The sequence below is a fragment of the Aquarana catesbeiana genome, linkage group LG07, assembly GCF_042186555.1.
Source record: "Aquarana catesbeiana isolate 2022-GZ linkage group LG07, ASM4218655v1, whole genome shotgun sequence".
Taxonomy (NCBI): domain Eukaryota; kingdom Metazoa; phylum Chordata; class Amphibia; order Anura; family Ranidae; genus Aquarana; species Aquarana catesbeiana.
The window spans coordinates 79408891-79480979 of record NC_133330.1 but is presented as its reverse complement, the minus strand read 5'-3'; positions in this window follow the sequence as shown (position 1 = coordinate 79480979).

The following is a 72089-nucleotide window of genomic DNA, read 5'->3' as shown; positions in this document are numbered from 1 at the left end:
AGGGGCCAGGTGGAGAGTTTGCTGAAAAGTGTGAAAAACCTGTACTAGAAGCAAATCCGTAAATTAACATTATACTTTTCTATACCTGTTGTAACAAGAAAGTTGAGGTAAGACTATGATAATTAAGTTGTTAGCATAAGTGAATCTGACTGCATAAGTGTATGTGACAGACCCAACCAGGAAAGGGGCTTTTGGAGGGGACTGCTTGGTGGCCTCTTGCCTACTGACTATGGGCCCTAGCTTTTAAGGGAACACTACTCTGTGGGAGGTGTGTGCCTGGGGGACCTTTGGAGTGGTCTTATTTCTGACTTGGGTCCATGTCTCCCCGAAAAACACAGATTTGGGTCCTTTGTGCCCAAACCAGCAATGACTGCTTTAAACCGCGAGACTCAGAGCAGATGTTAATATGATCAGTTCAAAGCAACCTGATACTGGGGTCTCCTGGTATAGTCTGTTTATTAAGGTGTTAAGTGTTTATTGTTAAGCACGTCTCCCCTATTGTGTGCCCCCGGGTGTGCATTCCCATTGTTAATTGAGTCACCTGTTATTTCTGTCAGGAACTTTGAAACAGACGGAGACAGAAAATGCAGTTAAAATCACACCTTTTAATAAAATGGTAAAAATGGTACAACTGGTAAATGTTGCCAAAACATAACCAGGGTTTGGTAGCCAAATTGGGAAGTCAGAACAAGCCAGGAAATCAGGAAGCCAGAGATCAGCGTAATCAGAGGCAGCAGACAGGAACAGAAACCAGAAGGGACATCAGCCAGGCAAGTCTTTAACAGGAACACAGCAGAGACTCTCTAGATATGTTGATCAAGGCGAAGGCATTGAAAAAATGAACCAGGAAGTTTAGAAGGGGGTGGCTGTGGGCTTGACTGGCGAGCAGGAGATGATCATCAGGTGAGCCACTTTGGAACGATGAGTACTGGAAATAAACTGACAGCTGAGCAACCGAGGGAACAGAGAGGGAAGGTCTGAGAGCCCAGCCCTGACAGTTTCAGTCTGTCTGATCATCTCTTGGGGATGCGATTAATATTATGACCCCTCTGCTTTGTTATCAAACCATTGTGGGATTGTATATACTTATGATAATGTGTAATGTACTTTGATCCAGGGTTGTGGGCTTGGTGCCAAACGGCCTGGGTGGGCACTGAGTCACCTAGGTGCTAATTGTCTAATTAGCTTAATGTTTATGTTTATGTTGGCTGTTCCTTAGCTATGTTAACCATTTGTTGACCAGCCGCCGTCATTATACTGTAGCAGGTCAGCATGATCCCGATATACGCCGATCCCTTTAAGCGGGATAGCAGGCGCACGCACCCACAGCACAGCGGGGGTACCGATGCTAGTGACCGCCGGTCGCGATGACCGGCGGCCACGAGCAATCGCAGGCACGAGAGGCAGAACAGGGACGTGTGTGTGTAAACACACACGTTCCAGTTCTGTGAGGAGAGAGAGATTGTGAGTTCCTACGAGCTAAGAACCACAATCTCTCATCTCCTATAATCAGTCCCATCCCCCACAGTTAGAACACACACATAGGGAACACAGTTAACCCCTTGATCGCCCCCCTAGTGTTAACCCCTTCCGTTTTTATAGCACTGATTGCTGTATAATTGTCAATCGACCCAAAAATGTGTCAAAAGTGTCCAATATGTCCGCCATAATGTCGCAGTCTCGATAAAAATCGCAGATCGCCGCCATTACTAGGAAAAAAAAAAAATAATAAAAATGTCATAAATCTATCCCCTATTTTGTAGACGCTAGAACTTTTGCGCAAACCAAACAATATACGCTTTTTGCAATTTTTATTACCAAAATTATGTAGAAGAATACTTACCGGCCTAAAGTAAGAAAAAAATTTGCTTCTTTTAAAAAAAATTGGGGCTATTTATTACAGCAAAAAGTACAAAATATTGTGTTTTTTTCAAAATTGTCGCTCTTTTTTTGTTTATAGTTCAAAAAATAAAAAACGCAGAGATGATCAAATACCACTAAAAGAAAGCTCTATTTGTGGAAAAAAAAGGACGTCAATTTTGTTTGGGTACAGCGTCTGTCACGTACCTAATGGATGAGCCCGGAATGTAGATGGAGACCTCTGTTGCGTCCTTGACTCACGGCCCCTGATAGAGAAGACAGGAGGCCTGGAAGTGCAAGGTAGCACGAGTGCCTGGCAGGATCAACAGCCAGAGGTGGATCAGGAGGTTTCCAGAGGAAGCTGTAGCTGGATCAGCAGACTTGGGAGGAGACAGGAACTGGCTGGAACCAAGCATCACACACTGGAACAGGTAAGTAGCTCTGCGTACAGATGTACAGGGAAGTCAGACAGGCCGTGTCAAACACAGACGGTCAGTGCAGGAGACAGAAACTGAGTTGCAGGACAAGCCGGGTCGGTAACAGGCAGGCTCGGATGGATCAGAGGATAAGGCAGGTGCAGAGTCGTTAGGCAAGCCGGGGTCAGAGGCAGGCGGATAGCAGAGGAGGTCACAGGTCAAGCTGGGTATACACAAGATCAGATCAGGTCAACGGATAATGCTCAGGAACGCTGTAGATCAGGCAGCAACGTTTGGGAGAAGCAGCAGTGTTTAAATAACCCTCCTGGAGCCGGTAACCGTGCGCGCGCTCCCACGCAATCGCGCATAGGTGCCCACAATCGCGCACTGACAGGTGAGGAACTACTGTTCCCAGCCAGCCTTTCTTGACATTGCCCCCCCAAGGGGCAGCCCCCGGATGCCTAACCGGGCAATTTTCTTGGGACCTCTTGAAGAATCGGATCAGTCTTTTGGCATGAATGTTACCTTCAGGCTCCCACGAGTTTTCTTCAGAACCGTACCCTTTCCACTTGATGAGGTATTGAGTTTGATTATTTCTCTTCCTACAATCCATTATTGCCTTTACTTCAAACTCTTCCTCACCATCAATCACTAGACATGTGCACACTGAAATATTTCGTTTCGGAATTTCGTTTTCGTCCGAAAAATAAATTTATTTAGTTACTCCCGAAATTCGTTTTTATTTATTTCGTTTTTTGTTAAAAATTGCATTCGTCCGCAAATCCAAATTAGGGTCGAATCTGTCATTGAAGGCTTATGGTGTCTGTCAAATGTTCAAAGAAGATTCGATGGAGCAGCTAAACTGTACGACGCTGTATAGTTTACCTGCTCCGTCGAATCTTCTTAGAACTTTCAACAGACACCATAAGCCAAAGTACGTGTGTACTTAGTTCTAGCTATTTTACAGCTCCTCCTCTTTGGTTACAATCAGCCAATAACATTCATCATCATCATTATTTTTATTTAACTTTTCTCCCCTACGTCGAATATTTTCTCCCCTACGTCAAATCTTTTCTCTCTATGTCGAATCTTTTCTCTCTATGTCGAATCTTTTCTCTCTATGTAGAATAATCTTGGACTAATAGAGTTAAGGTTAGGCACATTCGACCATAGCTTTGATGGACACAGATTGTTATTGTCATCATCATGTCGAATCTCCTATCTATATCGAACTGTTGTAGCAACGAAAACAAAAATAAAGCATTTGTTTATGTCGGATCTTTCGTTTTTCAGATTCTGCACTTTCGTTATTGTTTGTTAAAACGATAACGAAAATACCTGAAATTCGGACGAAAATGCATTCAGATGAAAACGAATGCACATGTCTATCAATCACTATGGGGTCAGGAGGATCCGTAGCTCATCTTGGGAAGGGACTGGAAACAGCAGGCTTTAATAGGGAGACATGAAAAATGGGATGTACCCGAAATGATTCTGGTAGTTCCAGCTCGTAGGCCACCTCATTGATCCTTCTCTTCCCCAGAAAAAGACCCAAAAACCTGGGGCCCAATTTCTTCGATGGCATAGGAGCCTAAGGTTAACTGTGGACAGCCATAACTGGTCTCCAGGCCTCAGAATCAATTCTCCCCGTCTCTTCTTATCAAAAGTCTCTTTGTTGAGTTATTGTGCTCTGGCCATTGTTTCTTGCAATAATCTATTATTAGTGCTGAATAAATAAACAGTCTCTCAAGAACAGCTGGTACGGAACATTCAGGAACGGAGTTGGGCAGAAATGATGGATGGTAACCATAGTTGGCAAAGAATGGAATTTGCTTAATGGTAAAGTGGTCTTGAGAAAAAGAAGAAAAACAGTGGAGGTACTGTTCGAGGGTCTGGTTAGTCCTCTCCATTTGCCCATTCGTTTGTGGGTGATAGGCTGAAGAAAAAGACAACTCGATGCCAAGAGAACTGCATAATGCTTTCCAGAACCGGGAGGTGAATTGTACTCCCCTATCCGAAATTATGTTGGCCGGAACTCCATGCAATCTGACAATCTCGCTGATAAAGATTTGTGCAGTTTCAGGGGCCGAGGGTGTTGCTTTCAAAGGAAATTAAGTGTGCCATCTTGGACAGCTGGTCGACTACTACAAAGATGGCAGTATGGCCCTCTGTGGGGGGAAGCTCAAGAATAAAGTCCATGGAGATTAGTTTCCAAGGCCTCTCTGGGACAGGTAGAGGTTTAAGCAGGCCCCAAGCCTTGGTTGTACTACTCTTGCTGCAAATACAAGTGGTACATGATTCCACATATTTTTTACAATCCTTTGCTACTTGCGACCACCAGAATGTGCGTTGCACTAGATCAGATGTTTTGGACGTACCGAAGTGCCCGGCTAATGCATAATCGTTACAGAGTTCAAGTATGGTGACCCGGAGACTCTCTGGAATGAAAATTTTGTCATTGAACCAGAACAAGCCATCTTTTGCTATCAACCTTGCTTCAGAGGGAGGAGGAGATTCAACAGAGGCTTGTTTAATTCGGCCTAAAAGATCTTCCTGAACTAAGAGAAAATTTTCTGCAGTCAGGATGGTATCTGGAGATACAGGTATTTTGGGGTCATTAAACATACGCGACAAAGCGTCCGGCTTTGTATTTTTCGACCCGGGCCGATAAGTAACATGAAAGGCAAATCTGGAGAAGAATAGTGCCCACCTGGCTTGCCGTGGTTTTAACTTTTTTGCAGATCTCAGGTATTCCAGGTTTTTGTGGTCTGTATAAATCAGGATTGGGTGGGCTGCTCCCTCCAAAAGGTATCATCAGTCCTCAAATGCCGCCTTCATAGCTAACAGTTCTCAGTCCCCCACATCATAATTCCTTTCAGGAGCAGATAGCTTACAAAGGGAAAAAGGCAATAGGAAACAGAAGAGCCTTGGGACCCTGTCGTTGAGGGGGCACTGCCCTGACAGCGACTTCAGAAGCATCAACTTCCAGAAAAAAAGGAAGAGCGGGGTCTGGGTGCTTTAACACAGAAGCAGAAGTAAAAAGTCTTTTAAGGGTGTCAAAAGCAGTTTGGGCTTTGGGGGTCCAGCAGAACCGAACTCCCTACTTGGTCAACTGGGTAATAGGGGAGATGATGGCCGAGAATCCTTTAATAAACTTTTGGTAAAAGTTCTCAAAACCTACAAACCGTTGGATCCCTTTCTTTTCCGTAGGGGCCGGCCATTCCAGAATAGCAGAGATCTTTTGGGGATCCATCCTGATGTCCTCGACTGAAATGATTAGTACCAGAAACTATACTTTGTTGTTCAAATTCACATTTTTCAGGTTTTGCATACAAGCCATGTTGCCAGAGCCGCCCTAACACACATTTGACATGTTGGCGGTGACTGTCAATGAAGGCAGAGAAGATCAGAATGTCATCCAGGTAGATGATGACAAATCGATCCAGGTAATCTCGGAAAATGTCATTTATGAAATGCTGGAAGGTGGCGGGGCATTGAAAAGCCCAAATGGCATTACTAGATATTCGTAGTGTCCGAATCGGGTGCGAAAAGCCGTCTTCCATTCGTCACCTTCCCTAATGCGAACCAGGTTATAAGCCCCTCGAAGATCTAGTTTGGTAAAGATGACTGCAGCCCCAAGTCTCTGAAATAATTCGGGTATCAAAGGAAGGGGATAAAGGTTCTTAATGGTAACCTTATTTAGTTCCCGATAATCGATACAAGGACGTAGGGTATGGTCCTTTTCTACGACCAAAATGCCAGCTCCTGCCGGGGATGTGGATGGGTGGATAAACCCCTTGTTGAGATTATCGTCAATATGTTCTTTGGGTGCGGCCAACTCAAGCTCGGTTAGAGGAAAGATCCTTCCAAAAGGCACTTCGGCCCCCGGGAAGTAGTTTCGATGGGGCAGTCGTAGACCCGTGAGGAGGAAGAGACTCTACGCCTTTCTTGCTGAAGACATCCAGGAAGTCGTGGTATGCCTCTGGAACCGATTGGAGAGCTTCGGTATCCAGGCACATCAGAGCTGAAGATTTATCGGCAGTCTTTAGAAAGCAGTGTTGGAAGCAGTAAGGAGACTGAAAGGTAACTTCTCTGGTGGTCAAATTGATGCGGGGGTTGTGAGCCTGAAGCCAGGGCATAACAAGGATAACTGGAAACAGGGGCAAAGAGATGATATCAAGATGTAACAGTTCTTGGTGAAGGTTGGCAATGGTGGCTGAGAGAGGGGTTGTTTCTTGGGTAACTGGACCAGACCGAATGGCAGACCCGTCAGTAAGATGAATCAAAAGTCCTTGAGCTTTGGGTAGTAGAGGAATTAGATGTTTAGCTGCAAAGGCAGAGTCCATAGTGTCCAGGTTCCCCACAGTACATGCACAGATTGTTAATGCGGTGACGTTGATGTTCATCAGCCATGAGTGTTGGATGTAGCATGCCCAGTTGCATAGGTTCAGGTGCGTCTGGAGCAGGGGCAGGCAGAGCTGGGGGTGCTGTATTGGAAAAACCGGTCACTCTTGGCAACATCCAAGTTGGACGAGGTTGGCCTGCGGTTCTTTCAGATCTGCGTTCACGCAGGCGTCTGTCAATCTGTATGGCTAAGTTAATAAGTCCATCCAAGGTCTGAGGAACCCCTACTCAGGCTAGTTCATCTTTAAGAGGGTCTGACAGGCCTAACCGGAATTGCTAGCGGAGGGCAGCATCATTCCAATTGGTATCGGTGCTCCAACACCTGAATTCTGCAACATAGTCCTCTGCGGCTCTGTGACCCTGCTGTAATGCATGAAGCGCAGCCTCTGCAGTTGCTGATAGCTGAGGGTCCTCATAAATCTGAACCATGGCATCAAATAACTTTGTTAGGTTAGTCAGTTTGGATGCTTTTTGTTCAAGGAGACGGTGCGCCCAAGTCTGGGGCTCATTCTGGAGAAGGGAAATCACAAAGCCCTCTTTAGTAACTTCAAAGGAGAAGGTGCATGGCTGAAGGGCGAAGTAGAGCTCACAGGAGTTACGGAAGGCCCGGGATTCACTGTGCTCACCCGGAAAACTTTCTGGCATGGGTACACAAGGTTCAGGGGGTAACATCACTACTGCAGGCGGAGCAGGTGTGCTAGCAGAAGCGTGTGGAGACCCCAGGACTGTAGCAGGAGGAGAGAGGGCTTGGACTCATTCCTCCAGGCGGGTATAGCTGTCTTGAAGACTTTTAACAGCCTGAGTCAGGCCAGCTAGGTGTAAACAAAGTTCATCCATCGGAGAGGCTGATGCCTGATACTGTCACGTACCTAATGGATGAGCCCGGAATGCAGATGGAGACCTCTCTTGTGTCCCTGACTCGCGGCCCCCGATAGAGAAGACAGGAGGCTCGGGAGTGCAAGGAAGCATGAGTGCCTGGCAGGATCAACAGCCGGAGGTGGATCAGGAGGTTTCCAGAGGAAGCTGTAGCTGGATCATCAGACTTGGCAGGAGACAGGAACTGGCTGGAACCAAGGATCACACACTGGAACAGGTAAGTAGCTCTGAGTACAGATCTACAGGGAAGTCAGACAGACTGGGTCAAACACACACGGACGGTGCAGGCACAGGTGCAGGAGACAGGAACGGACAAGCCGGGTCAGTAACAGGCAAGCACGGATGGATCAGAGGATAAGGCAGGTGCAGAGTCGTTAGGCAAGCCGGGGTCAGAGGCAGGCGGATAGCAGAGGAGATCACAGGTCAAGCTGGGTATACACAAGATCAGATCAGGTCAACGGATAATGCTCAGGAACGTGTAGATCAGGCAGCAACGTTTGCGAGAAGCAGCAGTGTTTAAATAACCCACCTAGCATCGGTAACCGCGCGCATGCATAGGCACCCGCAATCGCGCACTGACAGGTGAGGAACTACTGTTCCCAGCCAGCCTTTCCTGAAAGCGTTGCACGACCGCGCAATTGTCAGTTAAAGCGACGCCGTGCCGTATCGCAAAAAATGGCCTGGTCATTGAGCAGCCAATTCTTCCCGGGCTGAAATGGTTAATTTTTATTCCTGTTTACAGTTTGCATTGTTAGGGTAATGTGATCTTCTGTGCTATATATTCTGTGTGAATTTTCAATAAAGCGAGTTCCAGTTTGAAGTTACTAAGCTAGTGTCGTCTAGTATCCTGGGTGCTCAGCTATAATACCTGGTTCCTGGTTCCAGATTAGAGGAAGCTATATCTTGACAGAGTCACCCAAGCTGGGTGCTGGACGGTTTCATCACAATATTTATTTCTGTAACTTCAGTTGGGTTTTTTAGGCCCATTTAGGCCATTTCAGTTTGTTACGATGTGTTAACACACACGTGTAAACTTATTAAGAGTCAACCAGAACTAGTGATTTGCATACTTGTTCTAAGCTAATGCCTCAGATAGCACTGAAGCCATTGGATCAGCATGGCAGGCAGGCAGTTTGGAATTTAAAGGAGGAGGGGTTACAATGGCAGCCTGCAATCATTAATACATAAGGCTAGGAGCAGTATACATACATACAAGCAATGAATATAGCTATAGGGGGTGTGGGGTTAAGATTTCAACTTTCCTGGTGGGCAGATTAATTCTGTAAAAAAAAATCAATTCTACTAATAACACTGACGACGATGTGCATGCTCAAATTATCCTCCCCTTAACCAAAAAAAAGCAGTTTGTGAATTGGAGAGCTGGTCATTGGGTGAACGATAATCGAAAAACCTGAATTCTGCAACAAATGAATTATATTGACGCCATCAATTATAGGGGCTGAAATTTTTTTTTTCATAAATTCTAGGTCCTTTTCACTATTTACAAAGAACGTTTAATACTGTATTCCTGCTTAAAAGATCTGTCTGGCAAAGAAGTGGAATAATCCAACAGCTGTTGATGGTCGTAATGATTTATTCTTCATTTACAAAGCAAACATCAGAGAGATATATAAAGGACAGCTAAGGAGATCAATTCATACACCAAGGACAACTGGAGGCCTTTGTGTAAGCATTTCAATCAAGCACACCAATCGATAAGACTGTAAAAGGAGCAACAAACACAGAAGAGTGAAGAGTGTTAAAAAGCATTTGTGAATCCTACTTCCTGCAGTGTGACTACAATTGCCATGGAGCTCTTCATTTCAAATGATAAATCCATGATAACCCAGAACTTCCTTCCATTACTGTTTCCAAAATCTAAAATTCCTGCAAAACTACCATTAAGGGTAGGTTCACATCTGTGTGGGTCCTGCATGCTGCGTTCACTCAGGCACAGCAGCCCTTTATTTTGAATAGGCTGCTGAACCTGGAGGAAATGCAGAGAAAAATAACCCTGACCCTTTTTAACAAAAAAGTCTGCATGGAACCACATGGTGTTACAGCGCCATGCGGTTTCACGCACCCAATCATGGGCCACATTTTCTGATGCATGGGGGTGCAATTAAAAATTAATGGCATCCCCACGTGTCTGCAAAAGAGCATTGCACTGTGCCTGCTGGTCAGGGAATGTGTGCGGTTATAACACGTTTCCCGACCCCATGTGTGAACCTAGGCTTAAGAAGCATTACAACATTTTCTGAGAAACGAAAACTATGGGGGTTATTTACGAAAGGCAAATCCACTACAAGTGCACTGCAAGTGCAGTCGCTGTAGATCTGAGGGGGACATGCAAGGAAAATAAAAAAAACTGAATTTTTGCTTGCACATGATTGGATGATAAAATCAGCAGAGCTTCCCCTAATTTCAGAGCTTCCCCTCAGATCTACAGCGACTGCACTTACAAGTGCACTTTCAAGTGCACTTGCAGTGCACTTGTAGTACAGAGTGGATTTCCCTTTAGTAAATCAACCCCATAATGTTTTAATGATGCCAACAAGCATTTATTGGGCAAGCTCATTGTCACATGTTTTAAAGAGTAACAATCTATCTTTGGTTTTGGACCACTCTGTGCAAAATCATTGCACAGAGAAGGCAAGTATAAAATATTTGTTATTTTAATTAAAATGTATCTTTATAAACACTTTAACCCTTGCAGTGTGGGTATAGGCCCACTGCAAGGAGGAATTTTCAAGTGTGTGGGAATTGGACTTTAAAGTAGCTAAAAATTGTGATAGAATCTGATTCTTGTTTGATATATTATTTTCTAAGATTACAAATTAGTATAATTAATCTTCTAGAATTGGAATACTCTCTCTTTGAAGCCATCAAAATTGCTTCCTAGGGTACACACATCACTACCTGAGAATCCAGGATTTACACAACTATAATTCAGAGAAAACACAAAACATTGAAAGTTTGTGTAAAAATAATAAATGTTGTGACAATAAAGCATTAAGACCTTTGAAATACAGAGTCGAAGAGTATCAGGAATTCAGTAGTGATAATAAAAAATAAGCTCAACAGACAGCAGCAGTATCATTACAGTCTCGTTGTGGTCAGACTCTTCTACTCATTAGGCTGCTAAGTAATGGCCTTCAGACCTGGAGTGAAAAATTCTGTTTAATGATGCAGAGTTTGTCCGTTATGTAATCAATGCAGAACATGCCAGGCTCTTTAAGTGCAGTTAAAACGGTGGTTGACTAGGTTGCTATAGCAACAAACAAATCTTTTACAGATAATTTCTCCGGTGGATAAATAATTTATACATCTAGTAAAAGCTCAACACCACTTACTTAAAACACATTCTTTATTCAGCAACTGTGCTCATAGCTGTTCTTTTTGTTCCCATATGAGTACAGCAATAATGCAATTGCTTGTGTCATACTTGAAAAAACTAAATTAAACCCTTTGTTTTTTTTCCAACACTGAAACTGACAGCGACCATTGAAATCTAGGAGTAAGATCAAACCTAGAAGTGGTTCCATGTGCTGTCCTAGACTTTGCAGAACACCGAAGATAGCTGGACAGCTACTATGCAAAGAACAAAATAAGTTCTTAAAACTGAGCTTGAGTTTTCTACATCACAACCTTCTCTATTGGTCAAAATATTGTGTGTTAAAGAAAAACTATAGGCAAAATTTTTTTTTTTTTGTGTAGTAGTGTGTAGTAGTGTAAAATAGTGTAAGTGAGGGTTATAACCCCTGACAGTTTTTTTGCCATCTGTGTCCCATTGGGGAAATATACCTTCACTTCCATTCTCATAGCCAAAACATGAAGTGAGAGGAAATCCCTACAAATTAGGGTAATTCCCTGGGGACTCCCAGGTCACCAGAACTAGTCTCCCCATTGGAAGATTTCCCCTCTGTTACTTTTCCGGGGACAACACAGGATTTCTTTTACTTTCACTTTCAATGATAGTGGTAAACAGGGCAAATAGGGTAAATCTCCCTAACAGGCGCACAGACAGCAATAAAAATCTAATATGTTATCTAATGCCTCTCCACTCTGTTAAAAAATCGTTTTCCGTTTAGTTGTACCATAACTTGCATTGAGACAGCCCAATCAAAATGAAATTGTCAGGGCTGGCTCAGCCCTTCCTTCTCTGAGCTGGCCGCTCAGCTGTTGGGTAATTGCCAGCTCTCATCTCTCTCCACAGTTACCCAGCTGTTCCTGATCCAGCTCGTCTGACCTGCCTACTTAAAGCTGTCCAGCTCACTTCATCTCTGCCTTCGCCTTGGTCACATCACAAGAAACCATCTCCTGCATAAAGACTGGCTTTGCTGACATCCCTTCTGGCTCCTTTGCCTTTCCACTTGGATCCCTGACTTCTGGCCTGGCTGATTACCCGATCCGGTTACTGAACTCTAGCTATGCTTTGACTACGCTTACTCTATTTACCTTTTTATTTTTAATAATAAACAAGTGTGATTTAATTGTACTTCTGTCTCGGTCTGATTCATGGTTTCTGACAGTAGGCGAAGGCCATGAATTCAGAAGATACAGTCAGTCCACTTGTTGGTAATATTTTTTCCAGGTTAGATGAGCAAGATCACCACATGGATCAGTTTGCCATGGCGTTACAAACACTCCTGAGTCGCACGGCTCACCTGGAATCCCCCACTGTGGCTGCTCCAGTACACCCTGAGTCGCAGGCCGCCCCTGCTGCTGCGGCAGTCTCTGTGCATGCACCTGCCTCGAGTATTACCTTTATAAGAGGTATGTCTGGTTCCGCTCTGCTTCCCCAGCGATTAGGGGGCGATCCAGTTCAATGCAGAGAGTTTCTCAATCAGGTTGAGATATACTTCGAGACGCTGCCCCAGGCGTTTCCCTATACGTTTGCCTCCAAGCTTTGCCAAGCTTTCCAACACCCAAAAAAACTGACCCTTACCATCAGCAAATGGGTTATACAGCACAGCATTAGTAGGTTGTATCCACGTTTCCTCACAATCAAAAGAAACTCCCCTTGATGCCTAGAAATCCTCACTCCACTGATCGACCCATAAATATATTTGTAGTCAGATTTTTTGAGTGAGAAAGTGATACTCCTAAGCACCAAAGCCTGAGCTGTGCCTTGGCCTGATTGGTCAGTATGCCTGAAAAGAGGGCATACCCTGAATATAAGAAAAGTATTATGAGTATGTATGAAAATTGGGGGAAACGGGTGGGTGGGAACCCAGAAACGCAGACGAGCCCTGGCCTGTCAGAGGAGGAGGCTTAAATAGCCCTCTCAGACTCCTCCCACAAATACAGGCTAGCCTCTGGCTAGCCTTTACACTTGTAGTCAGAGTCTTCGAGTGAGAAAGTGATACTCCTAAGCACCAAGGCCTGAGGTGTGCCTTGGCCTGATTGGTCAGTATGCCTGAAAAGAGGGCAAAAAGACACAAATTTAGGTGAAGAAGGGAAGATGACAATCCATCAAGTGGAGAAGAGCGCACCCGGATGGCAACAGTATATATCCGGTAAGTGTCCACTATGACAGTAGAAACTTCCCCCGATTCCTGACTTGGTGATGAGACAGAACCCCCTATAGAACCTGTGAAGCTACCCAGAACCCAACTAAATGTCCCATGAAAGATTGGATGGAGCCTGAAGCCTGGGACGACCCAGACATGAGAATGAACTGCTTGTGAATGAGAGGATGCGTGGAGGAAGGGGAGCAATGGCTGTCCTGAGGAGTCCCTGCAAAATGATAGCCGAGCAGATCGAGACTTCAACTTGACACCATAGAAGTGCTCAGTGAACCCCCCAAGTCCTGACCTACCCATACTGGTATGGGAAAGTGCAAGGGTGAGTGCCAAAGGATAACTGGCAGGAGTTCAAAATGCTAAATACCTGAAGGATGTGATGGAGTAGTTGGATGAGGCCCATGCACTATGGTAATAAGCATTGTCAACATGGCGAAACCAAGCCAGACACAGAATACTGGTCCCACCGGATTTGATCCGGTCGTGCTTCAGCCTGTAACCTGGTAACCGAGTCTGAATCCTGAACCGAGGAAGGAGGGCCAGACTCCACCCCGGGGAAATGAGTCCCATGGCATGAAAGAGTCATACCCAAAGTGACTGAAACCCCCCTACCTGGAACCGGCTGGGGAACGGAAAAGATGACTGGACTGACGTCCCTGAGCAGTCTTCCGGACCACATCCTGGACAAGAGATCAGAGCCGAGAGTGGAATCCCGAATCATGACGACGTTTGCCCAAACCTACCACTTAAGGACCAACAAGGGGATGATGGATGCCAATACAGCCCAACCTGAGAACACGAACAAGAGAAATGACAGACAAGACATGAGAACAATGCCCCTCTGTGCTTACCTAAGAATGGAAATATGAGCAGAATTGACAAGACCACTGCGCATAAATGAACCTGATGAAGGACCCCCCCCATGTAAGTAGTGAGTGAGCCCGAGTAACCTACCGCGCAGAGGCAGGTAATTAACTAAAAACTCAGGGCTGGTGTACCCACAGACCGTGGTGGGTAATCGTACAGGTGTGGTGAATGAACATGCATCATATGACGTATGGTATACAGGCGAGAAGATTGTGGTCAACAATCATTAACAAATGAAACCTCAGCCCATATGGATCTGTAGACGTGACAGATCCTGACATGTGAGCCCTAGCTAACTGACCCAGGTACAAACATGAACAAACAACGATGAGACATGACAAACAACGAAGATGAAAACAGCTACCTGAGTACATGCCGTGACTGAACAACAATGCCCCTCTGAGAAATGCTGAGGCTGAAATGCTATGGCAGAAATGCTGAGACTGAACACTGAGGCAGAAACGTTATGACATAAATCTTGGGCAGAAACACAAGGACAGCAACGCTATGACAGAAATGCTGAAACTAAATGCTGAGACAGAAACATAATGACAGAAAAACCTGGGGCAGAAATGCAATGACAAACGCTGAGGCAGAAATGCCATGACAGAAACCCTGGGGCAGAAATGCCATGACAGAAACCCTGGGGCAGAAATGCCATGACAGAAAACCTTGGAGCAGAAATGCCATGACAGAAAACCTTGGGGCAGAAATGCCATGACAGAAAACCTTGGGGCAGAAATGCCATGACAGAAAACCTTGGGGCAGAAATGCCATGACCGAAAATCCTGAGGCAGAAACGCTCTGACAGAACGCTGAGGCAGAAATGCCATGACAGAAACACTGAGACTGAAATACTGATGGCAGAAATGCAAAGACAGAATCCTGGGGCAGAAACGCTATGACAGAAATGCAGACATAAAAAGTTGAGACTGAACGCCGAGCCAGAAAAGCTGGGGCAGAACACTATGACAGAAAACACCATGACCGAATAAAGAAAAACGCTATGACAGAATTCCTGGGGCAGAGATGCTATGACAGAAATCCTGGGGCAGAGACGCTGTGACAGAAATCCTGGGTCAGAAACGCTATGACAGAAATCCTGGGTCAGAAACGCTATGACAGAAATCCTGGGTCAGAAACGCTATGACAGAAATCCTGGGTCAGAAACGCTATGACAGAAATCCTGGGTCAGAAACGCTATGACAGAAATCCTGGGGCAGAAACGCTATGACAGAAATGCAGAGACTATACGCCGAGACAGAAATGCCGGGGCAGAAGGCTATGACAGAAATCCCGGCCAAAAGGTCATGACAGAAATGCTAGGGCAGAACGCTAAGACGGAACTGCTAGGGCAGAATGCTAAGACGGAAATGCTGAACGCTTATGACAGAAATGCTAGGGCAGAATGTTAAGACAGAAATGCTGAACGCTTATGACAGAAATGCTAGGGCAGAATGTTAAGACAGAAATGCTGAACGCTATGACAGAAATGGTAGGGCAGAGCGTTAATACAGAAATGCTGACCGACAATGCTGGGCAGAACGCTATGACCGACAATGCTGGGCAGAACGCTATGACAGAAATGCTGGGCAGAACGCTGTGACAGAAATGCTGGGCAGAACGCTGTGACAAAAATGCTGGGCAGAACGCTGTGACAAAAATGCTGGGCAGAACGCTGTGACAGAAATGCTGGGCAGAACGCTGTGACAGAAATGCTGGGCAGAACACTGATGACAGAAAAAAATGCTATGACAGAAAAACAAACGCTGAGACTAAACGCCTAAACAGAAAACCTGTGCCGAAACGCTATGACAGAAATTCTGGGGCCGAAATGCCACGATATGAACACTTTTGACTGAAGCGGTGGATGCCCGGGAGGCATGCGGGGATCTCCCCCCCTCCACATAAAGCCCCACGTGAATACCGGGAGGTGAGCAGTCGGGTGAGCTCCCCCATGAGAACTGGGAGACTTACGGGCATCCCCTCCATGATGCACGGCGTGGTACCAGGGAGGTGAACTGACGGGTGAGCGGCAAGTGGGTGGGTGGAGGATAGATGTATGTTTTGAGGGACGGACGCCTCCCCCCCGCATGGAAGCCGGGAGAAGCGTGTGTGCAGCACCCTGGACAGATGGAGCTGTGGTGAAAGTGGGTGGTTGGAGGATGGATGAATGGACAGACGGCCCCCCTCCCCCCCGGCGGGCGGCCCCTACAACGCTGTTAGGAACAGAGGGGTGAAAGGCAGAAGTGGGCCCCCCCCACTATGCGGGACTGCACCCAGCTACGGTGATGGATGGATGGATGCCCCCCCGGCATGGGAGCCGGGAGAAGCGGGCAGGCAGCACCCTGACCAGATGGAGCCGTGGGGAAAGAGGGTGGGTGGATGATGAATGGATGTGCTCCCCCTGGCATGAGCGCCAGGAGAAGCGGGCGGACCCCACAGCTCTGGCAGGCACACTAGGATGAAAATGGGAGAAGTGGGCGGCGGTTAAGGTAAAAGACGGACGCCCCCCCTCCTCCCCCCGCATAAGCGTCGGGAGAAGCGGGCAGGGAGGACCCTGATCAGAGAGAGCCAAGGGGAAGAAGGATGGATGGATGGCCCCCCCTCCCCCCGGCATGAGCACCGGGAGAAGCGGGCGGGCAGGACCCTGATCAGAGGAAGCTGAGGGGAAGGAGGGTGGATGGCCCCCCTCCCCCCGGCATGAGCGCCGGGAGAAGCGGGCAGCCCCCACACCTCTGGCAGGCATACGCAGATGAAAGGGAGAAGCAGCTAAGGTAATGTACAGCCCCCCTCCCCCCGGCATGAGCACCGGGAGAAGCGGGTGGGCGGCCCCCTCGAGGAGCCGTATGAGAGGAGCAGGCGGCTGGCTGAACACCCGGAGAAGCGGGCGGGCGGCTCCCATGTGGAGCAAACTGGTAAGGGGAGAGAGGAGCTGGCTGGCGAGGGGGCGAGCGGACGAACCCCCCCCCAGCAGGGCACCAGGTGGGCGGCTCCCTCATGGAGCTGGCTTTACAGAGAGAGGAGTCGGCATAGGGCGGCCGGGCACCCCCCCGCTGGAACACTGGGAGGAGCAGGGACCCGTGAATGTGGGTGCCGAGGGGACCCCAGGTGGGTGGGCAGGCAGGCGAACTCCCCGGAGCACCGAGAGAGGCACCGCCACCATGTTGCAGCTGACCGTGGTCTTGGCAAGGACCCGGAAGTGATGTGCAAGCCCCACCCCCTTCTGAACCCAGAAACGCAGACGAGCCCTGGCCTGTCAGAGGAGGAGGCTTAAATAGCCCTCTCAGACTCCTCCCACAAATACAGGCTAGCCTCTGGCTAGCCTTTACACATATGCCTTTTCCCAGGATAGTTTAGCCATAAAAGTGCACTCCAAAGACATAGCACGATAATCACATATGCAAGGAATGGAAAAGAACAAACTCATTGCGCAGACATCCCAAGCAGAAACGACTTTATTCATCATAAACTCATGAATAAAAACTCACATGTAAGAAGTATATGTCAGGCAGAAAAGGAAAGCGACCAGCATTTCCTACCAATAAGATGGCTGCCGCTCCTCCATCTTCTCCAAGGCGTCACTCGTCCCTTAGCTCCGGCTAAGGAGTACCCTGATTTCAGCGATGTCGTTGACAAAGGTAAAGCCGGTAGTTTGCCTCCACACCAGCCGTATGATTGCGCAATTGACCTTCAACCTGGTGCCATACCCCCTCGTGGCCGGGTTTACCCTTTGTCGGTCTGGGAGGATAAAGCCATGGAGGAGTATGTTGCAGATGCACTTTCTTTAGGTTTCTTCCGCAAATCCTCGTCTCCTGCTGGTGCCAGTTTCTTCTTTGTAAAGAAGAAGAGCGGTGAACTGAGACCTTGTATTGATTATAGGTGTCTCAATCGTTTCACGATTAAGAATGCCTACCCGATTCCATTGATTACTGAGTTATTTGACCGCCTCAAAGGAGCAACGGTTTTCATGAAGCTTGATTTGAGAGAGGCTTACAATCTCGTGAGGATTAAGGAGGGCGATGAGTGGAAAACTGCGTTTAATGCCAGAACAGGCCATTATGAGTACCTCGTAATGCCTTTTGGCCTTTGTAACACCCCGGCAGTTTTCCAGGAATTTATTAACAATGTCCTCCAAGATTTGTTGCAGTTATCTCGATGATATCCTCATATTTTCCAAGTCCCTGGAGAGCCACCAGACAGATTTCTGTCATGTGCTTCAGAAACTAAGAGAGAACAATCTCTATTGTAAACTGGAGTAGTGCGAGTTCCATCGTGAACAGGTTAAATTCCTGGGCTATGACATTTCCACTGCTGGTTTTTTGATGGACCCAGAGAAACTTTCGGCAGTCCTACTGTAGCCTCGACCCATGGGTTTACGTCCTCTGCAGCGTTTCCTGGGTTTTGCCAACTATTATCGGAAGTTTATTCGTAACTTCTCGTCTCTGGTCAAGCCCCTGACTGATATGACCAGAAAGGATGGTAACCCACAGAGTTGATCTCCGGAGTCCATTAAGGTCTTTGAGAGTCTCAAAGGCTGCCTTTGTTTCTGCTCATGTGTTGGCACATCCTGATCCTTTGTTACCTTTTATCCTTGAGGTTGATGCTTCTGAGACTGGTGTTGGCGCCCTTCAGTCTCAACGTCCCACCTCTGAGAGTGCTATGCATCCTTGTGACTACTTTTCCAAGAAATTGTCACCTGCTGAGTGCAATTACGAGTTTGGTGACAGAGAACTGTTGATGATCAATTTAGCCCTGAAAGAATGGAGACATCTCCTCGAAGGTACCACTGTGTCGGTTCTCATTCTTACTGATCATAAGAATCTCACATTCTTGTCTGAGGCTAAATGCCTCTCTCCCAGAAGGGTGCGATGGGCTCTTTTCTTGTCAAGTTTCAAATACATTGTTTCATTCTTACTCGGTACTAAGAATGTAAGGGCTGATGCCTTGTCACGACAATTTTCCTCCACTTTCAAGTTGGAGTCAGTTCCGGCTCCTGTGATTCCTCCTGATCGTATTCTGGCTACGGTTCACACCAGTCTTACTTCTCCTTTGGGTTACAAAATTCTTTCTGCTCAGGTTGATGCTCCTCCTGAGAAACCTTGTGACCATTGCTTTGTCCCAGAGTGTCTCCGTACTGCCGTGCTCCAGACTTACCATTCTCCCAAGGCAGCTGGCCACCCTGGGAAGGATCAACTTGTTTGGGCCATTTCCCAACAAGTCTGGTGGCCTAGTCTACGTGCTGATGTAACTGCCTTTGTAGCTGCCTGTTCCGTGTGTGCTCAGAGTAAGACTCCATGACACCTTCCAGTGGGCCTCCTACAACCCATACCCAATAGAGAGAGGCCCTGGACCCACCTGTCTATGGATTTCATTGTGGAGTTGCCCAACTCCCAAGGCAATACTGTTATCCTTATGGTGGTTGACCGGTTCTCAAAGATGTGTCATTGTATTCCATTTAAGAAGTTGCCTACTTCTAAGGAGCTGGCTTCCATTTTTGCTCGGGAGATCTTTCGCTTACATGGGCTACCCAAGGTGATTGTCTCGGACAGGGGCAGTCAGTTTGTCTCCCGGTTCTGGCGAGCCTTTTGTGCACAGTTGGGAATTCAGCTTGCTTTCTCCTCTGCGTATCACCCGCAGTCTAATAGGGCCGCAGAGTGAGCCAATCAGTCCTTGGAGTAATTCCTACGTTGCTATATTTCTGACCATCATAACAACTGGTCAGACCTATTACCATGGGCAGAGTTTGTTCACAACAGTACCTTGAATTCTGCTTCCCGATTGTCTCCATTTATGGCAAATGATGGTTTCCAACCTTCCATGTTGCCTGACTTGTTTGTTCCGCAGAGTATTCCTGCGTTAGAGGAGCATCTCCGTGGTCTTCGTTCCACTTGGGTACAAGTCCAGGAGGTTTTGCCTCAAGCTAATGATAGGTACAGACTCCATGCTGACAGCAGACGCCTGCCTGCGCCTTCCTACCAGGTTGGGGACTGGGTCTGGCTGTCATCTCGCAACCTCCGACTTCGTGTTCCCTCACTGAAGTTTGCACCTCGGTTTATTGGGCCTTTCCATATCCTTTGCAGGATTAACCCAGTGGCTTACGCGTTGGACCTTCCTCCTAGTATGCGCATCTCAAATGTGTTTCATGTCTCCTTATTGAAACCGTTGGTCTGCAACTGCCTCCTACCACCTCGGTGCCACGTTCTCACCCTATACAGGTTGAGAACCATGAGGAGTATGAGGTACAATCCATTGTTGACTCCTGTAGGTTCCGTGGGTGCATACAGTACCTGGTGCATTGGAAGGGGTACGGTCCGGAGGAACGCTCCTGGGTCTCATCCTTGGACTTATATGCCCCTGCCCTCCTCCGTGATTTCCATAGATGTTTTCCCCTCAAGCCCGGTGGTCCTCCGAGGGAGAGGGGTCATTGAGGAGGGGGTACTGTCAGGGCTGGCTCAGCCCTTCCTTCTCTGAGCTGGCCGCTCAGCTGTCGGCTAATTACCAGCTCCCATCTCTCTCCCATGTGTTCCTGATCCAGCTTGTCTAACCTGCCTACTTAAAGCTGTCCAGCTCATTTCATCTCTGCCTTCGCCTTGGTCACATCACAAGAAACCATCTCCTGCGTTCCTGTTTGAAGACTGGCTTTGCTGACATCCCTTCTGGCTCCTTTGCCTGCTTGCTGTTCCACTTGGATGCCTAACTTCTGGCCTGCCTGATTTCACGATCCGGTTACTGAACTCTGGCTATGCTTTGACTACGCTTACTCTATTTACCTTTTTTTTAATAAACAAGTGTGATTTGTACTTCTGTCTCGGTCTGATTCATGGTTTCTGACAGAAATAGGCTGCCAACGCATCTTAAGGTGGTCACAATTTCAAATGATTTCCTCCTTTAGGATTCATTTAAACAAATGAGGCCAGAGCTTTGAATTAAAAAAATATTCTGTAATGTAATGTTGGTGCTGCGCTGATATGCCCTGTACACACGGTCGGACATTGATCGGACATTCTGACAACAAAATCCATGGATTTTTTCCGACGGATGTTGGCTCAAACTTGTCTTGCATACACATGGTCGCACAAAGTTGTTGTAAAATCCGATCGTTCTGAATGTGGTGACGTAAAACACATACGTTGGGACTATAAACGGGGCAGTAGCCAATAGCTTTCGTCTCTTAATTTATTCTGAGCATGCGTGACACTTTGTGCGTCGGATTTGTGTGCACGCGATCGGAATTTCCGACAACAGATTTTGTTGTCGGAAAACTTTATAGCAAGCTCTCAAACTTTGTGTGTCAAATTCCTATGTAAAATGTGTGATGGAGCCTACACACGGTCGGAATTTCCGACAACAAGGTCCTATCACACATTTTCCATCGGAAAATCCTATCGTGTGTACAGGGCATTAGAGTGGTTGAAGTGTGCTCAATCAATAAATAAATCATTACCTTCCACAAACAATAAAACCAATAATTCATGTGCTGAAAAAAAAGATATATAACACAAATAAATATTCACTAGTATATGTCTCCCAAAATTATATACATCCAAAACAAATGAGCAAATAAATCTATTAAAAACTAAATATTTAATAAATGTGTATTCACACAGCAATTGTGACTAATAAGCTAATCAGTGCCTATGCATACATAATTAAACACAAATATAGACAAATGTGCAAATTGAATTCATCCACCGATATACTGTGACTGGTGTGTATTCAACTTGATGACAGAACTATATGAGTCAATATAATAACCAGTGTAATCTGCTGTGATGCTTTAAATAATTGGTGTATCCCTTCACCATTTGGGATAAGTGAATGCTGAATGGTGTCTTGTTGTGACACCTATGTGCTTTCAAGCCTCTCACCTTACTGCTGTAAAGTAACAGCATGTATTGGTATCGCAATCTGGTGGCCCGTATGCCTCTGCTCGCCTCTAGGGGTCCTCCAGTGATCTGCCTGGCTTGTGGGTCTCTATGGTATGTGTGTCTCCTCTATGGTGGTCCTGGAAGTCCCTCTTGAGAGCATCCATATTAGATGTGTATATAAAAGAGACTCCCCATAGTGTGATATAGTTTTCAATGGGTTTATTGGGTTAAAAACAGCTTATTTACTCACTTTTTGAAAAAATATACTGTGCATATAATCCACGAGTGCCGAACTCGTTAATACCGCCGGGGTCACTTCCATTATGCCTCCGCTCACGCCCTAGGCATTACGCCACGCCCACGTGAATTTATCAGGGGTTAAAGAAAAAAATGTTCTGCATGCTGCCGTTTGGATGTGCTAACCTGTGATTTACTATTTAAGTCAGCTGAATGGAGATTTCAAAAATGCAATGCGACATATCTGAAAATGCACAGCAATGTATGTAAGAGTACACACGATACTGAATACATTTTCAATGTGAATAAGCCTTGTGGGGAGCAAATAAGTAGCTGTTTTGCTACACTGTTTTACAAGCTCTACATTCAAAGAAAAATCCTGGGATCCTAGGAAACAGGTGTTAATAAGGGACACACTGATATACTGTAGAGGTAATTAGTTTTAATGATTCTTACCGCCCCAGACTTGCAGGGAATTTCCATGTTTTGGAGATTGTTGACCCAAAAAATGTTTCAGGCATTTAAAATTTATAGACTTTATAATAAAAATAATCTTTCCCTGAAACTGTTTGAATTATTATTATTACTATACCTTTTCTTTTTTGTGTAGGTGGTTTCAAATGCAAGATAAGTATTTTAGAATTTAAGAAGTATGCCATTGTATGATTGCTTTTATCTATGAGTCTGAAAGACAACTAGCCTTGTGGGCCCTTGCAAGCCTGGGTATAAAGCTTCATTGTTGTTCAAAGACCAACTCAAGGCTTGGCATCTGCCTAGCCTTCGAGCCTCCCCATCCCTTTTTCAGCACTCCACACCCTTTAAAATAAATCTGTATAAATATTTTTTTTCATGTGTCTTTGGTCTGGTGACACCACAGGTCTTCCTTGCCTTTTTCTTTTTCTGGCAGAGGAAGGATCCCTATTGCTGCAGAGAATGGCATCGGTTCAGCATTCCCTATGAGACCAGGGTGAGGTAGTGGATCATTGATGCCCTGAGCTCACAAGAAATTAGTTGAATGACCCTGGATGGGATGCCATGGCTTTAAATGGGAGTTTGCTGGGAACCGCTGAGTAGGTGAGTATAGCACCTGGTGCTGCATTTTTTTTAAAGGTGCAGGGTCTGTTTTTTTCCTATTTGTACCCAAACTTCCTTACAGCTGGGGTACTAATCACTATTCCAGAGCATGCTTAAGGCACATGCACCCTCACAGTCCACTGGTGGTTTACCCAGTTCACCCATATAGGGACAGAGACTTAATGTAATCAAAGCTTCCACAGGACATCTCTCTCTCCGGCTCTCTCCCTCTTATATTCCAGTACAGTAGTGGAATCCCCAACGTTCTGCCTTATACCCTGAGGGCCACTGGAAGAAATGTATTGGTACACCCTCCCTCTATGTACACAGGACCCTACAAGGGTATATGAACCCTACACATAATTCAATGTGCCACACTTATCCAAGCCTGCTCAGTAGTCATGAAACTTGCTTTTCTGGCTTTTTACTTAATGGTTAAAACAGCACTACATGGTCCAAATAATGGTAAGGTGTTACAAACATTCCAAGAACATCAGTGTGTCTTCCATTGTGTTCTACAATCTTGCTCAGAGGTACATGAACACCATTGATTAAAATCTGCCCCGTTAGGCTGGACTATCAAATATCATGCAAGTCCTGGGCTGATTAGGTCCAAGACAGTGGCTTGCTGAGGGGAAGTACATGGCCTGCTTACCAATACCTGATGGAGCTCTCCATGGTCCTTACTGTTACCATGCACCAACCCCCAACCCACCCCTAGTTTATATACCAAGCAAGGTGAAAGAAAGCTCAGCCCAGACAGAGCAGGAACCTAAATTGGAAACAAAACCCCTCTTACATGCAGCATCAAAGACCTTTTGAATACAAGAATGGACGAGGGTGTCAGAAAAGATCATTAGTAGGGAATTTCCTTTACTTTTATGCATATTTCTTGTAGATATAAGAACATTTTAGACCAAACTCTAGCCAAAACTTTTCTTTAGCTTTGAAAAGAATAGAAAAGAGCTAGGACCTCTGCCAGGCTTTTATCACTGTATTTACTTGATAGATTTCCTTTCCATTTTCATGGGGTGAAGTGACAAGTGTCCCAGGGACAGTAAGTAAAAAGAAAGCTCTTCTTTACTTGCTAAAACAAAAGAAATGTGGATGGGATAGTAATTTAAGACAGCGAAATTCCTACACTCTAGTACAGTGGCCCCCAAACTGAAGTCCACAGGCCAGATGTGGCCCTATGCTTGCCTTTAGCTGGCCCTTTGGGCACTGTTCCTTCCAATGACACTGACAAACGATGAGGCACTATTATGCCGCGTACACACGAGCAGACTTTACGGCAGACTTGGTACGGCGGATTTTTCAACGGACTTTCCGACGAACTTTCCAAATGAACGGACTTGCCTACACACGATCATCCAAAGTCCGATTGATTCGTACATGATGACGTATGACCGGACTAAAACAAGGAAGTTCATAGCTAGTAGCCAATAGCTGCCCTAGCGTCGGTTTTTGTCCGTCGGACTAGCATACAGACGAGCGGACTTTTCGACCGAACTCGAGTCCGTCGGAAAGATTTGAAACATGTTTCATTTCTAGGTCCGTCAAACTTTTGGGGAAAAAAAGTCCGATGGAGCCCACATAAGATCGAATTGTCCGACGGACTCGGGTCCGCCGTACCAAGTCTGCCGTAAAGTCCCCTCGTGTGTACGTGGCATTACTCTCACTGATACAAATAATAGGACACTATTCCTATTATTGCCACCAATGATGAGGTACAATTTATGCTACTGACCTGATTGATTGGACACTATTCCTCTTCTCGACACCAACAATGGGGCACTATTCCTCCCACTGCCACCAAAGATGGGCACTATTCTTTCCACTGCCAAAGATTAGCAACTGTTCCTTCCACAGATGCCAATAATAGGACACAATTCCTTTCACTGTCACCAATGTTGAGGCACGAGTACTCTCACTGACACCAGTGATGAGGCAGTATTCCTCTTTTTGACATCAGTGATGGGGCACTATTTCTCTCACTAACACCAATGGTAGAGAATTGTTCCTTTTACTGGCACCAATGAAGACAAACTATTTATCCTACTGACACCAATAATGGGGAACTATTCTTACTATTGACACCAACGGTGAGGCACTGTTCCTCCTACTGATACCAATAATGGGGCAATATTCCATGAATTGATGGGCGTTATTTTCTCCTCCCACTAAGAACCAGTAGTAGATCATTTTTTACTCCCACTAATCACCAACATTCTTATATTCATTTCTTTGCTTCTTGTTTTACAAGGACAGAAAGTGAAGGGAAATCTTCCCAATGGGATCATAGATGAAAGCAAAAAAGCTGACAGAAGGTCTAAATCTTCCTTAATATAGTCAAAACTGCAGAAAATGGAGCTGATTTTACTTACACTTGTTTGATATACACTTAGCCTCTGCTTTTCTGAATAGGTGGTGTGGGCACAAAACTTTCGGCTTGACAGCAATATAGTTCTGATTTTATTCCTACAGTGCATGTGCCAAATGTTCATTTAATGCCACAAGAAATATCATGTCCTTTATTTGTCATCATTGCATGGCAAATATGGAAATATTTCAAGCTGAAAGGTGTATATGACACACACTAATGTGATCACTGCTCTGGATATATTGATGTCTTAAAATAGCTGAATCTTGTTATTGCAGGAATAAAATATGCTATCCTTTTTTAACTGATCACATAGGAAGATAGCTGTACCTGCATGTCATGCTGTCCTAATCACAGATGATAATGATGACCTTTTGTATAGGCTCTGGCTTTTAAGTCACATACTTTAGTGAAATCTAAGAAATTGCCAATAGAGACAATATGCGTATTTATTTTTAGAGCTATAATACTGTTAAACTCTATTGTGTTCCAAACGAGGGAAGATGGAGATAGTTTAAGTTTAATGTTACTTGTCCTACAAAAAATCAGTAATTTACTCCAATAAATGATTTTTTTTTTTTTTTTTAAGTGCTGCGCTTACATAAAAAATATCTGTTGGTTTTGCCTAAAATCCAGTGAGCTCCTAACTTCCTGTGCACTCTGTCTGCATTGCACTGACATCCAAAACAGTGTTATTAGCCCTGCCCCGTTCACCTCTGTGAACTACTAAATATGTTACAGAGATGAGGAGGTGTTCTGTAGTCCAAATCAGGAGAGAGCAGCTTAGGGTGACAACACTGCTCCTCTATAGATACAGTACAGTGAGTGAGTGATCCCTTTATCTGGCTTCAATCCTTCGGAGTTACTGACCTGGAACAAGCATGCAGCAACTGAGAAATTAGAGAAAATTCAGAATTCCTTATCCTTACACTTTCTAGATCAGTGACTTGGAGAGTATTGAAAAAAAAAGTAGCAGCATGGTGGCCAGTGAACTAGCATTTTCAGAAGGGGAGGGGTCAACATCAATAGCCTAAGTTCCCCCAAGGGGTTTTTTTAACAGCAAAAAAAAGTTATAAAAAAAAAAAGGAAGTAACTGTTTGTAAAAATCTTTTTATTGCCATATGAAATTCCAATAGCATGTATGAATTAAAATATGAGCTCTGGTTATACAATACAAAACACATTTCATCATGAATAGAGATGTTGATACAGTGGAGCAAAACATTACATTACAGAATGCCAGCCACATAGATACCACATGCCCCACCCCCTAAATGCAGGGTGCTGTGGTAAGTACATTCCTTCCTCCGCCTTCCGGCAATCTTCACTATGTGGACCTTCCCGGGACCATGGGTGTACAGTGCCTTGAAAAAGTATTCACACCCCCTAAAATTTTCCACATTTTCTCATGTTACAACCAAACCGTAAATGTATTGTATTTGGGATAGGCCAACAAAAAGTGGCACATAATTGTGAAGTGAAAGGAAAATGATAAATGGTTTTCCCAATTTTGTACAAATAAATATCTAAAAAGCGTGGAGTACATTTGTTTTCAGCCCCCTTTACTCTGATACCCCTAATTAAAATCTAGTGGAACCAATTGCCTTCAGAAGTCACCTAATTAGTAAAAAGAGTCCACCTGTGTGTAATTTATTCTCAGTATAAATACAGCTGTTCTGTGAAGCCCTCAGAGATTTGTTAGAGAACCTTAGTCAACAAACAGCATCATGAAGGCCAGGGAACACACCAGACAGGTCAGAGATAAAGTTGTGGAGAAGTTTAAAGCAGGGTTAGGTTATAAAAAAAATTTCCAAAGCTTTAAACATCCCACGGAGCACTTTTCAATCCATCATCCGAAAACGAAAAGAGTATGGCACAATTGCAAACCTACCAAGACATGGCCGTCCACCTAAGCTGAAAGGCCAGGCAAGGAGAGCATTAATCAGGGAAGCAGCCAAGAGGCCCATGGTAACTCTGGAGAAGCTGCAGAGATCCACAGCTCAGGTGGAAGAATCTGTCCACAGGACAACTATTAGTAGTGCACTCCACAAATCTGGCCTTTATGGAAGAGTGGCAAGTAGAAAGCCATTGTTGAAAGAAAGCCATAAGAAGTTCTATTTGCAGTTTGCGAGACGCCATGTGGGGGACACAGCAAACATGTGGAAGAAGGTGCTCAGGTCAGATGCGACCAAATTTTAACTTTTTGGCCTAAAAGAAAATTCTATGTGTGGTGGAAAACTAACATTGCACATCACCCTGAACACACCACTTTTCTTCAGTAGGGACAGGGAAGCTGTTCAGAGTTGATGGGAAGATGGATGAAGCCAAATACAGAGAAATCTTAGAAGGAAACCTGTTAGAGTCTGCAAAAGGCTTGAGACTGGGGCGGAGGTTCACCTTTAAGCAGGACAACGACCCTAAACATACAGCCAGAGCTACAATGGAATGGTTTAGATCAAAGCATATTCATGTGTTAGAATGGCCCAGTCAGAGTCCTGACCTAAATCCAACTGAATATATGTGGCAAGAAAACTGCTGTTCACAGACGCTCTCCATCCAATCTGACAGAGCTTAAGCTATTTTGCAAAGAAGAATGGGCAAAAATGTCACTCTCTAGATGTGCAAAGCTGGTAGAGACATACCCAAAAAGACTTGCAGCTGTATGTAGGGCTACCCTCGTGAGGGCTGCTAATATAATCTGTACCCCACTGGTTGCCTCGACTCTGCAAATCCTCCATCACCTCTGACACCCTGGGTTCAGTCATCTTACCAACTGTACCAATAATAAGAGACTCACACAGTATCAGTGAAACAGTTCAAGTTGTTTACTGTATTAATGAGAACACAGAAAAATGTAAAACACACACTGCGAAAAGGTATTCTTATCAGAACACTATAACTCTATTTATGAAAGGCAAACTTAGTGACTTGAGACCCTTTAGCAGCAAGGAAAACACAGAGTACACAGTATGACTCAAGTTCTATTAAACCTTACCCAAATCACAGAAACCTATGTAAACAGGTCAGCAAAGGGGGGGGGGGGGGGGCTGGCACTTTATTTTCTTCACCCCCTTCTGTTTCCTCAACCCACAGGCCATTAACAATATTACAACATGACAACTAATATGCAAACTATTGTGTTCAAGTTGTCTGGCTCCTTTAAATAAAGTAATAAGAGAAATAAGAGCAGACTATCTGTGCTAAAACAACTTTAGTCACTTGAGCAGATGAAGAGAGGGTAAAAAGGGTTGAAGGTCTACTCTTTGAAATCCAGAAGTCTTCAGCTAGCTTTGTAATAATGTGATCGAGGTGATCCTTGGCAATAGGTTATAACAGATTTGGTGGATCTGTAGTGTATCCTTATTTTACTTTAAACTCTTCCTGTATGATTTTAAATGTGTTGTATCCAGTGGTCAGATTACAAGAAACAAAGATGTGAACAGGGCATAGATGTCTGCATGCAATATTCTAGAGCATGTATGAACTGGCTTCCAGTGGCCTTAGAAGTACCAGAAAACTGGACTGAGTAAATGATGTCAGTATGCAGTGGTCTAAATAATCTAAATGAGCTATGCCCTCTCACCACACTGGATACAGAAGCTGCTGGCAACAATGCAGGTGATGAATGAGACTCTTTAAGGAACTCCCTCTGGATCCTGGCTCTGGGAAATGGTGTCTGGCGTCCACCACACCACGCTATGGCCTACCTGGATCTGAAGTGCAGGCGTCGCTGGATAACCCGGAGGAGAGAAACAATGCTGTCCGCAGAGGTCCCTCCGTGTGCAGCTGAATGGCTTCCTGCTGTGTAGGTCACAAATCAGCAGCATCTCACAATGACACAGAGCTCCCTGCTGGCAGATTCAAACCGGCATCCCAAGAGAGTGATGTAGGCCTACCCAGCCCATTTTATATATCCTCTCCCAGCAGTCAGTTCTTCTATTCTCAGCAATCTGGTAGTCATAGTTCAAGCCAGTCCCGCTGGAATTGAAACTTCAGCGTTCTGAACTACACATCCCACGATGCATTGCTCTGCTCTGATGCTTTGTCAAAAGAAAAGGAAATGACACAAAGAGTCCAGCCAACACAAGAAGGCGCCAACCCCACATTAATAACACTGCACAATGTCTCTGAATTGCATGCATAATAGCCAGCTCCTGGCTACATGTAATTGCAGCGAAAGGTGGTTCTACAAAGTATTGACTCAGGGGGCTGAATATAAATGCACTTTTCACATATTTATTTGTAAAAAATGTTGAAAACCATTTATCATTTTTCTCCCACTTCACAATTATGTGCCACTTTGTGTTGGTCTATCACATAAAATCCCAATAAAATCCATTTACGTTTTTGGTTGTAACATGACAAAATGTGGAAAATTTCAAGGGGTATGAATACTTTTCCAAGGCACTGTAGATAAGGTAGTGTGTATGGGGGGGGGGGGGGTCTAAACTGCCCCACCACTCCTAGTGCTGACAGACACTGTGTACCCAAAGCACTGTAACTGTACTCCTGCTGCCTGTCAGACTTCAGATTTCAGGCAGCAGCAGTTCAAAGTGAAGGAGGCTCTCTTTAGCTCTTTTTTGATGAGTGGATTTCATTGAGGGGGGAAAGCTGTACTGGGGGGGAAGTCATACTGGGGGGAGGGGGGGGTAATCTGTACGGAATTGGAAATCGGTACAGGGGGTTGTAATCTGTAAAATGGGGGAGATCTGTACTGGGGGAGGGTATCTTTACCAGTGGGAGGGGGGAGATCTGTACTGAAGGGAATATGGCTTTGATAGAGTCGTCATTGTTTTGTTGCACTCTGTCTACTGACCTGTGAATTACGCACTCCTGGCCCCTGTCATATTCCAGCTGTCCTATTAAAATGAATTTGTCCTTTAACTATGGGACTGATACCTTGAGTACAGAAAGTATTGGTGTCTAAACAGCCTGATGCAAACAAGAACCGGCCTCAAAATACTGGCGTTTAAAACGCATGATTCGTGGAAGACTTACTGTTCTGGATTGAACGGCACCCGGAATGCAACGTATCTGGTAATAAAAACACTTTACAGCAAAAGCTATTACATGATCCACTAGATACTGACACAGATATGAGCACATGGCATGATCAATAATACATCTGAGATTCCCTTTTCGTGCTGTGACATATATACTTATATTCTCTACAATGACAGCAGGCTCACGCTATTTTATTCAGCTTTCCCCTCTCCATGAGCTGTATGACGAGCTCAGACAATGAGAATTTCTTTGAATTCCTGGTAGCTTGCTAACCTCATTATAAGGCAGTCAACACATGACTGATCTTTAAGGTAGATGCTGTAGTGTCACCTGCTTCTGAACCTCTGTCCCCACCAGCTTTGCCCACCCCTTCCTAGCATTATGTGTGGTTCTCACTATTGCTATTACATTAATTGCTTATTTTGCATGATAGAAAATGCATAAGAAGTTAGGAGACATTGTTGTAATATTGTACAAAGTGTAGGAATGCATAGTACATAGTTACATAGTTAGTTTGAAAAAAGACACAAGTCCATCTAGTTCAACCATAAAAACAAATAAAAAAAAATATATCAAAATATCATACAATCCCATATACCCAATCCTATACCAACAGATGATTCAGAGGAAGGCGAAAAAAACCCCCAGAAAAGCAGGATCCAATTTGCTACAGCAGGGGAAAAAATTCCTTCCAGATCCCAGAGATGCAATCGCTGGAACAACTTTACCTATAAATGTTAGTACACAGTTATATTATGTGCAGTTATATTATGTGTTAGGAAAGAATCCAGGCTTTTCTTAACCGCTTCAGCTCCGGAAGATTTTACCCCCTTCCTGACCAGAGCACTTTTTGCGATTCGGCACTGCGTCGCGTTAACTCACAATTGCGCGGTCGTGCGACGTGGCTCTCAAACAAAATTGCCGTCCTTTTTTCCCACAAATAGAGCTTTCTTTTGGTGATATTTGATCACCTCTGCGATTTTTATTTTTTGCGCTATAAACAAAAAAAGATCGACAATTTTGAAAAAAACGCATTATTTTTTACATTTTGCTATAATAAATATCCCCCAAAAATATATAAAAAAACATTTTTTTTCCTCAGTTTAGGCTGATCGTATTCTTCTACATATTTTTGGTAAAAAAAAAATCGCACTCACGGAGTTCCCGGCTGGCGCGCGCTCGTGCCGCTGGTGGCGCGCACGCAGTGGTACGGCGGGGAATTCAAATGGACCTGTAAGTCCATTTGCCCAGCCGTGACATTCTGCCGACGTACATCGGCGTGCGCCGGTCGGGAAGGGGTTAAAGCAATCTACTGAGCTGGCCAGAACCACCGCTGGAGGGAGTCAATACCACATTTTCACAGCTCTTACTGTGAAGAAACCTTTCCTTATTTGGAAATGAAATCTCTAGACGTAAAGAGTGCCCCCTTGTCCTCAGCGATGACCATAAAGTGAATAACTCAACACCAAGTTCACTATATGGACCCCTTATATATTTATACATGGTGATCATATCCCCCTTAATCTCCTCTTCTCAAGAGTGAATAAATTCAGTTCCTCTAATCTTTCCTCATAGCTGAGCTCCTCCATGCCTTTTATCAGTTTGGTTGCCCTTCTCTGAACTCTCTCCAGTTCCCCGATATCCTTTTTGAGGACTGGTGCCCAAAACTGAACTGCATATTCCAGATGAGGTCTTACTAATGATTTGTACAGGGGCAAAATGATATCTCTCTCTCTGGAGTCCATACCTCTCTTAATACAAGAAAGGACTTTGCTCGCTTTGGAAACCGCAGCTTGGCATTACATGCTATTATTGAGCTTATGATTTACCAAAACCCTCTCCCTAGTATGTATGATGCATGCATATTCTTAGCCCCCCAGTGCATAACTTTAAATTTATCAACATTAAACCTCATCTGCCACATAGTCGCCCAATTAGACAGTGGCATGTAAATTGGAGACATCCTGTAAGGACGTTATTCCACTGCATAGCTTAGTGTCATCTGCAAAGACAGAAATGTTACTTTTAATCCCAGACCCAATATCATTTTGTAGTCAATCAGATCTCACCTTATGGCAGGACAAAAAAATTGCTGTGGGTTAGGGCAATTGCTACATTGTAATGAACTTTTTTACTGATGGAATCCAGGAAAATGAGCCAGTCAGTCCACTTGTCCTTAAAGAGGAACTTCAGTTGTTTTTTTAAAGTCAGCAACTACAGTTACTGTAGCTAAATGAGAATGAACTCCTCAGATGCGTTTCACCCTTTTTGGGGCTTAATCGGAAAGAGAGCTGTATTTTCACAGGCTGAATACCGATAGATTTCCTCTTTGCTGCAAGGTGTGCATATTGCTGCTCCTGTATGCACATCAACCTACTACAAGCCTGAGACAGAGACCAGAGTGCTGTTAAATTGGGGGCCAAGGACTGAACTAGCTCCAGGCAGGTCCAGAAGTGAGCTGACATCTGTACAGTGGAACCCCTGTCGCTGTATGGCTGGGACTGGTGATCGGACACTGCTGCCATTAACCTGTTGCTACTAGCAGAGATTGACCACATAGGGACAGTCCATCTCATAAAGACTGGGCCCCAACACTAGCCGGCTGAAGAACTAGGGCTAAAGATTGCTAATAAGGATGAGCAGAACAACCCAAGTTCGGTTTGCAGCAGAACATGCGAACATCAAAAAATTAGTTCGAACACCCGAACACCGTTAAAGTCTATGGGACATGAACGTGAAAAATCATAAGTGCTCATTTTAAAGGCTTTTATGCATGTTATTGCCATGAAAAGTGTTTGGGGACCTGGGTCCTGCCCCAGGGGACATGTATCAATGCAAAAAAAAGTTTTAGAAACCGACGTTTTTTCGGGAGCAGTAATTTTAATAATGCTTAAAGTGAAACACTAAAAATGAAATACTCCTTTAAATATCATGCCTGGGGGGGTGTCCTTAGTATGTCTGTAAAATAGCGCATCTTTCCCATGTTTATAACAGTGCCACAGCAAAATCGAATTTCTAAAGGAAAAAATGTAATTCAAAACTGCTTGCGGCTGTAATGTATTGTCGGATCCCGGCAATATAGAAAAAAAACCCAAAAATATCAAAAAACAGATGGTGTGGATGTCACCCCCAAAATCTATACCAGGCCCTTCGGGTCTGGTATGGATATTAAGGGGAACCCCGCACCCAAATTTTTTTTTTAAATGGCGTGGGGGGCCTACAGGCACTATATACTCTGAACAGCAGTACATATACTATAAGACCTGCCCTATATACTCTGCAGAAAATTGGGCCTTAGGTGTTGGTGGTACCAGAACACTGTAAGCCCTCACAGTTACCCTTGTTCTTCGCAGGAACGGACCCTGCTGTGAAATATTATATAAAGAATCGTAATTACATGCCCCTGATAAACAGGGGCAGAAAAATTAGGCCTTTGGTTTTGGTGGCGCCAGAACACTGTAAACCCTCACAGATACTTTTGTTGGGCGCAGGGACGGGCCCTGCTGTGAAATATTATATCAAAAATTGTAATTACATGCCTCTGTTAAACCAAGGCAGAAAAATTGGGCCATGGGTGGTGGTGGTGGTGCCACAACACTGTAAGCCCTCACAGTTACTCTTGTTGGGTGCAGGGACGGGCCCTGCATTGAAATATTATATCAAAAATTGTAATTACATGCCTATGTTAAACAGGAACAGAAAAATTTGGCCTTGGGCGGTGGTGGCGGTGCCACAACACTGTAAGCCCTCACAGATACTCCTGTTGGGCCCAGGAACGGGTCCTGCTGTGAAATATTATATCAAAAATTGTAATTACATGCCCCTGTTCAACAAGGGCAGAAAAATTGGGCCTTGGGTGGTGGTGGTGGTGCCACAACACTGTAAGCCCTCACAGTTACTCTTGTTGGGTGCAGGAATGAACCCTGCATTGAAATATTATATCAAAAATTGTAATTATATGCCCCTGTTAAACAGGGGCAGCAAAATTGGGCCTTGGGTGGTGGTGGTGGTGGTGGTGCCACAACACTGTAACCCCTCACAGATACTCTCGTTGGGTGCAGGAACGGGCCTTGCTGTGAAATATTAGATCAAAAATTGTAATTACATGCCCCTGTTAAACAGGGGCAGAAAAATTGGGCCTTGGGTGGTGGTGGTGGTGCACTAAACCAAAAATATTGTTGGAAGCTAGCATCATCAATATTGAGAAAGAATAGGATAGTCAGCATAGGCAGTCTTCAAGGGATCTCAGATCAGTTACATCAGCATCAGGTGCTTGATAGCTGCTGATCCAAGTCTGATTCATTTTTATGAATGTGAGTCTATCAACGCAGTCTGTGGACAGGCGCACTCTTTGAGCCGTTACAAACCCTCCAGCAGCACTGAATGTGCGATCAGAAAGCACACTGGATGCAGGACTGGCCAGTAGCTCAATTGCATATTGAGCAAGTTCTGTCCAGTGGTCCATCCTCAAGACCCAGTAATCCAGTGGATACTCTGTTGGAAAGGTAAATATGGGAGGGTAATAAACAAGTAACCAAAAACCGGACTTTTGAGTCATAGAAACAATGGAGAAGTAGAAAAAAAAATAATTAGCCAAATATTTATTGAACAAAGTTCATAGTATATCACAATGTTCAAAAAAGGTTAAAAACATGAAAGAATGATAAGTACAGTGAGCCCTTGTGCGACTACGCGTTTCACCGTGAGGCTTCTTCAGGACACGATCAAGGTTCAGAGATGCAATATACACAGAGAAAGAACAAATCTCACTATCTTCAGATAGATTAGGCCTCCTGTACAAGTTTGCAGTAAACGGAAGGTTTCCAAAAATATAAGATACTTATGGCAAGTATTCTGTAGCCTTTAACCGGTTCAATACAGGGCATTTTCACCCCCTTCCTTCCCAGTACCAATTTTTAGTTTTCAGCGCTGTTGCACTTTAAACGACAATTGCGCGGTCGTGCGACGTTGTACCCAAACAAATTTGACGTCCTTTTTTTCCCACAAATAGAGCTTTCTTTTGGTGGTATTTGATCACCTCTGCGGTTTTTATTTTTTGCGCTATAAACAAAAGAAGAGCGACAATTTTGAAAAAAACACAATATTTTTTACTTTTTGCTATAATAAATATCCCAATTTTTAAAAAAAAAACAAATTTTTTCCTCAGTTTCGGCCGATACGTATTCTTCTACATATTTTTGGTAAAAAAAATCGCAATAAGTGTATATTGATTGGTTTGCGCAAAAGTTATAGCGTCTACAAAATACGGGATAGATTTATGGCATTTTAAAAAAAAATTATTTATTTATTTTTTTTACTAGTAATAGCGGCGATTGCGATTTTTTTTCATGACTGCGACATTATGGCGGACACATCGGACACTTTTGACACATTTTTGGGACCATTCACATTTATACAGCGATCAATGCTATAAAATTGCATTGATTACTGTGTAAATGTGACAGGCATGAAGGGGTTAACCACTAGGGGGACACAAGGGGTTAAATGTGTTTCCTAGGGAATGCTTCTAACTGTAGGGGGCGGGGACGTACAAGGGGAGGAGACCGATCACTGTTCCGCTGTACTGGGAACACAGATCGGTCTCCTCTCACCTGACAGGACGTGGATCTGTGTGTTTACACACACAGATCCACGGTCCGGCCCGGTTAACGGGCAATCGCGGGTGCCCGGCGGACATCGCGGCCGCCGGCACACGCACCGGGTCCCGAGCAACGCGGCGGGCGTGCGCCCCCCTAGATGGCTGGGAACCCGAGGCCGTCATATGACGTCCACCCAGGATGGGAGATCCCATCTGTGGACGTCATATGTCTATACGCGGGTAGGGAAGTGGTTAAATAATGCTGCAGTAGGGGCAAATGTGTGTCATATGTCCAAGGGTAAAAATGACCACCAAAGCACTAACAATGGAAAGTCCAGGTTTCAGAGGGGAAAACAGAACCCTGATAGAGTTCAGCAGAGCTAGTGGCATGTAGTACAGCCCTAACTAGCATAAACTGCATGGAAGCTGGACAGATAAGGTATGCCCCTAGGAGACAGCTGGGTACTGTACTCCTTGTTCTTTCTCTGTGTATATTACATCTCTGAACCTCGATCGTGTCCTGAAGAAGCCTCACGACGAAAAGCGTAGATGCACAAGGGCTCACTGTACATATCATTCTTTCATGTTTTTAACCTTTTTTTGAACATTGTGATATACTATAAACTTTTTCAATAAATATTTTGCTAATTATTTGTTTTTGTACTTCTCCATTGTTTCTATGCCTCAAAAGTCAGTTTTTTGGTTACTTATTTAGTACCCTCCCATATTTCCCTCAAATAGCGGATGTGGCATTAGGAGTGCTCCCCCCTCTCAATCCGTTGGAAAGGTCTCCAAGCCTGCTCTTGCCCCTAGATATTCCTGCGCCATGTAATGCAGACACTGGTGATGGTTGCTTGAACCGATCAGACCTTGGCGCTGAGGACCGAAAAATTGTGTAAAGGCATCGGTCAGCTGGCCAACTTCTTCCCCGCTCTTCCTCTGACTGAACGAAGCCTCAGCAACACGTTGTCCAGCACCAGGAAATTGTAACCTCCCAGGGTCTGGAAATGCATTGCACAAAACTTTCTTCAAGGCCTCCTGAAGATGTTTCATCCTCTTCTCCCTGTGAAGGCAGGATGAGCTTTGCAACCTTACCCTTGTAACGTGGATCAAGAAGGATTGCCAGCCAGTAATGATCCATCTCCTTGATACCAGGAGTCCTGGGGTCCTTTCGCAGGCTTTGCAGAATCAGGGAGGCCATGCAGCGTAAGTTTGCAGAGGCATTTAATTCTGAGTCCTCTGGGTCATTAAGGATCACATGATCCTTAACTACCTCCTCCCAGCCACGTACAACTCCTTGGGTTTCTGGGGACTAAAAACCATCCCTTGAAGACTGCTGCTGAGTGTTATCCTCTACATCCATGCTGACACAATCCTCCTCCTCCTTCTCTTCTTCCTGTGTGTTTGGCGGGCCCGCAGGAATACTATCTGGATAAAGGGGGCTTTGAGAGGAAAGGAAGTCCTCCTCTTAATCCCGCTGTTCTGCCTCAAGTGCCCTGTCCATGATTCCATGAAGCATGTGCTCCAGCAGGAAGACTAGAGGGACAGTGTCACTGATGCATGCATTGTTGCTGCTCACCATCCTTGTGGCCTCCTCAAATGGTGACAGGACAGTGCATGCATCCTTGATCAGTAGCCACTGGCGTGGCAAAAAGAAGCCAAGTTCCCCTGAACCTGTCCTGGTGCCATACTCGTACAGATACTCATTGATGGCCCTCTGCTGTGTGTGCAGCCACTGCAGCATTGCCAACGTTGAGTTCCACCTGGTGGGCATGTCACAAATGAGGCGGTTGGTGGGCAGGTTACATTCCCTTTGAATGTCAATTATCTTTGTATAACCGGCGGAAATGACCACAGACTTTTCTGGCCTGCACCACCAAATTAAGGACGTGTGCCAAACATGGAACATGGGTCAAGTGTCCCTGTCGGAGGGCAGAGAGAAGGTTGGTGCCATTGTCGCATACAACCATTCCTGGCTGAAGCTGGCGTGGCATCAACCACCTCTGAGCCTGCCCCTGCAGAGCTGACAGAATCTATGCCCCAGTGTGACTCCTGTCCCCTAGGCAGACCAACTCAAGCACTGCATGCCATCTTTTAGCCTGACTGCTTGCATAACCCCTTGAACGCTTATGGAGCACCGCTGGTTCAGAGGACAAATCTGCAGAAGAGGCCGTAGAGGAAGAAGATGAGGAGGTGGAGGATAGACCTGTGGCAGAATCACCACTAACATTTTGGAGGTGTGGTGGCGGAACAAGCTCCAACAACACTGAACCGTGTCCTGCATCCTTCCCAGCTGCCAGCAGAGTTACCCAGTGCACCGTGAAGGAAAGCCCATGCCTGCTGGACCATGAGTCAACAGTAATATGAACCTTACTGCTGACAGCCCTGTCCAACGAGGCCAAAACATTGCCTTCCACATGCTGGTAGAGAGCCGGAATGGCCTCCCGTGAAAAGAAATGGCATTTTGGAACCTGCCACTGAGGTACAGCACATTCCACGAATTCACGAAAGGGGGCTGAGTCTACCAGCTAAAAAGGCAGCAGTTGCAGTGCTAGCAATTTGGCCAAGCTAGCATTTAGACGCTGAGCATGTGGATGGCTGTGACCGAATGTCTTTTTAAGGTTCAGCAACTGGGGTAGGGAAATTTTCCTGCTAAAATAAGATGGTGGTGTACTGCTAGCAGATTGGCTGCAAGTACATGGGACACCTATTGCTATACCTTAATTCCTCTCAGTGCAGGTTTTTGAGAGGACTGGAGGTATTGTAAGGTTGGAGATCCCAGATGAGGAGCAAGGAGAAGTCTGCCTTTTTTTTTGATGTGGGTCCTTCAAGTGCTGTTGCCAACGGACTGCATGGCAGGTCGTCACATGTCTGGTCAAGCTACACAGTTACATTCGTGCCCCTGGACGACGTATTTCTAGTACAAAACGCGTAGTGCGGAGGGACGCGCTTGCATCACCTCGTATCGCTGTTGCTGTTTCCAGTAGGACGGGCTTGTCTGAGTGCTTACCGGCTGGTGCACCAGACATTCAGGCGCTTTTTCTACTAACACAATGTAAGCGCAACCTTGTTTTTAACATTCAATAAAGTCTTATGGTTTTACACTATTGGAGCCTCTTATATCTTTCATGTCATACTTATCCACTTGCGAGTTGGGGATGGTACGATGAGATCTGAAGATATATAAGCTCCGTTGGGTGTGTTTGAATACTGTACTTATACCATCAACAAATCCAGGTTTTGCCTGTATCTGTCATGTCCCGGAGGACAGCTTACAATACAGGCTTTCCCTGATCCTCTGTAGTGGGGGATCATGGGTCTCTGGTAAGCGGCAAACCTATATTCTTTGGCGGTGGAACAGGCACTATCTTTCCTTATACTATCGAGGACTCCATATTTACGGATGGACTTTTTAGAATAATTTATCATCCAATTGCTATTTCACAGGTGATATTGTCACTACTTGTTTTGGACTTACTTTTTAAATGTTTTCAATTGTTGATTTATCAATTATTGTACATTTAGTTTTGGTGCTATGATACTTTTCACAGTTTGCCCACATCAGATGTGATATTTCTATATGGGTACATCACTATATCAATAAGTGAATGTATGTGTACACAATTATTTTACATACCTAGCGCGATTCTATTTTTTATCTACATAGTTACATAGTTAGTCAGGTTGAAAAAAGTCAGAAGTCCATCAAGTTCATGTATATAAAATACGTGCAGCGCTAAACCAAAACTCAAAACGTGTGTCAGTCAAAAATAAATAAATCAGTGACTTTAAAGCAACTAAAAGTGATATTAATCAACACAATAAAAACTTGTGAGGTGTATATGAATGTCCAAATATAATGTGCTAAGCTCTGCAGCCAGAGTCCATAAATATAAATAGAAGGAGTCTTCTCAAACAGAGGGGGTGCTTGGACACAAGATGTTGACTGAAGACTGGAATGCACAGCAACTACAGGCAACACGTCATAAACATCTAGAGTTAGGTACTCTTAACGGATCCATAAGGACGTATCTGCCATATAGCAGTACGTCTGTCAGAGCTTGTGGAGGTGGCCTCCCATAAAATCTCCCCAGATGTTCTCCCTTTGGTCACGATCTCCGATAGGCAAGGTTGTCACTTGGGTTACGGTCACCGATAACCAGGATAGTCACAGGTGGGGGTTGTCAGCTCACTCGCACACTCTCCGATTCCAGGCAGGTTCAAAAGGTCAGAAGAAACCAATCATGGATAAGGTCATGGAGAAAAAAGAGAAAAAAAAAGAGAAAAAAGGGGCTCCACATGGCATAGGTCAAAAAATAAAGGGATTTATTGAATAAAAAGCCTCACTGAATAAAATGGTGGCAACGTGGGAAGCTAAAACTCCCTACGCATTTTGACTAAAAAGCCTTCAACTGGGGGAAAAAAACAGCCTCTCCATGTTGCCCATATATATAGACATTAGACACCATTTCAAAATAACTGGGTCCGCCATCAAGTTCAACCATATTAAATAAATAAAATAAAAAATATCATACAATCCCATATACCCAATCCTATACCCACAGTTGATCCAGAGGAAGGAGAAAAAAAACCCAGAAAAGCATGATCCAACTTGCTACAGCAGGGGAAAAAATTATTTCCTGATCCCAGAGAGGCAATCGGATTTTCCCTGGATCAACTTTACCTATAAATGTTAGTACCCAGTTATATTATGTACATTTAGGAAAGAATCCAGGCCTTTCTTAAAGCAATCTACTGAGCTGGCCAGAACCACCTCTGGAGGGGGTCTATTCCACATTTTCACAGCTCTTACTGTGAAGAAACCTTTCCGTATTTGGAGATTAAATCTCTTTTCCTCTAGACGAGGCAAGGATACACAATACAAGGCAAGATGGCAAGCATGTGGTGCCCAAGCGGCTCCTGTTCTGGCCATGCTTGATCCGCTTCAGACATAGATTGCAAACAATGGTGCGGTCTGCTGCAAACGTGTCAAAAAAGGCCCACACCGAGGAACTTTTAAAAGTCAGCGGGGAGTCTGCAGCGCCCTGCACCTGCAGAGCTCTGCAGTGTGATGCAAAAGGGTGGCTTTATCTTGACAGAGACATCCAGGCTGGGTGCCAGGCAGTGCGTCACATACCTCATCTCCATTATTTGTTGTTAGAACTATGCTTTAGATATTACATTTGCAAGTCCTCGGCCTTCCTGTTCCTCACTTCTTTGTGATTTCCACAATTGTAGTATGAGCATAGAAAAACTTAAAGAAGTCCAGTCAAAGGTCGTTTGGCTGGGCTTCTCCTATGGATCACAGGATTGCAATTCGTTTTGCACTCCTGTGACCTGTTTTCATAGGAAAAACAAAAATCGGTCCAGGCACCGTGTCATCCCGCCAATGGAAGTCCGGATCCACCAGGTGCCTGGACTGACACCTGTCTCAGCCTCTGAGCTAGCCACTGAGAGCCTGAGAGGGCCCCTCCCCGGCCCTCCCGAGCGCAGTGCTCCAGAGCTCAGGGAGCTGTGAGAACCGAACCATCGGCGGTGTTTGATTGCTCGGTTCTCAGTGCAAAGTCGCCAGGGGACAGATGCAGCATTGGACTGATGCTGCATCCACCTAGGTAAGTGTGATACTGAAAAAAAAATCCCATACTTCTCTTTTAATGATCTGAAATTGCACCTAATGCCGCGTACACGCGGTTGGATTTTCCGATGTGAGCTTCTTGTCGGAAAGTCCGACTGTGTGTATGCTCCATCGAACATTTGCTGTCGGAAATGTTTGAGAGCAGGTTCTAAAATTTTCCGACAACAAAACTTGTTGTCGGAAAGTCCGATCGTGTGTACTCAAGTCCGTCGCCCAAAAGTTCACGCATGCTCTGAATCAAGCAGAAGGAGCCGCACTGGTCATTGAACTTCCTTTTTCTCGGCTCGTGTTGTACGTCACCGCGTTCTCACATTCAAAATTTTGGGCCAACATTTGTGTGACCGTGTGTATGCAAGATAAGTTTGAGCCAACATCCTTCAGAAACAAATCCATGGTTTTGTTGTCGGAAAATCCGATCGTGTGTACGGGGCATAAGTGTCTCCACCCAATAATACTCCAGGAGTGTGCAGTTTTTTTCTTGATCAAATGGTATCATATTCACCCATGGTGGAAGGAAAGAAAATTGCTTGATTCCCCCTTCAACAGTAAGTGTTGATGGGGGAATCCCTCTTGCAGAGCTATTGTGCTCTGCCAGCTGGGAGCCTTGCCTACTGGCAGAACCCAATGATTAAACTAGCTGGCTAAACTAACTAGGCCCATCAGACAGGAAAGCTGGGTTATACCTTTAACAAATACAGGAAAAACAAGTTGCAATAGCACTAGATGTCAGCATTAAGGCATTCAACCATACTTAATGAAATCCAATGCAATAGTAATGGATAGACGAAAAGTCTTCCAGGACAGTATGTTTTTATTTTATTGTATTTGTTCCTGCTTAATTGTATTTCATTTTACTGTTGAAAATGTAAAAATACTTAAAGTGATGCCAATCACACACCATACAGTCAATTGAATTTCTTCTCTATTCAACTTCTGATGTGGCGACTCTTCAATAAGCAGAAAGAATGCATGTTTTTGACAGTGATAACACTGTTTTCTCTAAATCCAATGATGAGAGCTGTAATAATGCCATTAGTGTATTGGGATTAAGCAGAAGCATCTTGGCAGAGAAATACATTTAGTGTACTCATGTGAACTTTAGGAATCATTAAAGTGATATTAAACCCTCCATTTTTGTAAGCATTTTCATCAGCTAATTTAATTGTTACAGAGTATTTGGCTTCTTTATCTTTTATTCTTTGCCCATGCTCCAATTTGAGCTGGTGCCATGACTGCTGCCCCAGGTTTCCTGTTTCAGGGTCACTCCTTTCTCTTGCAGAATCCAGTGGCGTAACCCTTGCATACATGGACGAGAAGTGTGTCTCCCTACCTATACCATAGGCGTGTGCACAATGTGTGCCAGGTGTGCCTGGGCACTCATTAATCACCCTGTGTGGCACAGATTCCCCCTGTTTAAACCCCTGATATTTTACCAAAGCCCCCTAACAGGACTAAAAAATATTTGTAAAAATAAAACATAAAAAATAAAAATAAAATAATACAAATAAATACTACTGACACCATCCACTGCTCTACTGACAACGTCAGTATATATTTACATGCACACACACATATGCGTTTGAGCTTTGAGGTACACACCCTAATGCAATAAGCTGTGCACACCTATGCCCTATACAGTGTGTATAAATAGAAACACAGTCCTGTAGCCTGGGATGGCAAGGCACTCCCCTGCTCCTCCCTTCTCCAAGCTAACAAACTGTCTCCAGCTGCACTGCCCACTGCTAACTCTTTCCTGTAAAGACTGGACGTTCAGGGAATCATAAAAAAAGCTGAAGGTTTAATACTACTTTCAATGAACAGAGAATTGGTAACCCTACCTGGCAATAGAGAATTACTATTCAATATGAATTCTATTGCTTGCCTCTATGTAAACTTCCTGTACAGTTCTCTGGATGATTTCACTTTTATGCTATATGCATGCGTGTTACGTATAAAGATAAATACAGTATACCATCACATATCTCCCCCTGACAATGCATGCATCTACTTTTCTCTCACTTCATCTTTGTTCAGGTATCATTCAAATTCAGCACCTACATCCTGGATAAAGATTCTGGTTCAGAAATCACACAGTCCTGTTAAAGTAGCAAGTATTAGGTAGGATATCGGTGAATGACAGTTGGACAAAGAACTCTGGTATGGGAGATTTTATTCCATCTTTCTGGCCAGAAAAGAATGGACACTCCTGACCCGACTCGTGTCTACACGTCAAGAGTGTCAGATACAGTGAATACAGTGTAGATATATATTTTCAGCATATTGCGTCACAAGCGAACAGGCGGTACACTTCTGTTTTAACAGACATTCTAACCTTTTAAAAATCAACCTATGCATCCTAAAACCAGACAAGTGCCGCAAAACCATATATATTTTTAGCCTTATACAAAACTCGTCTCTGCAGTATGCTCTTACAGGTTCCTTCATCTGTCTTAAATGATGTCAGCAAGCAAGCTTTTTGCACAGAAAGAGGAATGTAGCAGATTCCTGTAATGGGGAAGTCACAAGTAGCTTCAACATGAAATACAAGAAATATGATTCTTAGCTGAAATTCTAAATCAGTCTTACTACACACATAACTATGACCATATAAATTGACCCCCGTTCCTACTTCACTGTGAGTCCTATAGCTGGGGCAGTACTGTGTTCACAAATGTCTACCACAGATCAGCCCCTGCTGCAGCTTCACATTTTGGGGTTGATTTACTAAAACTGGAGAGTGCAAAATCTGGTGCAGATCTGCATAGAAAACAATCAGCTTTCAGTTTTTTCCGTCAGAGCTTAATTGAACAAGGGGAAGTTAGAAGCTGATTGGCTACCATGCACAGGAGCACTATATTTTGTGCTCTCCAATTTTAGTAAATCAACCCCTTTGTCTCTTACAACCCTTGGCAAAAAGTATGGAATCACCACTCTTAAATGAAAATGTTCATTTAATAGTTTAATTGTGTAGAGAAAAAAAAAAAAACGAATCACAGACATGCCTCTAAACTATGTTCATTTAACATTTCAACCTTCTGGCTGTAGGAAACACTTAAAAAAAAGAAAGAAAACTGTAGTGAATTGCAACTGTTTTTGCAGATCAAGCAGAAGAAACAAATATGGAATTACTCAATTCTGAGGAAAATATTATGGAGTCATGAAACAAAAAACACTACAGTACAGCACTGGTACTTTGTTACACCACCTCTGGCTTTTATAACGGCTTGAATTCTCTGAGGCATGGATTTAACTATCGAGAAACAGTATTCTTCATCAATCCGGCTCCAGCGTTCTCTTATTGCAGTTGTCAGATCAGCTTTGCAGGTTGGAGCCTTGTCATGGACCATCTTCTTTAATTTAAGGTCCGGACTGTTTTCAGGCTATGCCATTGACATTAAGGCTGGGTTCACACTATAACACGCTGTGGATAGCACAGGAGCTCTGTGCGTCCCTGTTCCCCATTTCAGGGATGAATCCAGGGCCGACTCTATGCCTGAATTCGGCCCTGAAACGGAGCCAAAGACGCACAGTGTTTTTGTGCAGTGCGCTCCGCAGCCGCCCTGGAGATATGTGACCCGGCTCCATAGGGAAACGCGCATCTAATTCGCGTAGGTGTGAACGGGGCCTTAGCTCTGGTTCAATTGGTGTGTTTTGACATGCGATTTGACATTTTAAATCGCATGTCAAATCAGCGGCAAATTCCAGCAATGGCACCGTCCGAATCTGTGGGACACTACATTTGCGGCACTGAACCAATTTCAAAAAGTAGTTTCTGTACTACTTTTTGCAATTTCTGGGTGCAATTTCTATTGACATCTGTGCAGAAACCCGCACAGATGTCTGTGAAATTGCTGCCAAAATCGGGACTGACATGCGGGAGTGAAATTGTGCGAGTTCAGCTGAATTCACGCGGCTTCATTCCTGCAGCTCAGTGTAAACCAGGGCTAAATGTCTTTCTTGAAGGAAACTTTTCATGGCTTTAGCCCTATGGCAAGTTGCATTATCATTCTGAAAAATGATGTCATCATCCCCAAACATCCTTTCAATTGATGGAATAAGAAAAGAGTCCAAAATCTCAATATAAACTTGTGCATTTATTGAAGATTTAATGACTGTCATCTCCCCTGTACCTTTACTTGACATGCAACCCCATATCATCAATGGTTGTGGAAATTTGCATGTTTTCTTCAGGCAGTCGTCTTCATACATTTCATTGGAATGGCACCAAACAAAAGTTCCAGCATCATCACCCTGCCCATTGCAGATTAGTGATTCATCACTGAATATCACTTCCATCCAGTCATCCACAGTCCATGGTTGCTTTTCTTTAGCCCTCTGTAACCTTATTTTTTTCTGTTTAGGTGTGAATGATGGTTTTCGTTTGGCTTTCCTGTATGCAAATCCCATTTTACTGTTGCCAATGTCTTACAGTTCGGTCACAGACATTGACTCCAGTTTCTGACCTTGTGTTCCTCATTTGTTTTGTTGTGAATTTTCAGTTTTTAAGGCATATTGCTTTAAGTTTTCTAATTTGATGCTTTGATGTCTTCCTTGGTCTTCCAGTATGCTTCCCTTTAACAACCTTCCCATTTGATTTGTACTTGGTTTTAGGCACAGCTGACTGGGAACAACCAACATCTTTTGCAACATTCTGTGATAATTTACCTTCTTGAAGAAGTTTTTTAATCCTCTCCTTTGTTTCAACTGACATCTCTCATGTTGGAGCCATAATTCATGTCATTCAGGTTAGTGCAACAGCTCATCAAGGTGTGCAAGCATTCTTTTTTAACTGCAGACTAATTAGCAGATGTAATCCGATGCAGATGTTTGTTTTAGAACTGCAAAGTACATTGTGATTCCATAATATTTTCCTCAGAATTGAGTGATTCCATATTTTTTTCCTCTGCTTGATCTGCAAAAACATTTGCAATTGACTACAGTTTTCGTTCTTTTTTTTTTTCTTTTTTTAAGTTTTTCTGAAAGCCAGAAGGTTGAAATGTTAAATGAAAATAGTTTTGAGACAGCCTTCCCCGGACTCTCTCAAAGCCCACATCACTATGATCCTGAAATCAGGATCATAGTGTTGAAGGTCTTGGGGAAAATCTTAAGCTCCCAAGTTAATGAATACCTTCAGGCCCTCAACCACAGAGACCAGGTGGGCTTTTTGCCGGGCTGACAAGCAGGTGATAATGTATGTAAAGTGATCCATATTATCCACATTCTTCGTCAACGTAAAATCCCTGTTTTTTTTTGCTGTCTTTGGATATTTATAAAGCGTTTGATTTGCTTTCCTGGGATTACCATCAAATTGTTTTATCCCGCTGGGGCTTTGGCACCCACTTTTTATCCTGGATCCAGGCCCTTTATTCATCCCCATTGCCCTCTGTGAAATATGCAGGTTTCCTTTCCGATCCCTTCCTCATTTACGGGGCAGGGATGCCCCCTGTCCCCGGCGCTTTTTATTCTGGCGCTGGAAGCGCTTACGGCAGCAATCAGGGCCAATGTGGACATCTCAGGAGTGTCCTACGTGGGGACTCAATATAAGGTTAACCCACTTATCTCCCTTCCCAATCTGCAGCTCAAGCTTGATGGCTTCTCGGCCTTTTCGGGCCTTCGGATCAACCTCTCTAAGACGACGGCACTGAATGTAACTCTCTCCATCAAAGTTGTGGAACAGCTTAAAGAGCACTTTCCATACCGCTGGGCATTCCACTCGATTGACTATCTAGGGATCAAACTTGACACCGTCCTACTCTTCCTTGTTCTCTGCTAACTATTACCCTCTGTTGCACACTTTAACCTCCCTTATGCATTCCTGGCAATATCTCTCTCTCTCTCCTGGATTGGGAGGATTTCTGCTGTCAAAATGACGATCCTACCCAAGGCCCTATACTACTTTCGCACGTTACCAGTGCGAGTGCCCCCCTTTCTTCTTTGCCTCCTACAGAATTGGATTCTCTGATTTATCTGGGCCCAGAAACACCCCAAAGTTTCTACATCCACTCTATATGTTCATAGGCTACAAGGGGGTTTGGGGGTCCCTAACATTTCTAGATACTATGCAGTGGCGCAGATCTCCCCCTTGGCTATCCTTCATGTGGCCTTGGATGTCCCTTTTTGGGTTTTGCTTGAACTGCCCAACTGTGATCCATATTTAATACAGGCCTTGCTTTGGCTTCCCCATAAATCACATTCCCCTCCTTGAGCCCCATGATGTTGCATAGCAGCATGGGATTCAGTCCGCTACTCGGTTAATTGAATGTCTTCCTTTCTGCCCCTGCTGCCTATCACGTATAACCCCCTCTTTCCCCCAGGTTTAACGGAACCCCAGGCATTCTGCTGGTGGCTCTCCCAGGGCTTCATGCGGGTCCAAGATTTTCTCTCCTCCCGCTTCTTCCTGTCTTGGGAGGCCATTTGTGAGACACACAAGGCTCCAGCCAGGAAGCATTTTTGCTTTCTTCAACTAAAACATTGAATTGCAGCCCTGCGCCACACGTCTACCTACCCCTATCGAAAAACCTTCTTCGAATATGCATGCCAGCATGCCCCAGGGGGGCCCTGGTCTTATCTCGGCCATCTACGCATCTTTAAACAGACGCACTTCATCAGCATCCCTCTCCTACATGTCTGGAGTAAGGCTTGGAAAACAATTGCAAAATGTTCTTTCAATACAAACTCACTCAAAGCCGCATATAAGGTTCTTTTTAGGTGGTACTGGGTCCCTGCGCGGGTCGCCCATGCTTACCCGGGAAGTAGTGACGAATGCTTTCGTAACTGTGGACAAAGGGGAGATGTCCTGCATACCTGATGGTCCTGCCAGAGACTGGTGGGGTTCTAGTGCAGGGTTTTCGGCCTGCTCCAGACCCTATTCCATATAACGGTTAGCAGGGACGCAAAGTTGGTCCTATTGCATTGCCCGATTCCCGGCCTATACGCATCCTAGCAGAAGCTGGCTATTTATCTTTTTATATCAGCTAAACGGACCATAGCCCAGGCCTGGAAGACCCTGTGTGTTGCCTTTCAGGGGGTGAAGTCACGTATGACTGCATTGATGCTCCATGAGCATATGTCTAGCAATGTGAACCACTCACATGCCAAATATCTCAAAGTCTGGGAACCCTGGATTTCCTATGAGTTTCCCTCACTCCAACCGGCTTGGCCTCCTCTGACTGCTTTCGGTGAGGTATCTGAGTCTGAGTTCTTTTTCCTTCCTTTTTCTCCTTCCCTCTCTAGACTTTGTCCTTTCTTACGCCCTCCTACCTTCTTTCTGGTTCTTTTTTTTGTTTGTTCTTACAGACTCCATCCTCCCCTGGGAGGACTGAGAATAGGTTGTGGTGTATGGCCTTTTCCCTTCCCTTTCCATTTCACCTTAATTATCCTTCAATATCATCCCAATCACAAGAAGGTTTCACTATGATTGTTATGTTTGTATTCCTCTTAGATTCTTTTGTAATACCTGATCATTCCTTAGCCCCTGCGAGGGCAACCTATATGCTTGCTTTTGAGTTCTTACATTGTGAATATTGTTTTGAGGCATGTCTGTTTTTTTTCTACACAATTAAATGAACATTTTCCAAGAGCGATGTTTGAATATTTTTGCTAGGGGTAGTACAATAAATGTTTCAGTCTAATCAATCAGGCCTTTTTAAAATTGTGTTGCCCTCTAAAAAGTGTGATCTGTGTATAATCATTCTTCAGAGGACTTTTGACAGGCGGTGAGGTGCTGTTATATATCACCTCCTCACTGCCTGTTTTAACCCCTACACCCCACACCAGCACCCCAATTGTGAGGCACCACTATTCAGTTAAATGGACTGCATTTATTGGGCAGTACTGTCTGCTGAATGTCAGAGCAGGAATTTATGCTGTGCTGCAATGCAAAGCATTGTGGCCATGGCATATGTACACCTCTCTCCAGTGCCTTTGCAGCTTAAGGAGAAGCGGTTGGAGGGGTTTAAAAATGAGTCTCAACCATGCGTTTTTAACACCCACCCCCCCACCACCACCACCACCACCGCAAGTGTAAACGAGGCCTTAGAGAGAGAAGACTCAGGAAATGCTTTCTCCTACTTGCAGCAGACTGATCTTCTCAGCCTAGGCAAAGTCACTGAAATGGAACTCAAGGACTGCTTTGGAAATAATAAAAGGTAGAGCGTTCTTGAAAATGATGCTGCTATATAGGAAATTATTCATGCAGATTTGTTATTAAAAGGTCCACTTTAATGTGAGGGTGACAAAATATACTTTTACATATCACATCGGCGTATAACACGCACCGGCGTATAACACGCACCCCAAGTTTAGGAGGGAATTTTAAGGAAAAAAACTTTTAGGAGGGAAGTTGAAGGGAAAAAAACTTACATTTAAATGCCCATCATTGCAGCCTTCTCAGTGCAGCCTTGCCCCAGTGCAGCCATGTCAGTGCAGCCTTGTTAGTGCAGCCTTGTCAGTGCAGCCTTCCCCAGTGCAGCCATGTCAGTGCAGCCTTCCCCAGTGCAGCCTTGCCCCAGTGCAGCCTTGTTAGTGCAGCCTTGTCAGTGCAGCCTTGCCCCAGTGCAGCCTTGCCCCAGTGCAGCCTTGCCCCAGTGCAGCCTTCGATCCCCTGCCATCCTGGGCTTCAAAATTGCCGACCGCGATTTGAAAATGGCGCCGCCAGCGCTGAAATACACAGAGCCGGTCCTCGGCTCTTCTCGGCGGCTCTCGTTCACTTTCGGCTCCACTCGTAGTCCCGCCCGGGATGGGCGTGACTGTGAGCGGAGCTATCCGAACCTAGCCGAGTACACTCGGCTAGGTTCGGGCGGCGCTCGAGTGAAGCCGAAAGTGGCCGAGAAGATCCGAGGACCGGCTCTGTGTATTTCGGCGCCATTTTCAAATCGCGGTCGGTGATTTTGAAGATCTGGCAGCTCAGGATCGCAGGGGATCGGCGTATAACACGCACCCGCGATTTTCCCCTGATTTTAAGGGGAAAAAAGTGCGTGTTATACGCCGATAAATACAGTAATATAAGAAATTTTGACCATTTAATTGGTTTTCTAATTTGTGTTCTCCATACTATTAAAATGACACATGTCAGGGACAGAGCATGACCTTTCCCGATAAACGTAACAAAATATATTCACAATAAGCAATGTGTAAATGGTTGCAACAAAATCAGCCCTGCAATCGAAATGGCTGCATAACCTAATCCACTTTAAGGTTCCTGTAGCTTTCATCCTGACATATGTTATATTATATAGTCATTTGCAAAATGATGTTATCTGTTATTTGAGGGCAGATGGTAATAGGGCTGCATTATGATCCAATAGAATTTGCTTTATGATATATGACTGGGAATGAGAAAACATTCTATATGTCTGTGTGCTGTCTGCACTCTTGTACCTGCATTATATTTGAAATTTGACCGGAGAAATAAAAACATTACTGAGATAAAGCATAAGGTTGGTGAGGAACAGATGGTGCCGTAATCAGACCCGCAGGATATTTGCCATCCCAAGCATCATGCCCTCCTTTGAGTGCTGCTGAGCCACCCACTCTACTGGGAGTTGGGAAAGCCGCGAATTATATTTTATTTTCGAGTGTAGTTTATGGGAAAAAAAAGTATAGAAATAATTTGTGTTTCCTAAGACTGAACCCCAGGCAAGCTGCTAAACATACAGCTGAAATGTGAACTGAAATGTGAACTGTTTTAATTACTACATATTTAAACAGTCTTGTGATTCAAAAAATTCTGTATGACACCACAGCCAGGTCCGTGACACCACTTTTCTCCTCTGTACACCGTAGCACTAGAGCTTGGTCACAGATACGCCCCTAGGCTGCAGATTGATGAGGTCATCACTGTGCTCACTCTCCTGTCAGCAAGTTTCCAATAAGGATACCTGTGCATTGTAATAACGCAACAAGCTGTTACTTACCATACATTGGCTGTGCTAGGGAGCTCAGAACTGATGTTAGGTGAATACGTGACTATAGTAGAGGTATGGCAGTGATACGGGGAAGGCTGTAAAACTGCTTACTACAGGAAGACAATTTTTAGGTTTTCTTCAAGCAAGGGTGACTATTTTCACTTGTTTAATATACAGATAGACACTAGAGGGCGGATGTGTATCACTGTATATAGGGAGGATGAGTATGACTGTACAGGCGGTTCCCGGGTTACAAACATCCGACTTACAAATGACTCCTACTTACAAACAGAGGGAGTCAACAGGAAGTGAAAGGAAATCTACCCCTAGGAAGGGAAATTCGCTCCAGTAAGAGTTATTATGGGAAAAAGGTACCTCCACTGATGCTTTATCACCAATCCTTGTTTCCACAACAACCCAAAATTTTAAAAATCCAATTGTCATAGGGACAGAAAGTGAGGTGAAATCTTCTGAACAGGGGCACAGATAGCAAAACAAATGTTACGGGGGTGTTAACCCTTCCCTATGCTATCCAAAAAGCTTGTTTTTTTGGCTCGAGCTACACAAAAATGTACCCATTCCGACTTACAAACAGATTCAACTTAAGAACAAACCTGCAGACCCTATCTTGTGTATAACCCGGGGACCCCCTGTATATATGTAATACGTTGTACACAGTGCCAGGACAAGATCACCTAGAACCCAGGGTGAACATGACAATTTGCACCCCCCCAGATGTATGAGTATTATATAAATTAAGCATAAATTCCTCCTCCTCCCAGTAAAAATCCTTGCCCCCAAATAGCATCAGCAAAAATACCCCCCCCCAAGAAAACAAATCACCCCTCCTAGCACAGAACCTCTACCCCTAAAGTTTCTCCTCCGAGTACTCATTTTCCCCCACTCCAAATCCCCCCCAGCACGAATTCCTCCCCCCAATCCCCCATCCTAGCACAAATCTTTTCCCCATCTCTCCCCCCAACACAAATCTTCCTAAATCATCACTTTTAGCACACTTACCCCCCGAGATCCTAGATTCTCCCTCCTAGAACAATACTTACCCTCTGCTGACCCCCAAATTCCCCCCCTCCAATCTCCTAACAGTGCTCTTCCTTCCACCTCATATGATACCACAGTGCCCAGATCTCCTCCTGCCCACCCCTGGTCCCGGCTCTGGGTGTACACTAAAGTGGGGTATACACTATGAGAAAATCGGGCCAACGTTCGTCCGATTTTTCTTGATGTTTCACAGCAAATCAGGAACCGATGAATGAAAATTCTCGTATGACAAAGGCTTTTTTTTTTTGTTTATTGTTTCTGATCATGTGCAGTCTTTCTTTTCTGATTTTTCTTGTACAAAAATTGTAAGAAAACGTTACACGTTAACCACTTCAGCCCCGGAAGATTTGGCTGCTCAATGACCAGGCCATTTTTTGCGATTCAGCACTGCGTTGCTTTAACTGACAATTGCGCATTCGTGCAACGCTGTACCCAAACAAAATTGACGTCCTTTTTTTCCCCACAAATAGAGCTTTCTTTTGGTGGTACTTGATCATCTCTGCGGTTTTTATTTTTTTGCGCTATAAACAAAAAAAGAGCGACAATTTTCAAAAAAACATAATATTTTGTACTTTTTGCTATAATAAATGCACTGAATACTGTGTAAATGTCACTGGCAGGGAAGGGGTTAACACTAGGGGGAGATCAAGGGGTTAACTGTGTTCCCTGGCTGTGTGTTCTGTGGGGGGGAGGGGACTGACTATAGGAGATGACAGATAGTGGTTCCTAGCTATTAGGAACTCACGATCTGCCTCTCCTCACAGAACAGGGATTTGTGTGTTTACATACACACGTCCCTATTCTGCCTCATTGCGACCGCCGGCCACAAGCATCTGTACCCCTGCAATGCAGCAGCGCGTGCTCGCCTGCTATCCCGCTTAAAGGAGCAGACTTATAGCTAAAACGGTTTGGGGGATCGTGCCGACCTGCCGCAGTATAAGGAAGGTGGCTGGTCGGCAAGTGGTTAAACAAAGATCGTTCGTTCTGTTCCCATATGAGAAAATTTTGGAGTTTGTCCCTTCGAGAATTTTTGTACAACAAATTAGAATCGACTGTCGAAAGTTGTGTACACACTATACGAAAATCGTACGAAAATTTTCTTATAGTGTGTATGATCCTTCAAGCTGGCCTAACAGGAGTTGAAAAGATTCCTCCATCCATGATAATAGTGACAATGAACAAATCCCTTCTGTCGGGCTATTGTATTCTGACAGCTGCCGTCACTGGTGGCCTTCAGAATACCCTAACAGCAGCTGCATCTAATTAGATGAAGCCACTTTTCAACCAACAATTTTTTGCCCATGTAGCGGTTATTGCAGCCAAAGACTTACATTAACACAGATGACTGCATGTACACAGGCTTTCCAGCCTGAAAGAGGGCAGAGAGCTGGCTGTCATGTCTGCATGGGCTTTTTCACCCCCCCACCTTCTTCCTGTTTTCACTGACTGAGTTAATGTAATGTGAGCTGACACACACAGAGCTCTGCATTCAGTAGCCTCTCTTGTGCCCCTATTAGCAGGAAGAAGAAAGCCAATTAAAGGCACGGTTACAGCAGCCAATGGGAGAGACTGTACTGCAGGAAAAGCTGCAATGGATTCTGACACGTTAGTCAAGCAACATTCCCTCACCAGTGCCTACATTTGTAAAAATACTTGCACCCTGCTGAACAGTCACTACATTCTACTTTGCATATCAGGATACTGCTAGCATCCCACATCCCACTTTGCCTATTAGGATACTTTCAAGTACCCCTTTGTTTATCCTGCTCAGCAGGACACCAAGTGCATCATCGTCAGGCTAGCCGAAGATCCTGGATATCTCCATTGTGAGGACCCTTTCTGTTACTCCTTCAGTATCAGTAATTTAGTGATTCCAGTGACTACCTTTAAAGGGGAACTCTCATGTTAATTATTAAAGTGACAAATTGCATTTGCGGCCTATTGCCTCACATTTAACTGCCTGGGTCTGTGATTCAGGATTTGAGGGAAACAGACTGACCCTTGTTAAGTCAGATCGGTTCCCCTTTATGCCTGAGTGCATAGGTCACTCTAGACCTATTTAAATTGTTTGACTATGTTATTTTGAAGTCTGCATTTTGGGTTTAATTAACACTATTAAAGACCACAGTTTGCCATTCTTGACTATTGAGTTACCAGATCACTATTTGTTTGATTGTGGAAAGCCTCACAGTAAACAAACTTCCTGTTCACTACATTTGTGTCTGCTTTACTGTATTTGCAAGTACACTGTTTGCTAGGTGTGCCAGAGGGGCTAAGACAGTTCTTTGGGGTTGAGAGGCAGAGTAACGGACTGAACAAATTTAAGCAGCTCCTTCAGGGGTATCGCTACACCCGGCTCCTTTGAGTTTTTGAGGCTGATGGGCAGTAGACTAACAAAGTTCATGGGCAGGAGGAGACCAAAAAAGCCACCCACATAGCAAATGTCATCCAGTTCATCAGGAACCAGCATAAATGTGCACAGTGTATGGCCAGCTTAAAGGAAACTGCTACAGGAAACAAATAGAAATGTGACAGTTACAGCCCGACTTCAGCCTCCATGCTCCCATCTTTTAAGCTGCCTCAAAATTATGTTGTATTTTCTTCCTGATTGGTCTTATCTTGGCAGTGCATGTCCAGGTCGATGCAAGGACCAGTGCTGATGTGATGACATTAGCATCACTTGTTACATCAATACATTGAGCAATGGTAACGTTGGTTTTGCATTCAAGTTTATGGGAATGCAAAACCCGCTTACATCAGGTCAAATGTAGGTCAGAAGGAGGTCAACTGCAGGCCAAATGCACCAATCCATGACTTCTAAATAATCTCAGAAAGGTCTCAGACTGATGTCAAACTGATGCCTTTGACACAAGCTCAAACCTCATTGACACCGGCCATATCACTGTGCCTAGACTACTAGCTCTAGACTACTAGGCCTAGATCATTAGCTCCAGACTAAAGAGTATTGCAGCTGCAGATGTTTTATGTTTTAGTTGGAAGGATAACGCCCCATCATTGGCATTAGTGGGAGGAATAGTGTCCAATCATTTTTATCCGTGGGGGGAATTATGACCCATTGTTGGTGTCACTAGAAGGAATAATGCCCCATTGTTGGTGTCAGTGGGAGGAATAGTGTCACAAATCAGTGGGAGGAACAGTTCCCCAAGGGCTAGCAAAAGGCAACAATCTGTCCCACCGGCCGCAGTTTGAAGATCACTACTTTAGGGGACATTTAAAAATAACATATCTTTTTGGGTTTAGTATCACAATCCTTATGCCCCATACACACGGTCAGATTTTCTGACGGAAGATGTTCGATGGGAGCTTGTTGTCAGAAATTCCGACCATGTGTAGGCTCCATCGGACATTTTCCATCAGAATTTCCGTCACACAAAATTTGGGATCTGGATCTCAAATTTTCCAACAACAAAATCCGTTGTCGTAAATTTTCATGCAACTTGAGGGCCGACTTCAATGTTAACCATTTAAGTCTTTTATTGAGAAAAAAGAAGCAATCCTCTCTGTGTGGTGATCAACGTGCATTGGAAGGATTTTACCAAATCCTGTTAAAGATGTCCTATGAGACTATATTACCTCTGACCCTCTGTCTGGACAATGATGATTGGCCCTGTGCTGTTCACATGCACTCTCTATCAAAAAAAAAAAAAAAAAAACTCTCTAGCAATATACACCAAACTGAGCATGTGCAGACTGCCTCCAAGGCTCTGTTCAATCAGCAGATGGATTGGGGACAGTGGAAGAAGGGGAGGATCAGAGAATACAGGATCAAACAGTCTTTTTACAAAATCCAGAGGATTAACCCCTTAGGTTCCACAATGAGTATAACAGGCATGCTTTACTGCATATACAGGCTGATTTTACTGTTGTGGGTTTAGTAACACTTTAAATGTTCCCCCACTGAAAATAAACTATGGTGTAACTAAGGAGCAAAAGCAATCATGGCACTGCTCCCTGTGACCACTAACTACAAGCACTGACCATAATAAATATTTTAAATAAGGAAAGTTAAGTGAGAAATATTAAAGTAGTCAAATTGATGTTGCAGAGGTGGAGGGTGGGTAATTGTACCATATTGTACAGCTCATTTATATATCCCCTAAGCTTTGAATGTTGTAATTAAGCAGCCAGTGTTTAAGAAAGCAGTTGGGTAATAAATAGGTATTCATTTTATGAATTTATAATTACTTGTTGTGTGGAAGCTGACTCGGCATGGATGCTCTGACAGTCTCTGCACAGCAATGTCAGTATGCCTGCAGGTAATGGAGAGCTTTGTATACGTCTTTTCCGACATAAAAAAACATTTCTAATATATTGCATTAAAATCTTTTGAATAGAGCTGTGAGCTGTCCCTACCCTTCCCCATCCTATCCAGGATTTTAACAAATCTTTTGACTGGAGTTCACTCCAGTCGAACTATAGGCAAAACTTGTTTTTTTCATTTTGAATAGAGTAAAGGAGGGTTGAAACCCCTTCCAGGTTTTTTTCTGCCATCTGTGTCCTACTGGGGAGATTTACCTTTACTTCCTGTCCCATAGCCAAACCAGGAACTGTGAGGGGATCCCCACAAAATAAGAGGCATCCCTTAGTGCCCTCCAGGTCACCAGAACCAAAGAGGGTGAATTTCTCTAACAGGTGTACAGATAGCAATAAAACCTGACAGGGGTTCTAGTCCATCTCCACTCTATCCAAAACTAAATGTATTTCCTCTAGCTATACTTTTTTCCCCAGATATCTTTGGTTCATGACATAATGGGTCCCTTTTCTCCTCCAACAGTGGACTACCGTAGGCTGTAGAGATGTATGTGATGCGGCTCTCTGTATCATTTTACTGTGAGTCCATATGATGCATCCCTGGGGAGGGTCCCTGACTCCGGGACTCACAGTAAGATGACTGGCAATTAATCGCAGAGTGCTGAGTCTGCAGAAGACAGCCCCCAAAACAGGCTGAGTGACTTTTTTTACTTTAAGGTGGATGTAAACCCGATTCATGACATTTTAGCTTGGTAAATACATCTGCAGTGTTTTATTATCTCTCCTCAAAGCACTAAGTCCCGTGGCTTTCTCCTGCTCCGTTCTTCTGTTATCAGCATGATAACTTCTGACAAGTTCTCCGTCAACTGTGATAAAACCAGCCTGAATTTTTTTGTCAGGGTGGGTGCTATAAATAGATTAGCAGAGAGCTGGTCTATTCACAGCACAGCTCTGCAAGTCTCTGCCTATGTGGAGTGGGGGGGGTGTACTTTTCCTCCAATCAGCTGTCTCACAGTGTATCGCAAGAATCCACACCCACAGGTGAATCGGGAAGAGGAAATTCTAACACGATGTGCACTTTCTAAACAATATATAAAGCTGAAGACAGCAGATATATATGTAAAACTTATGTAGGGAGATTTGTTTCATCTCTGTGTATCACTTCACTGGGTATATGTGAGGGTTTACATCCACTTTAACTTAGCTTGGGGAATCTTTTAATTAGATAAATGTTTTTATTAACCTTGAGTTGGGCTTTAAGCTTAAAGATTTTTTTGCTTAGTGGCCTGTTTATAGAGAGATTTCAAATCCAGGCCGAATTGCCTTAGTTGTAATCTTATCAGTACCATATACTGATTTGAGTAGTATGGGGCTCCATTCACACTTGTGCGACCTGTCATGCAACTTTGGAAATTAAAGTCACATGACAAGTCGTTCCCTATGTTTTCCAATGATAACCATTCATATATTTACAACTTAAAATTGCAGCGACTTCAAAGTAGTTCATGCACCGACTTTCATGCAACTTGAAGGCCGACTTCAATGTTAACCATTTAAGTCTTTTATTGAGAAAAAAAAAGCAATCCCCTCTGGGTGGTGATCAACGTGCATTGGAAGGATTTTACCAAATCCTGTTAAAGATTTCTGTTTCTGCTCTGAAGAAAAAGCTGCTTGTTCCATTATGTTATTTTGGACACTTATTATGAATGGGAGGGGCATTTTCTTTATTAATCAGCTGAGGCACTTGCAGTGTTCTAATAAAGAAAACTGCCGGGTCTGCAATCCTTTGCAAAATGTTTTTCTTTTTTTGTTGATGCAAGGGATGCCTAAAACCTGACTTGTATCTTAGTGCAGACTTCTGGGAAAATCAGAAAGCCACTAAGTAGCCATATTGCTTTGAATTTTACAGAACATTTCAGTGCTGCAGATTGAAAAGGAAAGGTATTTTTAAATAACATTCAACTACAATATGGCTTGTGTGGCAATTGTATATGCTACACTATATAACCAGAAGTATTGGGACCCCTGCCTTTACATGCACATGAACTTTAATGGCATCCCAGTCTTAGTCCATAGGGTTCAATATTGAGTTGGCCCACCCTTTGCAGCTATAACAGCTTCAACTCTTCTGGGAAAGCTGTCCACAAGGTTTAGGAGTGTGTCTATGGGAATGTTTGACCATTCTTCCAGAAGTGCATTTGTGAGGTCAGGCACTGATGTGAATGATAAGGCCTGGCTCGCAGTCTCCACTCTAATTCATCCCAAAGGTGTTCTACCGGGTTGAGGTCAGGACTCTGTGCAGGCCAGTGAAGTTTCTCCACCCAAACTCGCTCATCCATGTCTTTATGGACCTTGCTTTGTGCACTTGTACAAATCATTTGGTGGAGGGGGGATTATGGTGTGGGGATGTTTTTCAGTGGTTGGGCTTGGCCCCTTAGTTACAATGAAGGTGTCAGCATACCAAGACATTTTGAACAATTTCATGCTCCCAACTTTGTGGGAACAGTTTGGAAAAAGCCCCTTCCTGTTCCAACATGACTGTGCACCAACCAGCAAAAACAACAAAAATACAATTAATAGAATCACTTTTATGCCTGGATGTCACCGGCCAGGAATTTGTAGAATTTAACAAACCAGTAGTCCATAAAATCCACATGAATATATAGGGTAATTCTATGTGCACCGATGTGATAACTTTAAGTGTGAAACCACAACCATTCACTCTCCAGACAGTGCTGCTGTTCAAGGGTGTCTCTGTTGTTCCTCTACAGATAGAGGAGACACCCTAAAACTGGCCATACACTGAACAAAATTCAGCCAGTCCAGCAGGAATCTGCCAAATTTCTATCAGTGTGTGGGCTTCTTGCTCAAGACAAGTCGATTGTTTAATGGACATCTGTGGAGGGGATATGTTGCAAAGTTTTCCACTGACCAGCAGCTGCTGATAGGTGCATTCTGACAGCAGGACTATTGTCAGACTACAAGTGAGGTGGGAGAGATTCGGAACACTTTCACAATCAGTGCAAAAAATGTTTATTATTCACAGAATGCTCAATACAGAAATGGGATCAGCAATAAGTGTGCGTTACCCGGCATAATGGCCTAGTAATGAAGCATAAGTAAAAAACAAATACAGTTCGTTACACTTGATTTGTACATTCATAAAACGTATTATACAAAGTATACATATATCATTTGAATTAGTAAAATACCCGGTCTTTTTGGTGACCCAACCCAGTCAAGTGGTAAGTACGGGGTCGTTTATCACGGACCCTTCGTGCCAACCATTTTGCGTGCCCCGACTCATTAGTCATTTTTCATATTCTTATTACTTTTAATATTTTTTGTTCTAGACATACAAATTATGCATCAGCCCCTGATGAGCGAGAGGAGACTCGCGAAACGCGTAGGGCAATACCGATGCCACATGCATGCCCACTTTGCTGGGTATTTGAAGTTGATCACCACATGGTCACATACTACTGCTACCCATGCATGTGTAATATGTATTTTACTAATTCAAATGATATATGTATACTTTGTATAATACGTTTTATGAATGTACAAATCAAGTGTAACGAACTGTATTTGTTTTTTACTTATGCTTCATTACTAGGCCATTATGCCGGGTAACGCACACTTATTGCTGATCCCATTTCTGTATTGAGCATTCTGTGAATAATAAACATTTTTTGCACTGATTGTGAAAGTGTTCCGAATCTCTCCCACCTCACTCAAAGTCCCAAGGCCATCCTTTCCTTCTTTTTGCTGTATTTAGGGATGGAGGTGGCAGAGTGGTTTCTTCAGACCACAACTCTCCTTTGTCTGTATGTACCCGGGTGGAAGACACCCATTAGGCCAAAATGTGGTCGGTCTTAACCATTGGTCCATTTTCACTTACAAATTTTTCACCAATACATTTAGCTAGAATCAGGTTTTTACTTTCGGGTTGTGTTGGCTCCCCTCTGCTGCGGTCTGTTTGGTGGTGACACTGCGCTTCCGACATTGGGGGCTGCGATGTGTAAAGGGGAGGTTTACTTGACCTCCTGCTGCCCCCGCCTGTCCTCACGGGCGGGCGGGGCCACCTGCACGTCGGCGTCATGTTTTCCACACCCAATACGCGATGTCCCCTGACCCCGCGTTCCTGGGCAGTGTGGAACATCCCGGATGGATGAGCGGCTGTGGTCACGCACATCCGGCCTCTCTGGTTGACGCTTTCAGCGTCAGCCTATCGCCATCCGTACATGACGCTGGGGGCGTGGCTTCCATGGCCGCTGTGGGTATATCCGGGGGCTCGGCGCGGCTGCAGTCTGCATCTGTGGTTGGCTGGTATGTTGACATGGTTTTGGGTCTGTGAGAGCACCATCTATGCCTGGGACTTTTCACATCCACTCAGGTATTATTCCTTCTTATTCTCCCTCCCCTTTCTTTTCACCCAATAATCTGATCATGTATGTGATACCCGCTCACCACACACAACATTTTCTATTTTAATTTAACTTAACATTTCTGTTGGTACACACATTCATCCCTACACAATCTAAATTTATTTATACCTTTATTTCTTATATTCATCTGTATGCATGCACTTCCCTCCAACCCTTGCCTTTAATTATTTGCCATTATGACGGTCCATTCTTTTATTATTTATTTTTACTCTTTATCAAATTCATATTAAGAATTTACGTTACCCTATACATATATACTTACTTCTTAACCCCTCTTAGTTATTCTTGAGGGTTAGAGTTGACCCTCTGATGCTTAGTTTACTTTGGCTACACTGTTGAGACTCATGTATCCTTATATATACATTTTTTCTAGATTTGTTCATGGACACCTCCATACCACCTACCACATTAGCTCCTGTTGTCCTTGCTGTGCTCCCTGGTCTGTCCTGCAGCGTTTGTTGGTTGCCACTCCCCCTCAGCCCCCGTGCCGGCTTTGCTCATTGCCGCCATCCTGAGACCCGGTCTTTTTGGTGACCCAACCCAGTCAAGTGGTAAGTACGGGGTCGTTTATCACGGACCCTTCGTGCCAACCATTTTGCGTGCCCCGACTCATTAGTCATTTTTCATATTCTTATTACTTTTAATATTTTTTGTTCTAGACATACAAATTATGCATCAGCCCCTGATGAGCGAGAGGAGACTCGCGAAACGCGTAGGCAATACCGATGCCACATGCATGCCCACTTTGCTGGGTATTTGAAGTTGATCACCACATGGTCACATACTACTGCTACCCATGCATGTGTAATATGTATTTTACTAATTCAAATGATATATGTATACTTTGTATAATACGTTTTATGAATGTACAAATCAAGTGTAACGAACTGTATTTGTTTTTTACTTATGCTTCATTACTAGGCCATTATGCCGGGTAACGCACACTTAGTGCTGATCCCATTTCTGTATTGAGCATTCTGTGAATAATAAACATTTTTTGCACTGATTGTGAAAGTGTTCCGAATCTCTCCCACCTCACTCAAAGTCCCAAGGCCATCCTTTCCTTCTTTTTGCTGTATTTAGGGATGGAGGTGGCAGAGTGGTTTCTTCAGACCACAACTCTCCTTTGTCTGTATGTACCCGGGTGGAAGACACCCATTAGGCCAAAATGTGGTCGGTCTTAACCATTGGTCCATTTTCACTTACAAATTTTTCACCAATACATTTAGCTAGAATCAGGTTTTTACTTTCGGGTTGTGTTGGCTCCCCTCTGCTGCGGTCTGTTTGGTGGTGACACTGCGCTTCCGGCATTGGGGGCTGCGACGTGTAAAGGGGAGGTTTACTTGACCTCCTGCTGCCCCCGCCTGTCCTCACGGGCGGGCGGGGCCACCTGCACGTCGGCGTCATGTTTTCCACGCCCAATACGCGATGTCCCCTGACCCCGCGTTCCTGGGCAGTGTGGAACATCCCGGATGGATGAGCGGCTGTGGTCACGCACATCCGGCCTCTCTGGTTGACGCTTTCAGCGTCAGCCTATCGCCATCCGTACATGACGCTGGGGGCATGGCTTCCATGGCCGCTGTGGGTATATCCGGGGGCTCGGCGCGGCTGCAGTCTGCATCTGTGGTTGGCTGGTATGTTGACATGGTTTTGGGTCTGTGAGAGCACCATCTATGCCTGGGACTTTTCACATCCACTCAGGTATTATTCCTTCTTATTCTCCCTCCCCTTTCTTTTCACCCAATAATCTGATCATGTATGTGATACCCGCTCACCACACACAACATTTTCTATTTTAATTTAACTTAACATTTCTGTTGGTACACACATTCACCCCTACACAATCTAAATTTATTTATACCTTTATTTCTTATATTCATCTGTATGCATGCACTTCCCTCCAACCCTTGCCTTTAATTATTTGCCATTATGACGGTCCATTCTTTTATTATTTATTTTTACTCTTTATCAAATTCATATTAAGAATTTACGTTACCCTATACATATATACTTACTTCTTAACCCCTCTTAGTTATTCTTGAGGGTTAGAGTTGACCCTCTGATGCTTAGTTTACTTTGGCTACACTGTTGAGACTCATGTATCCTTATATATACATTTTTTCTAGATTTGTTCATGGACACCTCCATACCACCTACCACATTAGCTCCTGTTGTCCTTGCTGTGCTCCCTGGTCTGTCCTGCAGCGTTTGTTGGTTGCCACTCCCCCTCAGCCCCCGTGCCGGCTTTGCTCATTGCCGCCATCCTGAGACCCGGTCTTTTTGGTGACCCAACCCAGTCAAGTGGTAAGTACGGGGTCGTTTATCACGGACCCTTCGTGCCAACCATTTTGCGTGCCCCGACTCATTAGTCATTTTTCATATTCTTATTACTTTTAATATTTTTGTTCTAGACATACAAATTATGCATCAGCCCCTGATGAGCGAGAGGAGACTCGCGAAACGCGTAGGGCAATACCGATGCCACATGCATGCCCACTTTGCTGGGTATTTGAAGTTGATCACCACATGGTCACATACTACTGCTACCCATGCATGTGTAATATGTATTTTACTAATTCAAATGATATATGTATACTTTGTATAATACGTTTTATGAATGTACAAATCAAGTGTAACGAACTGTATTTGTTTTTTACTTATGCTTCATTACTAGGCCATTATGCCGGGTAACGCACACTTAGTGCTGATCCCATTTCTGTATTGAGCATTCTGTGAATAATAAACATTTTTTGCACTGATTGTGAAAGTGTTCCGAATCTCTCCCACCTCACTCAAAGTCCCAAGGCCATCCTTTCCTTCTTTTTGCTGTATTTAGGGATGGAGGTGGCAGAGTGGTTTCTTCAGACCACAACTCTCCTTTGATTGTCAGACTACAATGTTGAGGTTTGGGGATTCCTCCATCCACCTTGTTTGTATGGATGGAGGAGTTTGCTTTGTCATTCAGCCCACTGGCTGAAAGAAAAAAAAAATAACCGTGTATGCCTGGCTTAGCATAAGAAGGGTGTTTCTGGATGAATCACCATATGAAAATAAAGGAAAGAAAATGTAAAAATAGAAAACAAATGCAGCTGCCACATCAAAGGATTCCAACTAAGACTAAATCTACTGACCGGACCGGAGCAGCTTCAGAATTGGTACGTTTACACATCTTTTCTTTTACAGGGTAGAAAGAATAGTCCCCCCCCCCACAGTCGCTCTGTTGTACTCACCTGAGCCCCCTCTCGATCCAGTGATGTGTCCCGAGTCTCTCTCTCCTCATGCGCTGAGACACAGGGCTGGGTGGGGGCGTTATGTGTCTTATGGGCGCTTAGAGTAGGGCTCATGAGCAAGCACCCACCAGTGCCCTCATAGCAAGCAGCTTACTATTTTGGGGAACAGGTCAAGGGGGAGGAGCCAGGAGCGCCAACGGGGACCTGAGATGAGGAGGATTGGGGCTGGTCTGTGCAAAACCATTGCATAGAGCAGGTAAGTATGACATAACTGTTTTTGTTATTTTAAACAAACCTTTATAATGAATGGAGCTCTCCATAGTGCTGAAAATGTATTTTTACATGGTATCTTAAAGGGGTTGTAAAGGTATTTTTTTTTTTTTTTTAAAAATAACAAACATGTTATACTTACCTTCACTGTGCAGCTCGTTCTGCACAGAGTGGCCCCGAACCTGCTCTTCTGGGGTCCCTCGGCGGCTGTTTCAGCTCCTCCCCGCAAGCATTTACCACCTTAATGCGAGCTCCCTCGCATGGTGGTGAGTGCTTGCGGGCGCGCTCCCGTGATACAGCCGGCGGCTATAGCCGCTCGCTGTATCACTCGGCCCTGCCCCCCGGCGCGCCGCGTCATCGGATGTGATTGACAGCAGCGTGAGCCAATGGCTGCGCTGCTTTCAATCCATCCACTGCAGCCAATCAGCGACCAGGCTGAGCTGCAATGAAGATGACGAGGACGAGCAGCGAAGATTCGAGGCGTCAGGTAAGTAAAACGGGGGGGCTGGGGGCGGCGGTACTGTCATAGAATGCATTAAGGTAAAAAATTTTTTACCTTTACAACCCCTTTAATCCCAACTCTCATCTCTGCGCCTGACTTCCATCCCTGCTCTCATCACCTCGCCTACATGCCCTCTCTTCTTTATTTTGGAGTTCCATGCAAAAAATGAACAGTTCTAAAACTGAAACTATCTTTGAAATAGAAGAATAGCATTCATTTACAACTATACTATCTATCTATATCTATATACTATAGATATAAATATCTATCTATATAGATAGATATATCTATCTATATAGATATATATAATTATTTATGTTTATTTAACCACCTCAATACAGGGCACTTACACCCTCTTCCTGCCCAGGCCATTTTTCAGCTTTCGGCGCTGTCACACTTTGAATGACAATTGCGCTGTCATGCTACGCTGTAACCATATGAAATTTTTATCATTTTCTTCACACAAATAGAGCTTTTTTTTGGTGGTATTTAATCACTCCTGGGTTTTCTATTCTTTCCTAAAAAAAAAAACAGACCAAAAATTTTGAAAAAGAAAAAGTTTTTCTTAGTTTCTCTCAGTAAATTTTGCAAATAAGTAATTTTTCTCCTTCACTGATGGGCGCTGATGAGGTAGCACTGATGGGTACTGATAGGCTACACTGATGGGAACTGATGAGGTGGCACTTATGGGCACTGATGAGGCGGCACTTATGGGCACTGATTAGGTGGCACTGATAAGAAGGCACGAATATGCCGCACTTATAGGCACTGATAGGTGGCACTGATGAGCACTGATAGGCGGCACTGATGGGTGGCACTGGTGGGCTCTGGGCACAGATAGACGGCACTGCTGGGCACAGATAGGCGGCACTGGTGGGCACAGATAGGCGGCACAGATAGGCGGCACTGATGGGCATTGATGGATGGCATTGATGAGCAGCAGTGATGAGCATTGATGGGCAGGACTGATAGCCAGCACTGACTAGCATCACTAATGGCCACTGATTGCTGGCACTTGTGGGCACTGATTGCTGGCACTTGTGGGCACAGATTGGTGGCAATTGTGGGCACAGATTGGCACTGATTGCTGGCAGTGGTGGGCACACAGTTCTGGCACTGGTGGCACTTAATTGTAATCAGGGCACTGATGATCAGTGCCCTGATTACATCCCTAGATGTCCTCTGTGAGGAGATGCCGCTGATTGGCTCTCCTCGCCTCACACTCTGTCAGTGTGAGGCGAGGAGCGCTGATAACCGGCATCTCCATGTTTACATGTGACCAGCTGTGATTGGACACAGCCGATCACATGGTTAAAGAGCCGCGGCTGTGGGTCTTTACACAGATCAGGGTCGTGCGAGAACGGTCGTTCTGGGTGGCCGTCATATGACGGCCACCCAGAACGAGAGCCGTGCCGCCCCTCATATGACGGCCGGCGGATGGGAAGGGGTTAATCACATGCTGCAGGCTTACAATTGAACTTCCAAAAACATATTGGCATAAAAGGTTTAATATAAGGTTAAAGAGTAACTCCACTCTTGTTGAGAAAAAATACATTCCTCTCTGGGTGATCTATTTACATTGCAGGGATTTTAACAAACTTTGTTGCAGAGTCCTACCATTTCCTATACTGAAGGACTAGCTGTTTGTTTGTCTTTGTCCATGTGCAAAGTGAATCTTATGGGAGTGGTTTTATAATTGGTAAATCAGCTGCTGCACCTACAGGGCTCTAATGAGGAAATTGCCAGGGTCTGCATCCCTTTAGACGTGCTATCCTTGAAGGGGGTCTCAACAAAAATGAAATTTTTGTTGCAGGGGATGCCAAAAATCGGATGTGTATCTAAGTGCACTGATGTACACCATCAGTATACAGAACACCTCCAGGCAGCCATTCTGCATTGCATTATACAGAAAATTACAGAGCTGTAGATGAAAAACTAAAGGTAATTCTTAATAACATTCAATTACAATATGACTTGAGATACAGCTATATATGCTATTTTTTTTTTATTTACTAATTTTTCTTTCCACCATGAAAGTGGAATTACCCTTTGAGCTACAATTTTTAAATTTGTTAAAGCCGTTCTTGCAGTAACACTATACTGTCTATGCCTGCTTCCACTGTAAAAATTACCTGGTATTAATAGGCGTATTTGTAAAGAAAAAGTTAGACTTCTACTTGTGCTATCCCTTGTCTTCTATCAATGGTGCCTATACAGTATAAAGGTAACATCAAAATCCTTCCTGCTAGATCCTGGGGAATACAAAGCAGCTGAAAGCTTGCGAAAAAAAGATGTTCTTGCAATGGACTGGAATGTCTACTCATAAAACTGTTTCTGCTCTGCAATTCCCAGAAATCTTCCTGGAAGGACAATGTCATCACCACCAATGTGGAAGATGGGGTAAGGTAATTATAAATTCTAACTTTTTTCTTTACTGGTACACCTTCAAACAGCAGATGTATTTTACCAGAGGAGGGGGTCTGGACAGTATGTAACGATCTTCCATTGTACAACAAGGTTTCTGCCAGTAATTTCCCTTATATGTATGTCATCTGTTACATAGGGGTTTATTTACTAAAGCTGGAGCGTGCAAATCAGTCTATTTTTTTCATTAAAACCAATTAACTTCTAGGTTTTATTACCAAGGCTTAATTGAACAAGCTCAGGTTAGAAGCTGATTGGCTACCATGCACAGCTTCACCAGATTCTGAGTGCACCAGTTTTAGTAAATCTACCCCATAGTTACATAGTTAATCTGATTGAAAAAAGTCAATCCAGTTCAACCAAGAAAGAAAAAAAAAGAAAACCAACACACTCAAATAGAACACCTCAATATACAGTATCCAATACCCATAGCTGATGCAGAGCATAGTAAAAAAAAACAAAAAACAACAAAGCATGATCCAGTTTGCTCCAGTGGGGGGGGGGGGATTCCTTCCTGATCCCCCCGAGAAGCAATCTTGGCTATAAATATTATTATCCTATTATATTATGTGCATTTAGGAAAGAATCCAGGCCTTTCCTAAAACAATATACTGAGTTGGCCAGAACCAGATCTTCCACATTTTTCAAAGCTCTTACTGTGAAGAAGCCTTTCCATATTTGGAGAATAAATCTCTTTTCCGCCAGACGTAAAGAGTGCCCCCTTGTCCTCTGTGATGATCTTAAAGTGAATTGACTCTACACCAAGTTCACTATATTGACCACTTTTGAATATCTACATGTATTGCATGTCTGTGTATATATTTTGTACTGTTTGCCTGGAATTCAGTGTTAATGTACACATCAAACACCAGAATGATCTCTGTGATTTTGGGCATAGCGTGATTGTTGGTGCTAGACGGGCTGGTTTAAGTATTTATGTAACTCAGTGGTCATCAACCCTGTCCTCAGGGCCCACTAACAGGCCAGGTTTGCAAGATAACTGAAATCCATCACAGGTGATATAATTTGCTGCTCGGTGATTGCAGTATTCTAGTCTGCATCTCCCCAAGGTAATACATAAAACCTGGCCTGTTAGTGGGCCCTGAGGACAGGGTTGATGACCACTGATGTAACTGATCTTCCTGGATTTTCAAACACAATAGTCGAACAGATAATAGTCCACTAGGATAAACTCTAAAAACTGCTGAGCTTGAAAGACCCAGTTTGGCATAATTCTGAGTAAACAGAAAACATCCAGAGAGTGTCAGTTCTGCAGACAGAAATGCCTTGTTGATGTGACTGGTCCAAGGAGAATGGCCAGACTGGTTTGAGCCGACAGAAAGGCTACAATTACTCAAATAAACAATGTTGCCAATTGTGGTGAACAGAAAAGCATCTCAAAATGCACAACATGTCTAACCTTGTGGTTAATGGGTTACAATAGCAAAAGACCACTTTGGGTTCCATTCTTGCTGGCCAAGAACAGAAAGCTGAGGCTGCAATTGGTAAAAGCTAACCAAAATGGGACAGCTGAAACTAGAAAAATATAGGTTGGTCTGATGAACTTTGATTTCTGCTGATTCACACAGATGGTAGGCCAGCCAACGGATCTGATTTCAACAGAACAACTTTGCGATGTGGTAGAACAGGGTGAATGTGCAGAATACAAATCTGTAAAAACGGTGTGAAGCAATCATGTCAACATAGACCAGGGATGTCTGTAGAACGTTGGATTCACGTCATAAAGAACAAATAAATGGTTTAGCAATTAATGCTAAAGGTGAAACTGTCAATTGAATTTTATTGAAAAAGCCATGTGTGAGTTTTTAATTATTATATGTTCTCACATCATGATTTTTGAATACCAGTCTATCTGATTTGCAGAATAGCATAATTACCTACAGTTTAAGTAATGATACATCACTGTCACAGGCATTGTGTTGTGTTGAATATGTCATAAAATCCTCTACTGTTTTCATCTCGGTAAAGTTTTTTTCTTTTATATTATGTTTTCAACTTTCTTTGAATAACTGCAGGATGAATACCAGCCTGGATATGGAACACAATGATGATCAAGTTAAAGGAAGCTCTCTCTATTATTTTTTCAGATCTTTTGACAGTGTGCGAAGATCATAGCTACTCGTTTTCAGGTTTTCAATTTCATCTACTATCTGCCAGTGAGTTTTTGTACAGTTGGTCTTGCCTGTAAAATTCTATTGTAACCTTCCCGCTTTGTTCTGCTTTGCTCCACTGAGCCTGTGTAAAGAATTTCCAGTTTTCACAGAAGCTCAGGCTTGAGATTTCATGTCTGTAAATGTAACAGAATGGTAATTATCAAAGCCTTTTATTTCTACAGGTACATACACTGCATTGTTCTAACAGATACAGGAAATTTAATCACAGAATTGTAATGGATATTAGGACATTATGGGGGGAATTACCAAAGAGTGGTACAAGCTTGGGCTTGCACCACTCTTATAAACATAAAAAAATTATGCAGATGTCCCCTTTGTTAAATAGGAGTGATCAGTTATCTGTTCTGCCATGTTTGTGACAAGCAGCACAGAGAATGGAGAGCTGGAGCTGCATGCCCTAAGCCAGTGATGGCGAACCTTGGCACTCCAGATATTTTGGAACTACATTTCCCATGATGCTCAACTACACTGTAGAGTGAAAGAGCATCATGGGAAATGTAGTTTCAAAACATCTGGGGTGCCAAGGTTCGCCATCTCTGCCCTAAGCTCTCTGCTAAACCCATCCTTTTGCTCAGCTCAGTGGCGGGAGGAGAAAGAGGGTTGTTAATCCTGCAGGCCCTGCTTGTGTAGTTTAACCACTGCAGGAGCAGAGAGAGGGATGTGAGCTCTGTTAATTAGGGGCAGACCTGTGCTAATTTCTATTTCACTCTAAAATAGAAACTGGCAAAGGTAGCGCATATAGACCTGAAGTAGATTTATCTGCTTGGTTAATATGGCACACACCACTCACTCCTTGAACCAATATAATGGTGCAGAAAGCTTAGTTAATTGACCAATATGTGACTGTAGAAATACTTTTTGTCTTTTTACCAATACCGAGCATGTGTGTGATCTGTGACACCAACTTATATCTCATTAATGGCTGAGGGTATAGTAGACCAGATAAAGATTTCCAACTGCTTCATTCTGCTTGCCCCTATTTGGCATATTCTGTGAATGCAGCAAGAACAGGATGGAAATATTTCCTTTGCAAACTGTGCTACAGCACAGGGACCCTAAAGAACAAGAGGGCATCGTGATAAATCTGGAGAAGAACATGAAGAACCCAGGAAGAACCCAACCAGTAAAAAAGACCAGAATATATGCTCTGTAGAGAGAAGAAACTCTTAAGAGGGCAGAATAGCATCCCAACCATGAGAAATAGTACCACAGATAGCACAGTGGGGTGGTGAATGGTGGCATGTAGCAGTGAGCAGTGGAAAGATTGGAGGCACCCCAAGGAAAAACTTGCAAATTCAGTTTGGGGAAAGCTGCATATGAAAATATACATTAGACTGCACTGTGATATGCAGGCACACCTGTATGAGATAGCAGTGGTGTTACCTGGAAGGGACCTCAAACCATTTAGGTTATGTGAAGTTTCACATTGCTTAGGAGAATAATTTGAGCCAAACAGAAGCTCCACAGCTAGATAAGAAATGTCCTAATAACGTGACAAATCTGTTATTGCTTTACACCCCACAAGACATTGTGGTAGTTAGAGGACCCACTGTGTCACCAGGGGTGACAGCTGACAGCTGACTAACAGAAAGAACAGACATTAGTGCAGTGTAAGCCTACAGACACATGGTCAGAGCAAACAAAAGACAGAGTCATAGTCAGCAAGCTGACTGCAAGAACAGGCGCAACAAAAATATCTTGTACAGGGTCCTGGTTCCAATTAGGCAAACAGGGCAATGACTGACAATAGCAACACAGGCAGATAATCAGAATAAGGAAAGACAAACTGAGTGCAAATGTGGTCCCAACAATTCACAGGAAAATCCAATCCATAAACAGTCAGATAAGCAAATAGACTAACCTGTCGATCAGGCACAGTCTGCAGTGTGCACCTATACCCTAATAAAGAAAGGTTATGAAACCCATAAGAAGCTCTGGTGCAACCAATTACCTTCAGAAGTCACATAATTAGTGAAATGATGTCCACTTGTGTGCAATCTAAGTGTCACATGATCTGTCATTACTTATACACCCGT